Genomic DNA, 71,926 nt, shown 5'->3' on the forward strand with positions numbered 1-71,926 from the left:
GCTGGACTGAACCCATGTGGCTGATGTGTAGATCAATGCTTGGATCCCACGCCATACAAGGAAGCCTAACTGGGCAGCAGTTAAGAAGGTTAAGTGAGCACATAAGCTTAATGGGCCTAAAGCCCATTTCGAACTGGGTTGTTTATTTAGTTAATAAATGGGCGAATTCTGAAGTGGATCAGCTAATAGGATTGGGCTTAGACCCTATCCACTTAGAGAGTCCAAGATCTAAATGAGATTTAGATCTGGAAACCTCCTAATTAGATTAGGAGATGGCTGATCTGATCTGCAGATAAGATAAGGGTTATCCATTATCACTTAAAGGGACTTCTAACCCAATTATGATTTGGATTAGCAACTCCTAATCTGATTAGGAGCTGATCCCTTTAAGATTGTAAAAGAAGAAGGGGGCGGCAGCCTTTACACACACAACAGATTTTCTCTAGTGCTGAAATCAAGAAGAGAGAACTCTGCTCCCTACGAATACTCACTTGCCGCCTCCCTGTTCTTACTGCCCCGTTTGCCAGTTCGATCTCCAGTTGTGGGAGAAGTCAAGGTTGGATCTTGACATCAGTTTTTTGAGAAAGGATTGAAAGGAAGTTGTGCTCACGTACCATCTTGCTGATTCTTGCGAAGGACAGAGTTCTTGGAGAAGAACACTACTGATTCTGCTCCACCTGCACTGCGCCATTTTCAGTGGGAGATTCTACTTCTCCGTATCAGGTATAATTCTCACCTACTCCTTTTGGTTCAGATCTGGTTCAGTTTAAGGTTCAAGAATGATCCTTGAAAATATGATTTTCTAAATAGGGAATATGATTCCCAATTGAAGGGAGAGAAAAATTTTTGAAATTTGCCCCTTATTCCGCAATCTTTGGGCGTCCATAGGATGGATCTCTCATTCCCTTCACAAGTGCAGTACCATAATCGTGTCTAGGGGTTATGTTGTAGCTTTCCAATTTTTCCCACCAATCTCCAAGGTCTAGGGCATAATTGGAAAATGGTTTGGTTTCAGTGTTTCAAACAAACACACACTACATGTGCTTCGAGTTAAACCCTGACAGCTGAAACAAGCCACCCCAACCTACTTGGCAGCACATTAGTGTCATCCTTGGCTAGATAAACTTCCTCAAGTCTATCCAACGGCTAAGAACATTCTAAACTAACATGAGTCTCATAAGTGTCCAATTTAAGAGTAATTACATAGAAGCACACCAAATATAATATGAATCAATTATGTACTTTTATTCATTTATAATAAATGTATATGTACATCAATTTGATTGGAGCTACGGGCATACACTGTCTAACAACATTAATGTCGGGGATACCTTCGGCCCCTTTGTAAAACCGGCCACTATCAAAACTATCATTGAATTGCTTTAAATAGGGGGTGGTGGATTCGGCAACTTGATGTCAACAATGCTTTCTTGCATGGTGATTTACATGAAACTATTTATATGTGCCAACCTCAAGGCTTTGAGGATTCGCAATACCCCTCCAATGTTTGTATGCTACAGAAGGCTCTCTATGGTTTGAAACAAGCACCTCGTGTTTGGTTCTGTAAGTTAAACTCCACATTGGTTGAGTTTGATTTTTATGGCCTCTAACTCCGATTCTTCTCTCTTTATTTACAATCATGGTGGCATTCTCTCTACTTGTTTATGTTGATGACTTATTGCTTACTAGGCCAGATGTGTAATGCATCTGGATCATTGGATGGGTCGTCCGTGTCCAATGGATCTCGGGTTATCTTGATGTGGTCGGTAAGTGGTTATCTGGTTCGGACGCAGGTTTGATCCGATTCGTAGTCTGTGGGTCCTGCCCGGGGTTTTCAACCCGTAATAGTAACTAATCACAATGCGACAAGGAACCTTTGCCACATGTCCAAACTGGTCTCGGGTGGGGAAGTGCCCCACCCAATTTGCATGTGCCAGTCTTGCCATTTGCTCAACTTTCATTGTTAGTAGGAGTTTGCATCTGCTATTCACACAACGCATCTCACATTGATTTGATAATATGTCCTGGCCGCACATCAGAACATCTGAAATGTTTCTAATATAACGTGAGATGTGACTGTGAGGTACGGGTGAGGCGCGCCCATTGTTGTGGGTCATTTTTGGATATAGGCATGCTGCACGACGGCCATTTTTTGATATAGGCATGCTGCACGATGGTCACTTTTTGATATAGACATGCTTCACGTGGGTTGGTCCATTGACACCCTTATTGGGGGTGGGGGCCCGGGGGGTTGTCTCATTATGTAAAATTGAATATGAAAGAGCCATAGGACATCTTATAAAGCGAAAGGATATTGAGCGCTGGCGCGAAAGCCGTTGCAGGTTAGCGCGCAGCCAGCAAGCAACGGGTGAGCGCTGACGCGCGAATGCCGTTGCAACTAGACCTGTTCATGGGCCGGGCCGGGCCGGGTTCGGGCCGGGCTTTTACAGTGTATTAACAAATTTTTTTAAGGCCCGAGCTCGAGCCCGGCCCGATCATCGGGCCTACAATTTGGGCCCGAGCCCGACCCTCATAAAAAGCCCGAAGCCCGAGCCTGGGCCCGGGCCCGAAATTTAGCCTATATTATTATTATTATTAATGTTGAAGTAGCTGAATAAAGAGAGAGATAGATTGAAATTATAAAGAAAAGAATAAAATATATATATATATATTTTAATAAATATTATATTATTTATATATTTTATATAATATATAAAATACATATTATATATTTTATAAAATATATAATACTGAATTGGGCCAGGCCGGGCTCGGGCCGGGCTTTTTTGACAAATCCCGAGCCCGACCCGAAACACAGTCGGGCTTACTGTGTTAAGCCCGAGGTCAGGCCCGCGGGCCTAATTATATGACCAAGCCCGGCCGGGGTGCGGGTCGGGCCGTCAGGCTACCCGGCCCATGAACAGGTCTAGTTGCAACAGGCAACCGCTAGCGCGAAAGCGGTTGCGCGTTAGCGCGCAGCCGTTTTCTTGCCTGCTGCTAGCGCGTGCAGCCGTTTGCAATGCAATTTTAATCGCACTGATGTAAAAATATGAGAGTGCATATGATTTGAGTGCAAATTATGATTTTTTTCTGTTTCAGATTTTACCTCATCTTATCTGTTTACATCCATGTCACTGAGTTGATTCAAGTTTTTTCATTCATGAATTTGAAGCTAGGCAGTTTGAGTTCACCCACCAGTTTTCCAACTTCTGTGTGTCTATTTGTTCATCCTTGTGTTACCATCGTTATAGACCATTCTTTGTTAGCTTATGTGGGTGAATAATGCAAATTGTGTTAATGAATACTTTCAAGGTGGGGGAAACAAAACTCACTCACCAGATAATCACATCTACAAGGGCTACAAGGCAATTTTGGACTCCAAATCCACTGAAGAGGCAAAATCTGCAATTGATAGGAAAAGTCGAGCTGGTGCTTATGGTTCTGGTTCTGAGGAAAATGAGAAGAATTGTAGTTGTTTCAATGGTGCTTATGGTTCTGATTCTGAGGAAAATGAGAAGAAATAGGATGCAGTTTTTTCTTTTTCCAATAAATAATCTTCTTTACTAACACCTGTTTATATATAAATTATTTTTTCTTTATTCTATATTGTTAAGATTTTTTTTCGAGATTTTTTCTTTATTCTATAGTAGCCCTTTTCGCTAAATGGAATCTTAATGTTCAACACTGTGAACATCTCTCCCCGTCTCTCACAAATGTGTGCCTCATTCACCATTTTTCCTTTTTGTCTCAAGCAGTTCGTACGTATACCTATTGCATGACAGACACGTATCCAGATTTTTCTTTCTTTTCATCCCTTAATCCCCTTGTTTTTCTCTCTCCCTCCGTATCGTCACCGTCCCCTCAGAGCGGTAGATAAGATCATCCCCTCTACCCCTGTTTTCTAGAGACTGAGATTGAGGACGATATGCGTTATAAGCTGTCTCATGCAGGAACACTGGCATCGCCTCTCCGCAGGTGTAGAATGTCATCGACATGGCAAAGGCTAAGAATCCCAGTCGCTCTTGGATGCCGAGAGTTGTCTACATGTCAGAATATGGTAGCTGATGTAGATCTGCTCACTCCTATCCGGCAGGGGCCTCGCTCTTAACTGGCAACGTACAACACCTGAGAAGGAGAAGATGAAAGATTTTCGGGGAGCTCGCCCGGCGGGAACACTTCGATGCTTAAGTTAGAACTTAGCGAAAAACTTAAAGAGTAATGACTTGCTAAGAGTGGAGATGCACACTACTCGATTACCAAAAATTCAATTACCTTTTTTCTTTGGGGTTGGAGCCCTTATATATTAATGCGCTGCCAAATCAAGTGTAACCGCCTTTGATTCTCTGTTATAGTTGTTATTCGTCAGGCTGATTTGATTGGCGTAGGCATCTGTTGCAGGGTACGGTCCTGTCACCTGAGAGACGTTGTGCAAAGCTGGCGTGCACGACGATGCCGCCTGACGTGAGACGTGGGCATAGTCCTCTGGATTGGCAGGTGCTGCGCCGCCAGACAAGAGACGTGGGAGCAGTCTGACAAGCACGGTCTTGTCGGATAAGAAGTTTCCCGAAGGCTCCGGGTTACTCAGTAGCGAGCTCCCTCATAGCGAGCTCTAATAGCGAGCTGCCTTGCAGCAAGCCGTTCTGTAGCGAGCTGTCTCGTGGCAAGCTGTTGGATCCGCTTTGATAGAGACCATTGGTTTTTTGGGCACAGTGGCTATAAATAGGAGGGCCCCAGGCCTCATTTTCTTTACGCCAACTTGCCTTGCTATCAATTTGAGGTCGCACCTTCGCCTTGTTTGCTCGAGCTCCCTCCATTTTCGCCGCTTTCTCAGTTCACTTTTCTGGTGAGTCCTCTATTTTGTCCAAACAATGTCTGGGTATCCGTACTACGGTGGCTTTTCCCGATATGGTAATCAAGGCGAGGTCCCCTCGAGCTCGAGGGGAGCTTGCTGCCTTGCAGCAAGCCGTTTTGTAGTGAGCTGTCTCGTGGCGAGCTGTTATGCTAGTGTTTCAGCGAGCTCACTACGCCGAGTTGTGGCCAGGCTGTCACACTGAGCTGTCAGTTACGTCGAGTCATATCCATGTGCCCCTTAGTTAGGAGGTTAGGTCAAATCACCCTCTATCAATTGCCCCCCACTCCTCGGGCTAAGGGTCTTACCCTAGCTCAGGGAGTTCATGAAGCGATGGGTGGATTTGACCCATAATTTAAACTAGGTTGATTGATCGCATGATGTATACGCGCGGATGTCAGGCGACTTCTAGATTTCTTGGGTGCCAAAAAACGTGCCAAACTGCCTTTAGTTTCGAAAGACGTGTAGTCAGCTTTATTTCAGTCTCAGAGGACATGCAACCGACTTTATTACAAGCCGTTGGATCCGCTTTGATAGAGACCGTTGGTTTTTTGGGCACAGTGGCTATAAATAGGAGGGCCACAGGCCTCATTTTCTTTACGCTAACTTGCCTTGCTATCAATTTGAGGTCGCGCCTTCGCCTTGTTTTCTCGAGCTTCCTCCGTTTTCGTCGCTATCTCGGTTCACTTTTCTGGTGAGTCCTCTATTCTGTCCAAACAATGTCTGGGTATTCGTACTATGGTGGCTTTTCCCAAGATGGTAATCAAGGCGAGGTCCCCTCGAGCTCGGGGGAGCTTGGGGGTTCCCTGAAGGGCAGGCTCCGAAAGTCCGTGAGGCCTTCGGTAACTCGGCTTCCACTTCCCGGGGTCGGGAGCCTGATAGTTTTGGCCCTTCCTCCATGTCAATGGAGAGGCTTCGGACCCTAGTCTCTTACTATAACCTTCCCAGGGATCTCATCTACAGCCTCCTATCCAGTAACTGTCCCTGGGGACACAGCCACAACGAGATCGTGGTCTTCGAGGAGCAGCTCGTGGCTGGTCTCCGACTCTCTCTACATCCTTTGATAGTGGAGGTTCTCACCCATTTTAATGTCACCATAGACCAACTCCATCCGAATTCAATCTGGAATGTGGTTGGGACAATTTCTCTGTTTTTCGAGTACTGTCTTCCTCTTTCCCTTAACATCTTTGCCACTATCATTTCAATTAAGAATGCCTCCCCCGGAGCCCCTCCAGAGAGGCGCTTGTATTACCTATCCCCTCGTCTTGGCTTCAAGCTCCTCCACGATCTGCCAAACAGTATCCCAACCTGGAAGCAAGGTTATTTTGTAGTTCGCAACCCCGAGGGGTGACCCTTTCCGACCCATTGGAGGGCCGCCGTTCAGGATCCGGGCATTGAGCTAAACCCAAAAATTCGGGAAACATTGCAGTCTTGGGCGAGGGTAGGTTTCCTCTGTTAGGACTACTTGGCTGAGGACAAGCTCGTGCATGCTGGCTTGAGCCCCGGTAGGTCACCCTTAGGTCGCCTTTTCTTTTTTTTTTTTCCATGCTGGACTAATGCCTTGTGATTCTTGCAGCCAACATGTCTGGTGTGGATGTACGTCACCTTTTGTCGAGCAACTAGAAGCGTAGGGCGAAGAGGTCGCGCCCCGACCGCACCCCGACCAGGCGTCCACTTTTGGGGCCGCCGAGATCGAGGTTTTAGACCCTGCTTTTGTTCCACCGCCGGAGGTCCCACCTGTACCCTTTGAGGGAGTAGCCGCAGGAGGCAGCGAAGAAGAAGAGGTCCCACCCCAAGAGCAGTACCCTTCAGCCGCGCAGTCCGACCCCACCATCTTCCCATAGTTTCCTACCGAGGGGAGGGATGAAAGCGTCACCAACTTCCTCGTGGCCTCGCGGAGGAGCCGGCGGGCGATCACTCATGATGAGGTCACGAGCTAGGCCGGGATGCACCATAGGGAGCTCGCCAAGCTGGCCTCGACTCACTGCATGGTGGTAAGTGCCTGCTTCTTCCCTTTTTCTCCCTCCCTTCTCTTTTCTCTCTTCCTCCTTACTTACTTTGGCTTTCTATTGGCAGCTGAACTCCGCCATCCACGCCATGGCCTGCTAGACTACTATTCACTCCCAGGACGTCGTCAATCAGAGGTCAAACGTGCAAAGCCTCCAACGCGAGCTCGACCAAGCCTGGGAGAAATTTCTCTAGGTTCAGAAGGGGAGCGAGGCCTAGGAGCTGCTCGTTAGGGACCAGGAAGCACAGATCTCCCGACTGTTTGAGGAGAGCACCCATTACAAGGATGAGTCTTCGAGGGTGGCGGCGGAGAGGGAGCTTCTTCGCCAGCAGATCCAGAGCTCGGAGTCCACGCTCCATGAGAGGACCCGCAACTTCGACGCTGTGGTGGAGGCAGAGCGGGCTAAGGCGGTGGAGGACTTCAAAGAGTCCCAGCAGTTCCACGACCTCCAGGTCGAATACGGCTCTAAGTCCTACCGCTCGGGGTTCAAGCTTTGTCGGTGGCTGGTCCGGAAGAAGTTCTCCGGCCTTAACCTTGAGGGCATAACAATGAGGGACCTTGCCCCAGAGATGGTGGACGCTGCGGAGGAGGAGGATCCCAACTCCCTGGAGGAGAGTGACGAGGACGTAGAGGAGGTGGGGCCTTGAGGCTGGTTGCTCTCTTTTTTTTCTTCTGAAAAATGATTCTCTTGAAGTGGTTGCTCCCGGGCGGCTGAGCCCAATTCTCTCTCTTTTCTTTCTACTTTATTGATGTACTCTCCCAGGCAGTTAGGCCCGGTTTCTTTTTTAGTAATGAAAATGTTCCTTTTTTCTATTAAGTGTTGTGCTATTTGCTCTTTTGCCGAAGTGACTATTTCACTTGACTTGCTAGATCTAAGCACACGAAGTGGGGTTTCTCAACTATCATTACTCCGAGCTATCTCCCCGTAGTTAGTAGGGGGGATTTTATAATGTACACCGAGGTGATCAACACAGTGAGCATATGCCCGTCCTGTATGCACCTAGGTTACTTAAGTTGAACTCGGTTGTCTCTAGCGGGTCCAACTTGTATATCGGGGTGGGCTATGCATCATAGGATTCACACCCGAGCTGCCTGTGCCTTTGGTATTAATACTTAGCCTATGCCGATGAAGCAATTAGGCCTTATACGGTGCCGAGGTCTTCGTTAGCCCAGTGTTTTAGCTCTTAGGCCGGGGGAGTGACTTATGGTCCACTCTCCTAGAGCTAGCCCATGCCATAGAGGCGATTGGGTCTTATAGTGCCGAGGTCTTTGTTAGCTCGGCATTTTGGCCCTTAGGCTCTAGGAGCGACTACAGTCCACCCCTCTTTTGGAGTTCACCCATGCCGAAGAGGCGAATGGGTCTTATAGTGCTGAGGTCTTTTGTTATCTCGGCGTATTGGCCCTTACACTTTGGGAGCGACTACAGTCCACTTAGCCTGGCGATTACAGGTAATACTGCCTTAAGTTGACAATATTCCATGCCCAAGGTACTTGTTTCCCTTCTAGGGTTTCGAGCTCATACATTCCTTCCCCGGGCACCTGCTTTACTCGGTAGGGTCCTTCCCAATTTGGCCCGAGTTTACCAACACCGAGTTCAGGCACCATAACTTTACGAAGGAACAGGTCATTAACGCGGAGGTTCCGCTTCTTGACCCTAGCATTATAGTATCGAGCTACTCTCTGCTGGTAGGCCACGGTCCTAATGTATGCGAGGTCCCGTACTTCGTCGAGTAGGTCGAGGTTGGTGCGTAGCTCATCTTCATTTGCCTTGTCATCATACACTTTCAGATGTAGCGTGAGAACTTCGATCTCGGTTGGGATGACTGTTTCAGTGCCATAAGTGAGGTTGAAGGGAGTCTCGCCTGTTGTGGTATTTACCGTGGTCCGATAAGCCTATAGTACATTGGGTAGCTCGTCTACCCAGAGTCCCTTAGCTCGATCGAGACGTGCCTTCAGTCCGTGGAGAATGAGTCTGTTCGTGGCTTCCGCCTGACCGTTTGCTTGAGGGTGTGCTACCGAGGTGAAATTTTGTTGAATCCCCATATCTTTACACCAGTTCTGGAATTTAATATCCTCAAACTGCTTATCGTTGTCAAAGATTAGTACTTGGGGTAGTCCGGAATGGCACACTATACTCTTCGAAAAGAAGTTCTACACATTCCATGTTGTGATCGTCGTGAGAGGTTCGACTTCTACCCACTTGGTAAAATAATCAACTGGCACTACTAAGAACCTCCTCTGCCCTGTCGCTAGCGGAAATGATCCAAGTATATCGATCCCCATTGTGCGAAAGGCCACGGGTTGGTGAGATACTTCAGGTCGACGGCAGGCTGGTGGTGGATGTTGGTGTGCTTCTGACACTTGTCACATCTTCTGACGAGCTCGATCTCATTTGTCTTCATTGTTGGCTAGTAGTATCCCTATCGTAGCACTTTCTGGGTGAGAGCCCTGCCCCCGAAGTGTCCATCGCACAGGCCCTCATGAGTGTTGTGGAGCACGAGCTCGGCTTTGGAAGGTCGCAAGCAGCGCAGATAGGGGAGCGTGTAAGATCTTTGGTACAGTCGTTCGTCTATTATGACGTATTTGGCCGCCTGATGCTCTACTCTTTTGGCGGCATTGCGATCTGTAAGTCGTTCGACTCTGCTTGAACGACAGGAGCGACCTCCTCTACCCCCTGAGAATGCTAGGTCGAGACAAGTTCTCTATGTACACGATCCTCATGGTATTATCACTAGTGTTGGCTAACCGGGACAGGACGTCGGCCTCAGTGTTCTTTGATCTCAGGATTTGCTTGATGAAGTGTGACTAGAAGTTGAGTAGAACCTCTCTTACTTTAGTTAAGTAGGTGATCATGGTTGGCTCGCGGGCTTCGTATTCACCTGTAACTTGGTTGACCACGAGTTGGGAATCACTGCAAACGATGATGTGTTTGGCTTTCACTTCGTTTACTAGAGCCAGCCCGGCTAGTAACGCCTCGTATTCCGCTTCATTGTTGGACGTTGCGAACTCAAAGCACAACGCATACTCCAGTTTCACCTCACTTGGCCCATACAGAACGATTCCAGCTCTGCTGCCTTGTTGGTTGGACAAGCCATCTACGTGAAGGATCCAGGGTTCCTTATCCCAGCTCGAGTTTGATCTAACTAGGAGAGAAACCACACTGGTTGCTACTTCACGGTGCTCGAGCTCAACCGGCTTGGGAACCTCGGGCTCGACCGACCTGGGGACTTCGGTGCTGAAAGTACATTTCGCGACAAAGTCGGCTAAAGTTTGGGCCTTGATAGCAGTTCACGGCTTGTATTGGAGGTCGTACTCGCTGATTTCGATGGCCCACTTCGTCAACCTACCAGAGACCTCGGGCTTGAGTAGGACTTGCCTCAGAGGCTTGTTGGTGAGGACGATGACAATATGAGCTTGAAAATATGGGCGAAGTTTCCGAGCTGCAATAATTAGAGCATACGCCAACTTTTCCATCTCTGGATATCTCGTCTCTGCTCCCTGCAACACTTTGCTAACATAGTAGATAGGTTGTTGGACTCTATCTACCTCTCTTATTAGTATCGAGCTGACCACCTCGTCACTTGCAAGAGGTACAACTCCAAAACATCACCCTCCTCGGGTCGGGTTAAGACCGGGATGCTGGCGAGGTACTTTTTGAGCTCATCGAATGTGAGCTAGCATTCTTCGGTCCATTCAAAGCCTTTTCTTTTAATTGCCTTAAAGAAAGGTAGGCAGCGATCTGCTGATTTGGACATGAAGCGGCTCAGAGCGACTATGCGGCCATTTAGCCTCTGAACCTCCTTCAATTTCCGAGGTGGTCTCATATCTAGGATGGCCTTAATTTTTTCCGAGTTGGCCTCAATGCCACGCCGATTGACGATGTACCCTAGGAATTTACCCAAGGTGACACCGAAGACATACTTGTTTTGATTTAGTTTCATGTTGAACTTACGCAGAATTTCAAAAACAGAATGCAAGTCCTGTATTAAATCATTTGAAAACTAAGTCTTGACGACCATGTCGTCTATATAACATTCTACTTTTCTACCAATTAGGGGCTAAAATAATTTATTTACAAGTCTTTGGAATGTTGCCCTGACATTTTTCAGTCCGAAGGGCATTACCTTGTAGCAGTACAGGCTGAGCTCAGTTATGATGATTGTCTTTTCTTCGTCAGTAGGGTCCATCCTGATATGGTTATAGCCCGCATAGGCGTCTAAGAAACTCAGCAACTCATGCCCTGAGGTCGCGTCCACCAGACGATTGATCATGGGGAGTGGGAAGCGGTTCTTTGGGCAAGCTCGGTTCAGGTCGGTATATTCGACGCACATGCGCCATTTACCGTTACCCTTTTTTACCAGAACGGGGTTGGCCACCCAGCTTGGGTAATGGACTTCCCTGATAAAGTCGGCTGCGATGAGCTTCCCGACCTCCTTGTCAACTGCTCTCCAGAGCTTCGGGGCTAAGTTGCATTTCTTTTGTCTAACGGGCCTAACTACAAGATCAGTATTTAGCTTGTGAGTGATGATGCTAGGGTCTATGCTGGGCATCTCTGCCGCGGACCATGCAAAAACATCTAAATTTTCAAGTAAAAAACTTACTAGTTGGGATGGTAGAGGCTCCTCGATTGAAGCGCTGATCTGGAGTGTTCGAGCTGGGTCCTCTGTCGAAGTCGGGACAGAGACGGTCTCTTCTGTGGGTGCAACTCGCTCCCCGGTGAGAAGGATGCTCATTCTGATAGCGAGGCCGGACTTGTTGCACGACCAGATGTTGAGGAGGAAGGGGCTGCTGGGTCTAAGGCAGCGGAGGAAACTGCTGCTGATAGTGATGCTAAGAAACTTGGTGCAGCACTTGCTGCTGATATAATTGAAATTGCTGAACCTGTTGCTTCTGAGCTTGCATGGCTCGCATGCACTGCACCAGGTCTTCAAGCTGGTTTTGGGCGGTCACGGGAGGAACAAGGGAGGGTTCAGTGAAGGTTTTTCCAACCATGAAAGGGAGTGGAGCATTCACGGGTGCCATTGTCTGAGGCATGTTCAGAATGGGAGCCCCATCCGCGGAGAGTGGGATGGTGAACTGTCCAATACTCACCGTTGGGACCTGGAGTTGCTCCCCAGTGGTGTTCATTTCTACACTGCATCCTGCGTTGCTGGAGGAAGCCATGAGAACTGAAGTTTGCAAAGTTTTGGTGGAAGGCTTTTTTGAAGCGGTTCCCACAGACGACACCAAATGATGTAGCACGATTTGGTCACTCCTAGCTGGCAGGGGCCTCACTCCTATCTTGCAACGAACAACACTTGAGAAGGAGAAGATGAAGGATTCCCGGGGAGCTCGCCCGGTAGGAACACTCCGATGCTTAAGTTAGAACTTAGCGAAAAGCTTAGAGAGTAATGACGAGCTAAGAGTGGAGATGCGCACTACTCGATTACCAAAAATTCAATTACCTTTTTTCTTGGGGGTCGGAGACCTTATATATTAATGCACTGCCAAATCGAGTGTAACCGCCTTTGATTCTCTGCTACAGCCGTTATTCGTCAGGCTGATTTGATTGGCGTAGGTATCTGTCACAGGGTACAGTCCTATCACCTGAGAGACGTTATGCAGAGCTGACGTGTACGACGCCGCCGCCTGACATGAGACATGGGCACAGTCATCTGGATTGGCAGGTGTTGCGCCACCGAACAAGAGATGTGGGAGTAGTCTGAAAAGCACGGTCTTGTCGGATAAGAAGTTTCCCAAAGGCTCCAGGTTACTCAGTAGCGAGCTCCCTCGTAGCGATCTCCAATAGCGAGCTGCCTTGTAGCAAGCCGTTCTGTAGCGAATTGTAGTGAGCTGTCTTGTGGCGAGCTGTTCTACTGGAGTTTCAGCGAGCTCGTTACACCGAGTTGTGGCCCGACTGTCACGCTGAGCTGTCACTTATATCGAGTCATATCCACGTGTCCCTTAGTTAGGAGGCCGGGTCAAATCACCCTCCATCACTAACCAAAATGATACCCGTTACCAAAACTTCTCCTAAACGGACCCCAACCATTTGGACCTGAGCTCCTGCAGCAATTTGGAATGATCTTCTTCCTGTTCTGATACAGGTTAGTTGCTTTACTCCCCTTTTGCTGAGCAGATCCATGGATCTAGTATGAATGGTCCAGTTCGCCACAAATGTTTGTTGGTTATTGGAAAATTGATGCATTTTAGCACAGGTAGCAGATATGATTCAGTCTTTACCGAGTGTAACAAACATATCAAGGTACTTGCATTATTTTACTCTTTCTTGCATTGATTTATGCTTTGTGCAAATATTATTCAGTTTGTAATTTTTTTGTCATGCATATTTAAGAAGTTTATTTTTTGGTTATCTATTGTTTGATCTCCCAGTTTCTTAGCTGGTGTTTTAGCGTGGAAAGATCCACAAGTATTGATTCCTGCCCTTCAGATAGCAGAGATTCTTATGGAAAAGCTTCCTGAAACATTTTCCAAGATGTTTGTGAGAGAGGGGTGGTTATCAATTGATTCTTCAAAATACAGCTATTGTCCAATCATCTTTTGTGAAAAAGATAATGATTATGTACCTGGAACATCATCACGAACGCAGTGGTTATTCAAATGCAGATGTAAATCCCTTGGAAGAATCATAAAGTGTTACACCTGGCAGTGTTGGTTCACCGCCAGCATCAGTAGAAATCCCAACTGTTAATTCTAGCTTCGAAGCTTTTAAAGATAAATATTTTTCGGCAGATAGCAAGGCAGCTGAAGTCGGTGTAACTGATGACCTTCTATGCTTGAAAAACCTATGTTCGAAGTTGAATGCTTGTTTTGATGATCAAAAGACTAAATCAATGGGTAAATTAAAGGCTTCTGGCCCTCGTCTAGCTGACCTTTCAGCAAATACAGAGGAACACTTGATTGGAGTGATATCTGAGATGCTAGCAGAACTGAGTAAAGGAGATGGTGTTTCCACATTTGAGTTCATTGGTAGTGGAGTTGTTGCAGCTTTGCTGAACTACTTTTCTTGTGTAACCTTTTTCAAGGAGAGAATATCAGAAGCTAATTTGCCTAGGTTTCGACAACAAGCACTTAAAAGATTCAAGTCTTTTATTTCTTTTGCTCTTCCTGCTGGTGTTAATGAAGGGAATGGAACTCCTATGACTGTCTTGGTTCAGAAGCTTCAAAATTCCCTGTCTTCTTTGGAGCGTTTTCCAGTTGTACCGAGCCATTCCTCTAGGTCATCCAGTGGAAGTGCACGTCTCTCATCAGGGCTGAGGGCATTGGCTCAGCCATTCAAGTTACGTCTTTGTAGAGCTCAAGGAGACAAATCTCTTCGTGATTATTCGTCAAACATTGTGTTGATTGATCCCCTTGCAAGTTTAGCTGCTGTAGAAGAATTTCTTTGGCCAAGAGTTCAGCGAGGTGAACCTGCACAGAAACCCTTGGCATCTTCAGGAAATTCTGAGCCTGGTACAACACTTGCAGGAGCTGGTGCTTCATCACCATCACCATCTACACCATCTTCCACTCGTCGCCATTCCACCATCATCGGTGACTATTGGAGGTGCATCTAGGAAGGACCAGGCTCGAGATAGTAATGCAAGCTCTTCAAATGGAAAGGGCAAAGCTGTTCTGAAATCTCCTCCAGATGAGACAAGAGGACCTCAAACAAGAAATGCTGCACGCAGAAGAGCAGCTTCAGACAAAGATGCCCAAATGAAACCTGCCCACGAGGATTCTAGCTCTGAGGTATGACCATAGTAACTCAAATATCCAGATAATCGTTAAGTATTCTGGGTGTTGAACTTATACTTGATGTTTTGTTTCCCATAACTGTAATATCCACATCATTGTATGCACACATATACATATGCAGGATGGAATGTACTGTGGCTATCTCGACTCTTGATTGTGTGCTCAACCCATGTTTAGCTCCTTTTTTTATTCTCCTTGTATATTTCATACAATTATTCAAATGTAATAGTATCTTGCATGTACTGACAAAAAACGGTTTGCTTATTGCTCAATTATTGGAAAAATGTCTGGTTTTAGCTGAGCTGATGAATCTTGATAATGCCGTGAGTTGTGTAGCTGTACACATTTGCTGAACTTGTCTGTAGAATTGTAGCTAGCTAACATAGGAGGTAAAAATTTCCACTTCTAATTCCTTCTCAAATTTTGGCTAATTTGGTAACATGTAAATCACCAAAACATGAAGTTATTAATATGGGAGAAAAGTTATACCAGTCATTTTTATACGAGTTCATGTAGCACATGGGAATTGATTATTGATTGCATATTCTGGGCATTATGGAAGCATCTGCTATATTATGCATAAAGTTCTTAAGAGACTTCAATTGCCTTGCTTTACTGTTATCAATGATCTGAACAAATGTTGCTGGATCCTCGCAGTAGCATACTGAGAGCTGTTTTCTTTACTTACATGGCTGAAATCAACATAGTAAAAATGACCTATAATAGGATGCACTATAGGTGAAGCTGAGGTGACTGATTTCCAGTTGAACATGTTTGGTTGTTGTGTGGGTTAATGCATGACTGCGATGTTGGTTGGTGTGGTAATACTCATCTGGTTGCACAAATGAACTGAAAGACGCCATCGCTGCCAACATTTCAAGAGGAAAGCTGGTTTCCTATGGAGCTCTCTCCGCCAACAGGATCCCCTGCCCACCTCACTCCGGGAGGTCGTACTACACTCATAACTGCTACAAGGCTAGAGGTCCTGTCCACCCATACACCATAGGGTGATCTTGCAGGCGATAGCTTTTTAACTGTTTCGGGTTACACGATCCTTATGTCACCTTCCATCATCTTAGTTTGTTTTCTTTTACCTACGGTTTTATTTATTTTTAGCTGCTGAATAATTTAGGGCTTGGTTCAGTTCCTAAACATTGAATAGAATAACAACGATGGGAGGGTATATAAGGCAATTCGATTAGCTCATCTCAAGTGCCACATAGCTATGTGTGAAGAGTTTGATGCCCTCATGGCAAACGGTACTTGGACTCTTGTATCCTACGAGTTTCGCATGAATGGTATTGGCTCCAAGTGGATTTTTTGAATTAAACAAAATTCTAATGGCACCATTCAACGTTACAAAGCGAGGTTGGTCACTCAGGAGTTCTCTCAACAACCAGGTATTGATGTCGGGGATACCTTTGGCCCGGTTGTAAAACCGGCCACTATCAAAACTATCATTGAATTGCTCTAAATAGGGGGTGGCGGATTCGGAAACTTGATGTCAACAATGCTTTCTTGCATGGTGATTTACATGAAATTGTTTATATGTGCCAACCTCAAGGCTTTGAGGATTTGCAATACCCCTCTCATGTTTGTATGCTACAGAAGGCTCTCTATGGTTTGAAACAAGCACCCTGTGCTTGGTTCTCTAAGTTAAGCTCCACATTGGTTGAGTTCGGTTTTTATGGCCTCTAACTCCGATTCTTCTCTCTTTGTTTACAATCATGGTAGCATTCTCATATATCCTTTTGTTTAGAAAAACTACATTTTTCAATGATCGTTCTTGCACCGAATCAGACAAAATCTGAAACCAAAAGAAAGGGAGAAGAATACCTGAAACAGATTCCACATGTGTAGTTCCCAAAATGGGTGTTCACGACCAAAGAGGATACCAAAACCAGCTTCCATTGAAGATGGCACAGCTTAGGGTGAAGCCGGGTTCACCAATGCAGTCCAACAGCTTGGATCGAACAAGAGATGCGAGCATGATGCAAATCTGATTTTTCTTGCAAAAATTAGAAACCAAGACTGATCAAGATTAGTCACTAGATGGAGAACAAACTAGGGTTTGGGTGGTAAGAGCAGAGGGAGAAAACTGAGAGCAGAAAGGTGATCTTTGGAGCAGTTTGCCCTCCTCTATTTATAAGCTTAAAATATCAACTCTCCTAATCCAATTAGGAGGTTCCTAATCCAAATTTTTATTTGGATCTGGACTCCTTAAGTGGATAAGAGTTATCCTCTTATCCTGTTGCTGATCTAAGCCTATATCCATCCCATATTTGCCCATGTCACATGATGTCTTTAAGCAGTCATGTGACCCTGATTAATCCAATCAATCTTGGGCCTTAGGCCCATTAAGCAAGTGGCTCACTAATATCCAACCCAAGTGGGTTCATCCCATCTTCTGTGAAAAATCCTATCCGAATTCACTATTAAACACAATGAACCACTGAGTCCATCAGTATGGGCTCTTAATGGGCCTAACATTTACACTAAATGGTCTTTGAGTCTAGCCATCCTATGAAGGCCCAGAGACAATGGTCTTAAGTGAGATTAGCCCATCAGGTATAACAACTTTAATGATCTTACACTTAACCTCTCAACCCTTAATGATCAAACACTGCCCAACAAGGGAGGATTTCTTCCTAGGCTGCAAGGTGCAGTGTTGCACTCTCTACTCAGATGGATCCCAGGAATTAAAACATTTTGCAAACATTTTCTTAAAACATAATATATATATATATATTCATATAAATATATTTTGCAAAAACAAATCTCAAACAAGTTTGAAATCGACTGACGGTAGTTTTGGTTTCCATCAGAGAGAGTGCAGTTCCGATCATTCACTTTGTCCGACAAAGGGGTTGATCATGTCACTATGATCACCCACTCGAGTGAATTCTTAGACTGCCCCGACATACCTAGGTTTTGACCCCCAAAGGATCTCACTGATGGGCATATCAAAGACAACCAAATCCAACACCAAGTACAGTACCATAATCGTGTCTAGGGGTTATGTGTAACTTTTCAATTTTGCCCACCAATCTCCAAGGTCTAGGGCATAACTACATGTGCTTCGGGTTTAGTGTTTCAAACAAACACACACTACATGTGCTTCGGGTCTAACCCTGGCAGCTGAGACAAGCCACCCCAACCTACTTGGCAGCACATTAGTGTCAGCCTTGGCTAGATAAACTTCCCTAAGGAATGTAAGAGCCTCTTCCATAGCTAATTGCGATCAAGAGCAGAGAGTTCCTCTTCCATAGCTTTTTGCCACCCTGACGATGTAAGAGCCTCTTGAACATCCTTAGGAATGAATACAAAGGACAACAGGGTAATAAACTGACGATGGTTAGTGGAAAGGTGATATACAAAAATATAATTGCATATGGGGTGAAGTGTGCAACTACGTTTACCTTTCCGCAATGCAATAGAAAGGTCAAGATTAAAAGCCAATTCAGTTATGGAAGAGGCTGGATCTGCCGTCGGAGTAGAAGGTGGTGGAGGTGCTGGTCTTTGTCAATGAGTATACACTTGACGAATTGGTGGTCGTTCAGGACACTCCTGTATTGGGACAGGGGAAGACCCAAGCACAAGGGAAACCACCGGAATGGAATCATCAACCGGAAGAGGAAGAGGAACCTTCGTAGGCAAAGGATAGATATTAGAACCAGAGAAGTATGGCACTGATTCAAAAAATGTAACATCAGGACAAACGAAGGATTTTTGAGTAATAGGATTGTAACATTTATACCCTTTCTAGGTCTTAGAGTAGCCAAGGGAGATACATTTAATGGAGCACGCGTCCAACTTGTCTAAACTATGACCAAAATTTTGAATAAAGCACACATACCCAAAGATCCTGGGAGTCAGGGGATATGGAGACAAAGTAGGAAATAAGATAGAGAATGGAGAATGGCCATCAAGAATGAACGTGGGCATGCGGTTAATGAGAAAACAAGCAATAAGGACTACATCACTTCAGAATCATTTAGGAACATTCATATGATGAAAAAGAGACTGAGTTGTTTCAAGTAGTTGTCTGTTCCTTCTCTCAGCCACCCCATTTTACTAAGGAGTGTGAACACAAGAGGTATGGTGAATTATACCATATTGTTCCAGGTATTGCTGAAAGGAAGAATGAAAATACTCTCTACCATTGTCAGACGAAGAATTTTAAGTGAAACACCAAATCGTGTATGCACTTCAGCGTGAAATTTTTGGAAAATGGAAAATAATTCACTTCTTTCTTTCATTAAATAAAGCCTTGTCATTCTGCAACAGTCATCAACAAAAATAACAAAATATTTATGACCATTGTACGACTCAATTTTAATTGGACCCCAAACATCAACTCTAGGACTGAAGGAAACCCGATGGTGTTTCCCATACTGACACGACTTACACTACAAAGATGACAGACAACTCAATGATGGATCAAGAAGCTTGAGAGCTTTAAGAGATGGATGGCCAAGTCTACAATGCCACTAAGGAGGAGTTAAGGAGGTTTGAAGCGCAATTGTAGAGCCTCCATCGTCAAGATAATACAATCCACCAGCTTCATGCCCTCCACCAATCTTTTTCCCCGTTGTTAGATCCTGAAAAATACAAGAAAAATGGTAAAATGTGATAGAACAATTGAGGGATTTGGTTAATTTGCTAACAAACATAAGATTAAAAGGAAACTTGGGAACATATAAGACAGAAGATAAAGATTGAGATGCAGTGGTAACATTACCAACACCGTAGATGGGGGAAGTAGATCCATTAGCAAGGGTAACATTATTTGATGTAAAGGTTGGAGAAATGGAGGAAAACACACCTGGAGTTCCGGTCATGTGATCAGAGGCTCCAAAGTCAATTATCCAAGGTGAAGGTTTGGATGCTAAGAAAGCTATACCTGAGACGGGAAAACACTTCTTCTAGAGTAGGGAGAGCAGATCCTCCTAATATTTGTGCCCTAATAGGTTCATACTCTACTTTCAATTCCACCAAGAACAGCGTAACATCTAGTTGTTCCCTTTATTGTTGCTGAATTTTAACGTCCAATGTTAAGGGATGATAGACATTAAGTTCATTCCAAAGATTTTTCATGCTGGCATAATATTCTTCAAGAGTCTAATTTTCCTGCTATAAACTAAAGTATTCTTGATAAAGCTAATAAACCCTTGTGGTGTTGTCTTGTTCAAAGTAGAGTTTCTTGGCATGTTCCCATATATCCCTTGTTGTATATAAAAATATGAAGTTAACACTAATTTTAGGCTCCATACTGTTTCACAACCACGTCATGATCTAAGCATCCTCTTGCTCCCAGTCACTAAAACCCAGGGATTCAACACTCGGTTTCTCCTCTCATACATGTTTCACTTTCTTCTTGGCCTTCAAAAACACTTCCACTAACTTGGCCCACAGAACATTGTTTAAACTATTGAGTTTGATGGATGTCATTTGGACACTTAAAAAGTTAGAGGAGATCATCACACTCGATTTTTGGTCACCACTTGAATCACCCACTGATGCCATTTCACTCTACAAAACTGGTTCTGCCTGTCACACACACAAAAGGAGAAGTTTCAGCTACTGCACTACTGTTCTTCAACTTTCACACCAACACACTTATAGTCACCACTAGCTTTCCCTAGCATGCATTCAACCACTTTGAACACCATTGATCTACGCACAGGCAGATTTAAAAACACAGAGAATCCCTCTTGAAACGGTCGGTTCATTAGATGGCTCAGACCATAACCACTGCACCTACTTGACCACCACAACTGTCACACATAGTGACAACATTCCATACACAATTTTTTTTATTGTTCACTCGAACTGTTGCAGTCGTCTACTGTCACGAGAAACCTGGGTTTCTTCACAGTCCTCTAACCCAAATTTCTCACACCATAAAAAATGTTGCCGCAGAAACCCTACTTTCACAAAACCTTAGATGTTGCCACAGAAACCCTACTGTCACAAAGCACTAGATGTTGCCGCAGAGACCTGGGTTTCTTCTCTAACCCAGCAGCCACACCAAAAAAAATGGAAAAGAAAGAAGAAGAAGAGAAAAGGTTGCAGTCAACTTCTATTAGTGGTGTTCTGATACCATGTAAGTGTTCAGTTGAACTGAGAAAAGAAGAAGAAGAAGAAGAATGAGAAGAAGAAGAAAGGGAGAGAAAGTGTGGAACTAAGAAGACTATCCGTCTAACCCAATCATCCATATACTTAATCTTGAAAAAATAAATTACAAAGACTGAAATGCCCCTACATATGAAGAGACATACAACCAACACCTTACATAAAGGGAAAAGACCAAAATACCCTTCTCTAATCTATTCTAACAGTGGTCTTATGGAAATGGTGGGAAACCAATTTATTTGAAAAAATAGGACTACTTGGGAACGACTCGATTGGGTTTTAGTGAATGAGAATTGGAGAAGACTATTCCCTTGCTCTATTTTAAAAAATCTTCCTTTTTTACCTTTTGACCAATACTCCCCTTGTTCTTCAAACTGATGTGCTTCATATGAATGGCCCAAAATCGTTTAGATTTGAATCAATGTGGTGTCTTGACCCCATGATAACAGATATTGTTTCCCAAGCCTAGAATATTGAAGATGATGGGACAAGAGCAATACGGTTCATTAAGAAAAAGAATAGTGTGGTTAATAATTTAAGGAATTGGAACAAAAACCATTTTGACAATATCTTTAAGAAAAAACATGACATCCTCAAATCCCTTGTGGATGTGAAAAGGAAGTTAATGGAGGACAGTAATAACAGAACTCTCTCTAATCTTGAGAGGGCATATCAAAATCAACTTAACAAAATTTTGGAAAGGGAAGAAGCATATTGGGCTAAAAAAAGCTTAAATTGATTGGACCAACTTGGGTGACAAAAACAACAGTTTTTTCCACATAGTGGCCACAATTAGGAAGGTAAGAAATCAAATAGTCTCAGTTAAGGATGATCAAGGAGATAAAATTGAGGATCAAGAATAGATCTCAACCTTTTTAGAGAAACGTTTTGTCAAAGATTCCAATCAGAAGGAATGAGGAGTTTCTGGAGGAGATTAAACCTTGGATCACTAAAGAGCAAAAGGAAGAAATTATAAGAGAAGTGGCTGATAAAGAAATTTATGAAGCTCTTCAAACAATCAAGGGTTTAAAAGCTCCTAAGCCGGATGGGTTAAATGCTCTATTTTTTAAAAAAATTTGGAACACTATCAAAGATTCGACTAATCATGTTGTCAAAGCATTCTTTTATTCAGGGAAAATGTGTCGTATTCTAAATAAAACTTTTCTGCACTTATTCCAAAAAATGAAAATCTAAAAATAGTTAATAATTACAAACCAATAAGTTTGTGTAATGTTATTTACAAAATAATCTCAAAAATGCTGGTCAATAGAATAAAGCCCTTCATTGACAAAATTATATCTCCATACCAGAGTGCATTTGTCCCTAACATACATATTAATGATAATATCATAGTTGCTCATGAAATGATACATACTATGAGAAGGAAAAAAGGAAAATCAGGTATGCTGGCCTGTAAGATAGATATGGAGAAGGCATGTCATAGAATTGAATGGATCTTCATTGAAAAAGTGCTAACAAAGTTTGGTTTTTATAATAAATGGGTAGGATGGGTTATAGAATGCATTAGGTCAGCATCTTATCAAGTCCTAATTAATGACAGTCTAACGAGAGAATTTAACCCGTCTAGGGGAATTAGACAAGGGGATCCCTTATCTCCGTACATTTTTTTCCTTTGTGTTGAACCTCTTGCAAAGAAATGAGAAAAAGAATCAATAAATGGTGTAAGCAACATTGGATTTAATAAAGCAGCTAAAGGAAGTCCTAAAATTCCAATTCTGTAGTTTGCTGATGATTGTCTTATTTTTGCTAAAGCAACAATCCCAACTTGCCTGAAAATTAAGGTAATTTTGACAAATTATGCTCTAGCCTCAGGACAATCGCCAAATTTCTCTAGGTCAATAATACAATTCTCAAAAAATATTCCAAATAAATTCCAAAAAATCCTGGTTAGAATCTTAAAATCCCAATATAAAGAAACTCATAAACTTATTTGGGTGCTCCGGTTATTAATGGTCGAGTTACATAGAAAACATTTATGAGCCTAAAAGAAAAAGTTTGTTGCAAACTAGCAAGGTGGAAAAGGAATACCCTTGCAATGGCTAGCAAGATAACTCTGCTCAATGCCTCTACCAAAATGATGCCATAGTTTCTCATGAGATCCTTTAAATTGACTCAAAACATTATTGCGGAAATTGATAAACATCAAAGAAAATTTTAATGGTTGAAGTCAAATGATAAGAGACCCCTCCACCTAATTGACTGGAAGAAGGCTTGTACTCTTAAATGCTGGGGAGGGTTGTGTTTAAAAAATCACCAATGGGTTAATGAAGCCAACCTAGCAAAACTTGGGTAGAAAATTCTAAAAGAAAAAGAGAACCTCTGGGTTAGAGTAGTAAAGGGTAAACATCTCCAAAAGGATAATTTTTGGGATGTGAAAGAAAAGAACATTTCTTGGGTGTGGAGAGGAATTCTCAAATCTAGGGAGTTCCTTAGTAAAGGAATAGGATGGGAGCTGGGAAATGGTAAATAAATAAGATTTTGGAAAGATAGATGGGCTAAAGATGTGGTGCTTGAGGAGACTATTCCTCAAGATATGATTAACAATAATGATCTTTTAGTGAGTGAGGTTATAGATAGAGAGAGGAATGTTTGGATGGAGTGTAAAATCAGGAGCTTGGTCCCCAGCAATATATGGGAGAAAATCAAATCTATTTTTATTCCCTCGGGCTCAAGGGAAGACAATCTAATATGGAGATTAAATACTGATGATAAATTTTCTATCAACTCAGCCTATAGAACAAAATGTACATCAACAAATGATGAAAGCATGATTTTCAAAACCGGATCAGACCGAACCAGAGGTGACCGGTTCCGTTTTATCCCAGAATCGTTATTTCCCCCAAAACCATCGATTTGGTCAGCAAACCGTTGACCTAGGCGGTCGAACCATTCAACAGTTTGGCTGGTTTTTATTTTATTTTTGTCAGAACAGGTCATTCGTTCAGTTCGAATGATTGGACCGTTCGACCCAGGAACCGGACCCCTGACTAATTCGTTGTCCAGTTCGATTTTAAAAACCTTGGGTGAAAGTAATAACCTGAATTGAAAGTCAAAAATTTGGCATTTAAGTTGTCCCCCGAAATTGAAAACCTTCATGTACCTTCTCCTCAAAAGGAAGCCCCCTACAAAAGTTTTCCTTAGAAATAAAGGATTTATTGTCCATGGAGCTTACAGATTTTGTGGTGAACATAAAGATATTGAACCTATTTTTAAAAACCGTGAAATTGCTAGACAAGTATGGAGAATGTTGCCATGTTCCATTGTTAATCCTAATGATGTTGATTCTTCGTTGTTGGAATGGTCGGATGAAGTGAGGGCTAAGATTTAAACGTGAATCCAAATTGCAAAGAGAAGTGTGTTTTTATATTATGAAATATATGGAAGAATCAAAACCAAAAAATCTTTAGTAATAATAGTGCTCCTCCTGACTTTGGAGAAAGCCTTAAATGATCAAAAGGAATATGAAAATGCTTGAAAGGAAAACTATCTTGTACATCAGAAATCATGGAAACTTGTTGCTTGGAAAGCTTCAAAGTCCAACTAACATTATTAAGATAAATTTTGACGCCTCTCGATCTAGTAATGGGAGATGCTTTATTACTGCTATTGCAAGGAATTACTATGATGAGATTGTGGACTTCAAAGCGTACATTTTAGGGACTATTACTATCAATTTGGCAAAGGCTTAAGCGGCATGGGAGGCTCATAACTTGGTGGCAAACTTCACCAACAACCCCGTCATTATCGAGGTAGATTCTAAACTAGTTATCTTGTGCTTGAAGCTCCTCTCCAATCCTCCGTCGTGCTTAAGGAACATCATCCAAGAATGCTTAGAGCTGAAGAAGTGGTTAAATGAGATATTCACTACAAGCATGTTTACAGGGAGGCTAATCATGCTACAAATTGGTTAGCAAACTCTGCGCTCTCAACGGCTAATGGATGGATTGATTTTGGTCTGGACAATATACCTCCTGATTTAGTTTGCATTTGTTTTAGTGACTTCTGGGGGAGTGCTACCCCTCGACTTGTATAGCACGCCGAGATTTTATAAAAAAAAAAATGAATATAAAATAGCCATAGGACATTTCTAGTTAAAACAATTAATCCTAGTTAATTTAAATATTATATTTTTGAGTTATGTTTAATTGTTCCAATCCCAATCCAAATTGAAACCTTAGTGAGAGTGGTTGATTTTGTGCATTGATTTCAATGGGTCAAGTTAAATTATAAATTTGACTTGACTCACCCCTATATGGTCAGGTTAGTGTTAGACTTATTACTAAGGGTGTGGGTCAAGTTAAACTATAAATTTGACTTGACTCACCTCTATATGGTCATGTTAGAGTCAGGTTTATTAGTAGGGGTGTACATTATTTGGTTAAAACCGAAAAACTGAACTAAAAATTTCAGTTTTTGATTTTTTTGTTCGATAATTTTGGTTTTGGTTTCAGTTTTTAGAATTAGAAATTCGGTTAATCGAATTAACCGAACTTTGCTATATAATATATAATATAATGAAATTTGATTTCATAATATATATATATATATGTATGTATATGTATATATTCTTAGTTTCAATTATTTCAGTTTTTCTATAATTCTGTTTTGGTTCACCTTTTATTTTTTCAATTCAGTTTTCAAAATTTTGGCTGATTCGGTTTAGTTTTTAATCGAACAAACCAAATGCTCACCTCTACTTATTAGGGCTTAGGGTCAGATTAGAGTTTTGATTTTTTAACCTAAATCGGGTGCAAGTTTGGCTAACCTAGCCAATCGAGTCATAATACTCCTACACATATAAAGGGTATTCTTGTAATTTGGTTTGACTTCTAACCCATAACCTTAAAGCTTATGATTTCTTTTATGTTTGTTTTAACCCAAATTGAGTGTAGAGTTAGTTTAGAATTTTGATTATTTAACCTAAAATCCAAATGGGGTTTAGGTTTTGATAATCCCCGCTCATCAGGTCATAATACCCATACACATATAAAGGGTATTCTTGTAATTTGGTCTGACTTCTAACCATTAATCTTAAAGTATATGATTTATTTCACTATTTATTCTAAGTTTTTTTTTTTTCTTTCAATTGGATAAGCGATACTTAACCCATAAACCAATTCGCAACTTAAATTAATGGCTCTTGAATTTTCAAAAATTATTACAAAAAAAAAAATGCAATTGAAAGACTATGGAATGGGTTGGGTCCGTATCGAGTTGACCTATAGGCCGAGGCAGGCTCATAAACTATATAGTAGTGAGTCAGGTTAGGTTGGGTTTGAGCGGAACCATGGGTGGGTCAAATTAGGGTTGAGTCAAGAGCCATTAATTTAAGCTAGAAAATTGGTTTATGGATTATTGGGTTGACATCCTTATTCCCATAACATTCTTTTTTTGAGAGAAAATAAAGTAGAAAGAGCCGTATAACATTCTTTAATCATGGGCCAATCATGGGCCAAATTAGGTTATAGGCCTAGTATAAAGCTTTATTAATATAATTGTTCAAATAGAATTTAGAATAATAAAAATTAGTTTTAAAATGAATAAATTTCTCACAAAGAAATAGTTTTATAAGATTACTATTTTTTATTAATTTTATTTATAATATTAGTACTTTAATTGGACTTTGAATTAATAATAATAATTTTACTTTATTATTATTACTATTATTATTATTATTATTATTATTACTATTATTATTATTATTATTATTATTATTATTATTATTATTACTATGTTAACAAATTTGAATTAATTTTTACATATGACGTAAATGTATTAAAATTATAACTATTATAGGCTTATTAGTAATAACAAATAATGATTATGCTACCTAATTAAGTTAATTAGGATTATTTAACCACATAAATAAGTTACCTAATTAAATAGGTAACTTAAAGCACAAGCATGTTAAATAATTTTCTCTTACAACTGTTGTATAACGTATGGATACATATTGGAATCAAACTAATGAACCCACATATAATACAATACGGGTCTAAACAAAAAAACCATGGGGTGCAACTTGGGCAAGTCCAACTCAAGTCCAGACTGACCCGACCCACAAATTTACATGAGCTGGGCTTAGATATTTGGTCTTTGGGTTAGACCAAGGCTTAAATGTTTGGTCTTTCTTAATCTTAGGGGTCAAGCCCAAACCTAGCTCTTGGACAATATGAGCCCAACTCAACCTTATCCCAATTAGAGCCCAACCAAACTATATACATATATACATAGACATATAGACATATTATGTGTATGCATTCATACATACATACACATACATAGATACATACATACATACATATAATATATATAAAAATATTGATAAAATTACATGGAATTACCTTCTATTTTAGGGGTAGTAATACTTAAAAGGCCCCAATTTTCACCGGCAATAATTAGATATCCTATATATTCCAACACTTTCGAGTCTAGCCATTGGCATTCCATCAGTTAAATGGCAAGAAGATTCACATTTGATGTCACATGCATTTTAAATATTTTTAAAACCCTAAACTACCCTTACCTTGATAAATTGTTTATCATCTTCAAGCTTCAACAAATAGAATAGAAACCGTGGACGAATAGAGTAGCTTCGGCTTATCTCTCTCTCTCTTAACCTCTTATGGTTTTCTCTAATAAAGTAAAGGTAAACATTTAATAGATTGGGTTAGATTAAGGGCCAAACCAAACCAAGGTCTCATTATGCAAAATTCAATATATGAAAGAGCCATAGGACATTTCTACAGGAAATCCGATTTGTGTAACTCTTCCCATTTCTATTTCAGGGACATTTTTACCACTTCACTTCCTCTTGTGGTTCTTCAGGCTATGTTTGCTTTGAAGGAAAAGATAGGGAAGGAAGGGAAACATGCATAGGGAAACCTATACAAGGCTTGTAAGGGTTTCCTTACATTTTCTTTCGTCCTTTCCTTATTTTTTCTTTCAAACCAAACACACCCATAATTTATTTCTTTTAATGACACGTATAGCATTAGCATTCGTTGTTGCATTCATTTTTAACCTGAAATTTAGGATTTAGGGTTTAGACGTGAAAATGAAGAGGTGGTAAAACAAAAACGTCATTTGAGAGACTGAACCTATAGTAATTTGTTACAACTGAAATGACACCAAGAAACCATATTTATCCATGAGTACAACATGTCTTCCACATAAGTAATTATCATAGCAAAAGTTCTAATAATTACAATACAAGATTTAAAAATAAAATGATAGAAATGACAAGTGCATCCCTAATCAAACCAAAACATTTTAATCCACTAAAATCAAGAAGCCAACCTAACTAAAACGCACATAGGTAGAGAGAGAGAGATATCCTTTTGATAATTCACGCCGGTTTTCTGCAAGTAATGACGGTATATTTGACGACACCCTTCCTGAATCCCTCATTTGCCAATTGCAAGTTAAACAGTCCCTTTATGTTTTCCCATCCTGAATGAATTCAGAATCACACATTTCATAGACTGATAAATATAACAAAGGAAAAATCAGATTACAAGTAGAGAATGTGATGAAATGCAAGCATACCACTTCGAAGCAGTGGGATGATTCTCTTCCATGATAATGCAGAGCGGATTACAGCAGGCCAAAATGGAGTCACATACTGCGACCAATCTGCTACCTTGATATCCTGCCATTGTGATGACTCTAAATAGAGTTATGTCTGTTTTTCTCATCTATGTACTTCAAAAGGAAAAATCATGTATATGTGTGCTGAGACACTTTACTTAGAGATGGAAATGAGAGGGGAAGGGTCAATCCTTTGGCCTTCTTCTATAGCAAGTTAGGTTCAAATTCTTGCTAGAGAAAGTGGAGCAATCACTGCTCATTGGGGTTAAGGTTACAACCAAGGATCAAAGCCCGGGATTTGAATTTTGAATTTCTAATTTTGTGCCATTAAAATTTTTTATCAGAAATATAACCTCGTAATTGATGAGATTTGAACTTAAGTCACCCAAATGCAACCCAAATAAATAGTAGTATATTTATGTGTTTAACTAAAAATTAAAAATAATAATCTTCAAAATCAGTATTTTATAAACATTAGAAAAATGGATAAATCTATCAAATGTCATATTTATGTATCTTGGAAATTCTAATAGATTTTCTATATTTTTAAGTTAAAGTTAAATATTTTTACAAATGATTAATCAATAATTTTATTTACATTAAATAACAACATATTTATAATTTAATTGCAAAAGTAAAAAAAAAATATTGTTTACAAAATATTTAAGAATCTAATATTAAGGTGACATTTTTACTAACACTAAAAAGTAAAAATAACAAAACAGTAAATAATTGATTTAGTAATTCAAATATAATAGTTGCATATAATATGTGTCTTGGACTAAATAAATAAAAACATAATAATGGTTTTGTGCATGTAAAATTTTGGCAAAGTTTATGTAATATGTCTCTTGAACTTTTAATTGATGTATTAAGAATAAAATTGTATGACTATATATGTATCTCGCTATATTAATTATATGTATTTCTCCATATATACTATTAAAATATACATTTCTTATCTACTTATACCTTATTTGTGGCATTCAACCTTAAATTTAGCATGGCTTTCAAAACCGGACTGGATCAGACATTCGGTCGGATTGGAAAACCGAGACCTGACCAGTTCCGTTTTACCCCAGAACCGTCATTTTGGCCAAAAACCGTTGATTAATTTGGTCAGCAAACCACTGACCTGGGTGGTCGAACTGTTCAAACCATCCAACAGTTTTTGGCCATTTTTTTAATTTTTTTTTATCAGAATGGGCCATCTGTTCGGTTCGAACTGTTGGACCATTTGACCCAGGAACCAGACCCCTGAACGGTTCATTGTCCGGTTCGATTTTAAAAACCTTGAAAACAGTTCACAACTTCCATTACTCAAATATGTTTAAAAATGTCGAAACATATTTTATCCAGATCCACATCCACTTCATCCCATTCAAGCTATGTTACCTGGATATCCCTACATCCATAGCATACCAATGCCATGCTATAAGGGAATCTTATATGTTATAGTGTTAAATTATTTTTGCAAGACAAAAGTCTTAAAAAATATGTAGATAGTTCAAAACCAGATGCAAAAGTATGATATAAGCATATATATATATATATATATCATATGGAAAATACCTAACAAAATCCTTGACCAAGATTTTAGGGGATGGAGAGTTGTATCTCTCTTTTCCCATTTTTGTGTACATGTTGATATCTAGGAATTGTAGCTCCCAAGGCCCCCATATAGCTAGGACAAACATTGTTTAATGATCTTTCTACTTCATCTCCTTCCTCTTCCTAGTTTTCTTTTAGAATGATCTTTCTTTATATAGGATTCTACCTCATTGTATTAATAGGGAAGACTCAATTAGGTTGACGTTAAGTCAGTTGGTTTGGTTCAGACTTCATATTAGCCCCAACTCGTATTGATTGACCCATTTCCATCCTTAGGCACAATGTAGAGAATGCATGAATTACTTCATTGGAGATCACATGAGTTCATTAACTACACAAACACTTTATTTTTATCTTTCTTTTCTTTCTTTTATTTTTTTTAGGGGGCATTCGCTTTTTGAATTTTTAGAGGGGGAAATAGAATTTTAGTTCCCATTGATCAAGAAACCCATGTTCCTTTTTCAGATTTATGTGGGGATTAGGGGAAATTTATTTTTCTAGGTATACCCATTTCCTAGGTGGATAAAAAACATTCTCACGTGGAAAAATAATTGTCAACACTTGTATGGGGTAAAAATGTCCCTTTTAATAATGAATTTTTATGGTTAAAATGGTCGCCTGATTTATCTTGGAAATAAAAGTACATGGGTAAATGCACTTACTTGGGTAAGTGTATCCTAAAAGAAATATTTACCTGAATTGCTGAAAAGCAAACAGAGCCTTAGAGAATATATATTCTTTATAGACATTAAAATAATGAGAAAAAGAAGGCCTCTTCTCTATAAAAAATGCATAGTTCTGAAAATTAAGGCTAAAGAAAATGGATTCTCCATGTGGAAATGTGAATACCTGCAATGAGAAGGATTGAAGTAGTTTCACATGATCAGCAGCTGAACACAAATCTGGTAGATGAGTAGAATCACGTATCTTGTCCAATAGCTTCTTCTCTTCTGGCTTCAAGAAGTCCTCTGGGGAGGAGAGATCTCTATGACACCATGCCGTTATTATTATAGTGCCCCCAGGGGCTGCTACCCGTGCCAATTCGCTCACAAACTGCAAGACAATGATAAAATCAAACTAATTGAATTAGAGCAATAAATGAAGGACCAAAGCTTGGGTTCATTTATATAGAAGTGAAATTTCTCTTTGTTATTGTAGATTAGGATTTGATGATGTTTGGAGACTGCAAGTGCGCGATATTAGTAGTAAATTATTGAGTGCTGTATTTACAATTAATAATAACTACGTACAGGGAAGGGTTCTTTTTGTATCAGGATTTGGGTATATAAAGGAAATAAAATATCACTACAATTCAAGAGCTGTGAATCATGCAACATTTATGCCAAACAATGAGATGACATGGTTAAATAAGCATACGATGTTCCAAATTGGTGTCTCATTTTCAATTAAAAGCTAATGGAGAACTACCACTGAATCTCAAATGAACTATATACACCCTTATGAGATCAAAAATTACTCTTTGGTTCATTTAGGCATCTAATTAGACAATATTGAATGAAAGATGATGATAAAATAACTTCAACTTATGAGAGAGAGAGTGAGAGAACCTTTTTTCTGTCAGGCATGTGATCCACGCTCTCCATGGCCCAAACTAGATCAAACTTCCCATCAGGAAATGGTTGTTGCAAAGCATCCCCAACTATGAATGACACCTGCTAAGAGTTCTCAACTGTTGAATATACTTTGCAAACTTTCTTAACTCCTTTTCTATATTTACATGAGATGGAAGTAACACATTTTGGAGACAGACGAGTCTGAAGATCACATAACCGGATGGTTTCATACATTCAAAATTCTAAAAAAAAAAAACACCTACGTCGCATGTATGCATTCTTTTTATTGGCTTTTTATTCAACTAGTATAAAAGCAAGTATTAACCATAATATATGGCATTTGGTCCAGTTTATGTTTTGGGAAGTAGGAGGGGGGAAAGTGATTCCCATTGACCAACTTTATAGTGTTCTTTATTCGGAAAGCTCTAGGCATTAAAATAAAGTTAGTTTTTCTTGTACCCATCTCTTAGGTGAGTGATTAACTTTTCTACTTGGAGAAAAGTTTATAAAACATAATGGAACAAATTTGTCCACTCTAACATTGGCTTTTATGGATAAAAAGTTATTATATAACTTATTTGGGAATTAAAAGAACATGTGCAAGTAAATTTATCCAAATAAATGTTTTCCTAGAAACATTTACCTCAGTAAAAAATGAACAAGGCCTTAGGTTTAACTTTTATAACTTGGATAGAACCCATGACAAATATCTGCTTTATATAACATAGATAAAGGAGACACGACACATGTACTATTTTGCAAAGAAGCAAACAAGAACTAAGAATCTTAAATGCCACAAAACTCACATACTTTATCTGCTAATCCACGGGCAGCTGCCAAATCTTGAGCTCTTCGTACTTGGACAGGGCTCAAGTTGATACCTAGGCATTGGGCCCCATATTTCCTCGCTAGGTGCATGGTGTCGGCCCCCGATCCACACCCAACATCAACTATGCTTTTCGGCTTCTTCTTCCAATCCTCTGCATCATATCATACAACAACAATAATAATAATAATAATAATAATAATAATAATAATAATAATAATAAAGAAAAAAACTTGAGTAAAAGAAAGAATGCAAATTTGGAATCCATTTCTCAATAATGTGTGACAAAGTAGAAAAATAAACCAAATCCAATGCATCAAATCCTTTTTCAAACCCCAATTGGGTATAAATGGTTGCAAATAATAAATAATATATAAATTCAAATAGGTATAAATGGTGTTGGTTTGTGTTTTGACTTCCCCTGTCTCCTAACGGTGTAAATAATTTGAATTTTGGCACTGATGGGGCCATTACTCCAGAACATTAGTCGAACTGATTTGACTCAGTCCACCTAATTTCCCGTTCAACATTCTATTGCTAAAAAGATCTGCCACGTGGGGTAGATGGCCATTTTTGTTAGCTGTAGATTAAGTAGAGGAAATGATAATATTAATATGGCATGAGAACAAGTGTGTGGGTCCATCCCCAACTTGCCAGTTGCTGAGTTAACTTCATGACTCTCCTAAGTTCATTCTTGACCGGTGAGAATTGAGTTAATGGGTTATGGTGATTATTCTTAATTGATAATATATATAATGCATATATATTAATTTATAATATATATAAATAATATAAAATATATATGAAAAATATTATATATATATATTGGTATTTTATATTGGTTAACTGAACCGAATTGACACCTTAGGCTTTTTGAAAATATCAAACCGACCAATTTGGTTGATTAGAATTTTTGGTTTGGTCTTGTTGGTTCAGTTCACTTTTTGGTTTTTCATTTTTCATGATCACCACTAAAATTTATTCTCATCTAAATCCTTATCACCTGATGTGATTCATGATGTATTCTCTCAACTCCTTTAGTGATAAGGTTCAACATTTTCTGATCTATTAATTTTAACATGGTTTTAAAAATTAGACCAAAAATGAAACTGTTTTGACCACTGATTCTCAGGGTCAAATGGTCTGACTGCCCTGTCCAACCCCAAATCGAATGGTTTTGGGGTCCAAAATCGGACCCAAAACCATGATCAGTTTCTAGGTCTACTGGTCCGACCATCTGGTCTAGTCCAGTTTTTCAAACCATGGATTTTAACTCTAGAAAACATTTTCTGTTCTAAACATAAAATTGAATTTAGACAGAATTTACAAGGTGAACTTTTTCAAGTATTTAAAAAAATATACCTAGTCCAACAGTTCATGTGGGCAAATGCTATTTTAAAAGAAAAAGAAAATTAAAAAAACCTCCCCTAGGTTATTTGACATTCTTAAAAACCTCTCTTGTGTCTTGATCCTAACAAAACCTCCCCTATATTTTTTAAAAAAGATGCAAATACCTCCCTTCCATCAACTTTCTAGGCGGCAGGAACATTGTTGTAATGCATTAAATTTTTTAAAATATCAAATTTACCATTGACCAACTTCACTCAAATGTATAATTACTAAAATACCCCAAAACAGAACAGATTTACTTTTCTTTATTTCACTCTATCTTTTCATAGTAGAAAGAATTAGGTTTTCAAAGTTGTTAGGCAAAGTAAAGCCAAAATTTTAAATTATGTATAACCAGTATAAGAGCACATGTTATGCATGTGTGCAAATAAGTACTAACCATGCATAGTCCATGGTTTTTGGATTTAACATTTACAAAATGCATGGAACCAAACAATGTACCCACCTTATATAGTATAGATAATACCTTAATGATAATAAGGACATTTTGACAACATTAACCTTTCTATTACAAAAAATCTAATGTAAGAAAGGTATTTGCACATTTTATCAAAAAACATATAGGAGAACTTAAGGTTGGGTGGTACCATTGCCACTTCTACTTGCAACATTTTGTGTTGGTCATTACAAATTCACATCACATCAAATAACCACATGGTCTACATCCACTAAAAAATATAGGCATTGGATTAAGTGTTGGCATTTATAGTAAAAACACCAAATTTGACATATATTGGAGAAGCAACAATGGTACCCAATGTTGTATTGATATCTCAAAGCATGTGTGGTAGAAAAAATTATACTCATAAAATTGGTATTAACCAACCTAAAGCATTGCAAGTAGAAGTGGAAATGGTGCCAAACACAACCTAAATCTCTCTTTCTCCAACACTCCCTTTCCCATCAAATTTCAATCCATTTAACGCCATGCATTTCTATATCTATATCTATACTGCTATTAAAGTGTGAATGGGTTTGAGATTCTGGGATTTTTTGACTAAAATACCCTTACTCTTTGAACTTAGTCCCCCCATATTTATGAGGGCAAAAAACATAATTTGAACTACCACTTCTATTAAATTCACTATATTCCTCATCATTAAATCTTACATTTAAGGTATTAAGTCTCATTTCCATTCTTTAAATCTTATATTTAAAGCACATTAAATAAATGAACTTTGTTGTCTTTTCTTGATTAAAACACCCCTATTTATGAATTTAATCAGCCTTTTAACTATGTAGAAAAAAATATAATTTAAAGCATCATATATTACTTCCTACTTCATTAAATTTCCTCTCATCAAGGTATTAACTCTCATTCACTCTACTTGGATACTTTATTTGAAGTGCTTTTGTTTGTCACCAATAAATTCTACAAAGTAAATCTACATCTAATAATTTTAATAATGTAAAATCTATTTTTAGAATCAACATGAAAAATAATTAAATAAACCACTCTTTTGTCTAAGTAATAAGTTAATAGTTCAATCATCGGCATCAAATGGGTCAACCAATGTTTTCATAGTTAAATAATAAAAATTTAAAATAAATATAAATATAAATATAAATATTACAAAAATAATAAAAAGTTGTAAAAAAAAATTAGACACATCTCTAATATTATCTATTTATCATATCAAACAACATTAAGCGTGCTAAATAAAAGTGTTTTTATTTGATGCAAATGAAATACAAGATTTAAAACCAACACAAAAACAAAATAATTTTCCTATTCAAGTGGTGGGTCAATGATTCAACCTTTTAAGTTAAATGAATCAACCCATGACATCATAGATAAATAATAAAAATTTGAAAAAGATAGAGACACAATAATTATTAAAAACATAAAAATTTTGTAAAAAAACATTTGGGTGCATCTTTAATATTATGTATTCATCATATTAAACAAAAATAAGTGTGATAGATAAGAGTTATTTTTATTAATGATAGACAAAATTAATCTTTAATATTATGTATTCATCATATTAAACAAAAATAAGTGTGATAGACAAGAGTTATTTTTATTAATGATAGACAAAATTAAAAACTAAACTAACTTACAAAGAAAGCTGTTTTTGCATCAAATTAATGGTCAATGGTCCATAGGGAGCAAATTAGGTAAGCTTAACATGAGCTCAAATCGACCTAGCTCATAATTTTAGACCGGTTTAAAAGTTAAGCCTAGCTTCAAAAGTTTAGGCTTATTTATTTTTCGGGTTGGACTCAAGCCTATCCCTTAGGTAGCTAAAGTCAAGCCTAATTATATAGATACAATCATAAATACATATATAACACATATTTGCATACATGCATGTATATACAATTATTCACATACATTTTATGGCAAATTTTTTCATGGGGCTATTTGATAGACCCAAGTCCAAGAATAGCCCATCGTATCAAATTTCAATGCAGGTTGTAGGTCGGGCTCAAGTTGATCAGATTAGGCTTGACTTGGGTATGAAGCCTTAGGTTCAATGCATAGGGTTAGGAATTCATCCCAACCTATTTAACTTGGACCATAATGGTCCAATTGTTTGGGTAAGTGAGTTAACCAATGAGGTCATAATTAAATAGTAAAAATTTAAAAAATATATAGAAACACAAAAAATTAAAAAATGCATATACACAATAGAAAATTTTGAGATATATAATATATTATAAACTTATCACATCTAACAAAAATAAATGTGATAAAAAGTGTTGTTTTTATAATTAATTATGTAAATGGAATAAAAAATTTAAAGTTTCCCACAAATGAGATTGCTTTTTTTCAAGTCAAATGGTCAAAACACATGGTGTCATAATTATATAATAAAAACTCAAAAAATAGAAAGAAATAACAAATATAGAAAAAACAAAAAACTGTCCATATAATTTGTGCACATCTCTAATATCATATAATTATCATATTAAACAAAAATAAATATGTTAAATAAATAGTAATTTTATTAACAATAAAAATGAAATATAAAATTTAATTAAATACACCAAAATACCATGCTTTTATTACTTATCGTTTTTAAACTGTTCTAATAACGATATTAAAATTATTAATATTATGTGATATTACCACGTGTTGCGCAAGTGCATATTTAGTAGTAATGGCGTATTTGAATACTGATGCAAAGCTATGATAGTGCAAATGATTAGGGTATAAATTCTGATTTATTTTTTGTTTCAAATTTTACCTCATTTTGTTTAGTTGCATTACAAATGAAGTAAAATAAGACCTGAATAAAGTAAAACCTAAAGTAAATTTAAATTAGAATTTGCATTCCCATACATTTGCATTAGTGCAAATAACATTACACTGCAAGCAAACACAACCTAAAGAGTAAAACAGAAGAATACAGATTTACTACAAATTTCCAAGCTACTCAATTGCATTGCCGGTCCAAGAAAGCAATTGAAACTGAGATATAAACAAAGTGAGAAGTTGGTGACAAAGATTACCTGGAACGCCGGCAAACCGGAGGCACTCTTCGATCATACGAATATGAGCAGAATGTTGGTCAGAGAGCGGAGTTGGAACTTTTGGGTCATAGAAGCCATGGTGCAGGTACTCCCAGCCCAAGATGTCCTCCCATGTTGCAGTTATCTGGTCATACATCTCCGCTATCTCCTGATTAAACATTTTACTCTCCACTGTCTCCGTCGCCGTCAACGATGATGATGCCATCATCCCTGTCGTCGTCGTCGTCGTCATTGCGAGTCCTGTACGTGTGGATTGGCCAACACCTACTCCCACCGGCGGGGAATTGATCCTCCTTCTTCTATATATTCCTCGATGATGGCTTGCTTGGAGATTGCAGGAAGTAAGGAATGGCGGTTCTAACGTTCGAAACACAGTTTATCTACGAGGTGGAGAGGACTATATAGAGAATAGCATACTTGCAATTATATCGATTCATAAAAAACAATTTAACGGATATGTAACAGTTACGATGACAGTGCAAGTAGAAATGTGTAATGCATTTGGATCATTGGATGGGTCGTCCGTCTCCAATGGATCTCGGGTTATCTTGATGTGGTCGGTAAGTGGTTATCTGGTTCGGACGCATGTTTGATCCGATTCGTAGTCTGTGGGTCCTGCCCGGGGTTTTCGACCCGTAATAGTAACTAATCACAATGCGACACGGAACCTTTGCCACATGTCCAAACTGGTCTCAGGTGGGGAGATGCCCCACCCAATTTGCATGTGCCGGTCTTGCCATTTGCTAAACTTCCATTGTTAATAGGAGTTTGTATCTGCTACTCACACAGCGCATCTCACACTGATTTGATAATATGTCTTCGCCGCATATCAGGAATATCTCTATTTGTATTTATTATTTATAAGAGATGATTTCGATGTAAGGTGAGATGTGACTGTGAGTTAAGGGTGAGACGCGCACATTGTTATATATTCTAAATCAGGTGAGTCATTTTTGGATATAGGCATGCTGCACGACGGCCATTTTTTGATATAGGCATGCTGCACGATGGTCGGACATTTTTTGATATAGACATGCTTCACGTGAGTTGGCCCATTGACACGCTTATTGGGGGTGGGGGCCCGGGGAGTTGTCTCATTATGTAAAATTGAATATGAAAGAGCCATAGAGGACATCTTGTAAAGCGAAAGGATATTGAGCGCTAGCGCGAAAGCCGTTGCGCGTTAGCGCGCAGCCGTTTTCTAGCCTGCTGCTAGCGCGCGCTGTAGTTTTTGAGCTCGTTGCCTGAGGCCAAGCTTCCCCTTTCCCAAAATATAATTTATTATAGTTAGAGAATCTCAAATTTATACACTAAATCTTATCTGACAGTAAATTTGGACTCTCTGGATTTTCCACCAAATGAATTCTCTATGTGGGGCTGCTTCGGTCCTCTCAAACTGGCATTAAATCGGGTTGTCTGAATTGAAGAATTTTAACTACATTGGGCTCAAGTTGGGGTTTCAGCTCATTCAAAATTTAAAAATGTTCAATCCAATATGAATAATGTTTTTTAGATATGATGAAGGGAAATTTGGCCCGACCTCGCAGCTACCCAACACATGGCAGAAACAAACAACTCGGGACAGTAGAGCGCCCGAAGCAAGCATCGAAAGCAAAGTCCAAGCTCGCTACTGAGCCCGAACTCCAGACCGCCCTACTAGGAGCCCGAGCTCCCCACCAAGGGCCCGAGCTCCCCGTCGGGAGCCCGATCTCCCTACCAAGAGTTCGAGCTCCCTACTGGGAGTCCGAGCTCCCTGTTAAGAGCCCGAGCTCCCTACTAGGAGTCCGAGCCCCTTGAAGAACCCGAGCTCCCTACCGAGTCCGAGCTCCCTACTGGGAGTCTGAGCTCCCTGAAAAGAGCCCGAGCTCCCCGCCAAGAGCCTGAGCTCCCTACCAAGAGTCCGAGCTCCCTATTAAGAACTCGGAGCTCCCTACTGAGAACCCGAGCTCCCTGCAAGGAGCACGGGCCCCACGCCTCGCAAAGCTGTGACCCGAGCTGGCCCATGGCAGCTCGGAACACTCCCCAAAGCGAACTCAAGACATCTCGCTCACTCCAACACTTCGCCTCCGAAACACCAGGCTGATCAAACGTACCTGACGCCAGGGACGTCCGTATCCTTGGGTGACGCACTTGACTGGTTTGGGATCCGACGCCTGACAGCCGCACTTCAAACGGCCTCCTGTTGCCGCCACCTGCCACCGTCGTTACTAACCGCAGAGACGGCTCTGACAAAGGAACAGTGGCGGTTCTGACCAGTCAGAGGAAATGACATCCGAACTGGCAGGAGTTCAGAAGTAATCATGCCCGATTTGACAGAAGCCTGGGAGTGAGTGCGCGAGGTGGTTATAAAAGGCTCCTACCCCCCAGAAACGAGGTATGCTAACTTTTGCGCTATCTGGTTCATCTTGCCTTTGAAGGATTCTAACTTGAGCTTCGGAGCCCTTACGCCGGGTTCTCCCCGGAGCTTCTCTTCTCCTTCCGTTTCAGGTCCCTGTTACTCAGTTCAGAGGCAAGATCATTGACAGCTAAGACCGGCCAGATTGTGCTTCATCAATTGGCACTGTCTATGGGAACACTTCAAAAGGCCTCCCTCCAAAACTTTCATACCCTTTTCTTCTTCTTTGAAAAATTCAATACTCATGGCCTCATCCAGCAACGCCGGATGCGGCACAGAGACAAACACCACCGGGGAACAGCCCCAAGTTCCCGTGGTGTGTGTTGGGCAGTTCACCATCCCCCTCTCGGTGGATGGAATCCCCAATCTGACTACGCCACAAGCAGTGGCGCCTGTAAGCCTACCGGCCGCAAACATCCCCTTCCCTCTTCCCATCGAGACTACCTTCACTGAACCAACTGCCGTCCCCCTGGCAGCTAGCCAAAATCGGTTGGACGACCTAATGCAGTGCATGCGGGCAATGCAAGCCCAGATGCAACAGTTCCAGCAACACCAGCTTCACCAGCACCAAGTGTTGCACAACCTCTCCCAGTACCACTATCAACAGCAGTTCCCCCAACTGACACCGAACCAACCACTACTTCCACCTCGCCACCTTGCCCCGAAGCCAGTCAAGGCCTCTCCGCAGGATGGGCGCCTCCACCAAGGAAAGGCCTCTAGGCCCCAGAATCCCCCAAACAGCCAGGCCTCGTCCCCAGGCCAGAGAGAAAGAAAAGTCATCCCCGCCTCGCGGCTCGCAGGCGGATCGGGAACCTCGCCCGCGAGATCGGCGCCTCGGGGCTCCAAACCGGAGTCCCCACTGGTGGAAAACCGATTCGGCGCACTGGCAGCAACGGACTACCAGCACTCCGGGCCCATCGAGCTTGGCAACACGGAGGCCAGCAGCGCCAGTACAAGGCCCACTCAGCAGCGAAGGCGCCGTCGAGGTCGAGAACCGCCACCCGGGTCCTGTCAGAGCTCAGAGGCAAAGGCGAGACGAGCTCGGACGAGGTAGGAGTTGCCCCGATTCTCTCAATTCCTTCCCCCCTCGCATCAGAACTCCTGGCAGTCCCCCTGCCCAGAGATTTCAAGCTCCCGCCCCTAGACAAGTATGACGGGTCCTTCGACCCCAATGACCACGTGGACGCTTTCCAGTCCCAAATGCACCTCGCCAGAGCCAGCGAATCATGCATGTGCGTGGCTTTCACCACCACCCTCAAGTGGGTAGCCCGCACTTGGTACAGGAACCTGGCCCCCGGATCGATAAAGTGTTGGGCTCAGTTCGTGCAGGTCTTCACTGCACACTTTGTCACCAGCAAACGGTGCCCCAGAGCAGAGGAAAGCATCTTCGGGGTAGTCCAAAGGGAAGGAGAACCCATACGGGGCTACATCAAACGATTCAATGAGGCATGCTTACAGATACCTCGGTTAGACCCTGCGGTGCAGCTCGCCGCAGCAAAAAGAGGGGTGACGCACAAGGAATTCAAGTGGCACATGGTAGCTAACCAGCCCGCGACCGTGGCCGAGTTCCTCAAGCTCGCAGACAAGTTCATGAGGACCGAGGAGGAAATCAACCAAAGAACCGAGGGCAGAAACGAGAAAAGAAAGAGGGACGACGAGCCCTCTAGCTCGGCCGACCGAAAAAACCCGGCCCGGGACCCAAAACCGAACCAGTCGTTCCGAGCTCCCCTGCCAGTTCGGACGGATTACACGCCACTAAACACGAGGCGGACCGAGATCCTAATGACGATCAAGGACGCCCCCTACGTGAAATGGCCACCTCGCCTAAAGGGAAATCCGAACGAAAGAAACAAGAATTTGTATTGTAGTTTCCATAGGGACCATGGTCACAGTACCGAGCAGTGCAATAACCTCCGAGACGAGATAGAGGGGCTCATCCGTCGCGGATACTTAAGAAACTTTGTACAGCACAACAATAATAGCAATAAAGCAGATCAGCCAGGCGAGCACTTAAAGGACGCCCCCGAAACTAGCGGCAGGCTTGCCGAACAGATGCAGCGACAGCCTCCGGCAGAAAGGCCAGTTCGGGGAACCATCCATGTAATTGTGGGAGGTTCGGTGGTAGCGGGATGCACATCGGCGGCAGCCCGGACTTCAGTTCGCGAAGCGGTCCTTGAGGAGCGGAACCCTCCGAAAAGGCCAAAGACCGAGGAGCCAATCCTTTTCACAGAAGACGACGCGCGAGGAGTTCGCTACCCTCACGATGACGCGCTTGTCATTAAAATAAGGATCAGCGACTTCGAGGTTAGGCACGTACTTGTAGATTCAGGCAGCTCGGCGGACATCCTCTACAAATCGGCGTTTGATCGGCTACAGCTGCCGAGGAGCAAACTAAGGCCCGCAAGCACTCCCCTGGTGGGCTTCAGCGGAGAGGAAGCCAGGCCCCTTGGAAAAATAACGGTGCCTGTGGAAGTCGGCACGTGGCCTTGTGCGGTCAGACTCAACCACGACTTCCTGGTGGTCACGACCCCCTCCCCATACAATGCCATAATAGGGCGGCCAATCACGCATATCCTGCGGGCGGTGGTCTCCACCTACTATTTGGCCATCAAATTCCCTACGGACTTCGGTGTGGGGGTAGTGCGGGGCGACCAGCTCGAGTCCCGCAAGTGCTACGTTGCCGCCCTAAAGGGAAAGACCAAGGCGGCCGGCGACCTCGATCTGGAGTGGCCCGCGGAGCAAGGCGAAGAACGAGCCTTGCCCACGGAAGAAACAGTCGCGATCCCGACCTTGCCTATGGACCCAGCTCGCGCACTCCAGATCAGTGCTTCTGTCAAAGAACCCCTACGGACCGAACTGGTAAGTTTTTTACTCCAAAATTTTGATATTTTTGCATGGTCCGCGGCCAATATGCCCGGTATTGACCCTGGTCTTATAACTCACAAACTTAATACTGACCCTTTAGTCAGACCCGTTAAACAGAAAAAACGGAACTTAGCCCCAGAGCGCTGGAAAACAGTCGACGAGGAAGTCGAGAAGCTCCTCGCGGCAGACTTCATAAGGGAAGTCCATTACCCGAGCTGGGTGGCCAACCCGGTGCTGGTGAAAAAGGCGAACGACAAGTGGCGCATGTGCGTCGACTACACCGACCTGAACCGAGCTTGCCCGAAAGATTGCTTCCCCTTCCTAGGATCGACCGCCTAGTGGACGCGACCTCGGGACATGAATTGCTAAGCTTCCTGGATGCCTACTCAGGCTACAACCAAATCCGGATGGACCAATCCGACGAGGAAAAAACCAGCTTCATAACCGAGTTCGGTCTATACTGTTACAAGGTCATGCCCTTCGGGTTAAAAAACGCCGGGGCAACCTTCCAAAGACTTGTAAATAGGCTGTTTCGGCCCCTGATCGACACAAAGATAGAATGCTATGTAGACGACATGGTCGTCAAAACACAGTTTTCACAAGAATTAATACAAGACTTAGATTCTGTCTTCCAAATCCTGTGTCAGTATAACATGAAATTGAACCCCAACAAATGTGTCTTTGGCGTCACCTCGGGCAAATTCCTGGGCTACGTTGTCAATCGACGCGGCATCGAGGCCAACCCGGACAAAATAAAAGCCATCCTAGATATGAGACCACCTCAGAAAATAAAAGAAGTCCAGAGGCTAAACGGCCGCATAGCCGCTCTAAGCCGCTTCATGTCCAAGTCGGCAGATCGCTGCCTACCCTTCTTCAAAGCAATCAAAGGCAAAGGGTTCGAATGGACCCAAGACTGTCAGCTCGCGTTTGACGAGCTAAAAGGTTACCTCGCCAGTGTGCCAACCTTAGCTCGACCCGAGGAACGCAAAGTCTTAGAACTGTACCTCTCGGCTAGCGACGAGGTGGTCAGTTCGGTACTAGTAAAGGAAGCAGACCGGGTCCAACGACCCATATATTTTGTTAGTAAAATCTTGCAGGGAGCAGAGACAAGGTACCCGCAGATAGAAAAGCTAGCATATGCTCTGGTGGTAGCATCACGGAAACTCCGCCCGTACTTCCAAGCTCACACCGTCATCGTCCTAACCGACAAACCTCTGAGACAGGTTTTACTCAAACCCGAGGTTTCCGGCCAGCTGACGAAGTGGGCCATCGAACTCAGCGAGTACGATCTCCAGTACAAGCCAAGAACTGCCATCAAGGCCCAAGCCTTGGCAGATTTTATCGCAAAATGCACGTTTAGCCTCGAAGCCCCTGAGCCGGTCGAGCCCGAGATCCCCAGTTCGGGCGAACTCGAAGCTCCCAAGACAAACGAGTCCGAACCCCGTGAAGTAGCAGCCAGTGTGGCTTCCCTCCTGGTTAGACCAAGCGCGAACTGGGATGAGGAGCCTTGGATCCTTTACGTAGATGGCTCCTCGAACCAACAAGGCAGCGGGGCTGGAATAGTGTTACGCGGCCCGAGCGGAACAAAACTGGAATACGCACTATGCTTTGAGTTCATGGCATCCAACAACAAGGCGGAGTACGAGGCGCTGATTTCCTGGCTAAACCTAGCACACAAGGTCGGAGCAAAGCACATGGTTATCTGCAGTGATTCCCAGCTCGTAGTCAACCAAGTTACAGGCGAGTACGAAGCACGCGAGCTCACCATGATCGCGTACTTGGGAAAAGTAAAGGAAGCTCTACTCAACTTCGAGTCACACTTAATCAAGCAAATCCCGAGGTCAGAGAACGCTGAGGCCGACGCCCTGTCCCGACTGGCTAGCAAATGAATTCTCTATGTGGGGCTGCTTCGGTCCTCTCAAACTGGCATTAAATCGGGTTGTCTGAATTGAAGAATTTAAACTACATTGGGCTCAAGTTGGGGTTTTAGCTCATTCAAAATTTAAAAATGTTCAATCCAATATGAATAATGTTTTTTAGATATGATGAAGGGAAATTTGGCCCGACCTCGCAGCTACCCAACACGTGGCAGAAACAAGCAACTCGGGACAGTAGAGCGCCCGAAGCAAGCATCGAAAGCAAAGTCCAAGCTCGCTACTGAGCCCGAACTCCAGACCGCCCTACTAGGAGCCCGAGCTCCCCACCAAGGGCCCGAGCTCCCCGTCGGGAGCCCGAGCTCCCTACCAAGAGTCCGAGCTCCCTACTGGGAGTCCGAGCTCCCTGTTAAGAGCCCGAGCTCCCTACTAGGAGTCCGAGCCCCCTGAAGAACCCGAGCTCCCTACTGAGTCCGAGCTCCCTACTGGGAGTCCGAGCTCCCTGAAAAGAGCCCGAGCTCCCCGCCAAGAGCCCGAGCTCCCTACCAAGAGTCCGAGCTCCCTATTAAGAACTCGGAGCTCCCTACTGAGAACCTGAGCTCCCTGCAAGGAGCACGGGCCGCATGCCTCACAAAGCTGTGACCCGAGCTGGCCCATGGCAGCTCGGAACACTCCCCAAAGCGAACTCAAGACATCTCGCTCACTCCAACACTTTGCCTCCGAAACACCAGGCTGATCAAACGTACCTGACGCCAGGGACGTCCGTATCCTTGGGCGACGCACTTGACTGATTTGGGATCCGACGCCTGACAGCCGCACTTCAAACGGCCTCCTGCTGCCGCCACCTGCCACCGTCGTTACTAACCGCAGAGACAGCTCTGACAAAGGAACAGTGGCGGTTCTGACCGGCTAGAGGAAATGACATCCGAACTGGCAGGAGTTCAGGAGTAATCATGCCCGATCTGACAAAAGCCTGGGAGTGAGTGCGCGAGGTGGTTATAAAAGGCTCCTACCCCCCAGAAACGAGGTATGCTAACTTTTGCGCTATCTGGTTCATCTTGCCTTTGAAGGATTCTAACTTGAGCTTCGGAGCCCTTACGCCGGGTTCTCCCCGGAGCTTCTCTTCTCCTTCCGTTTCAGGTCCCTGTTACTTAGTTCAGAGGCAAGATCATTGACAGCTAAGACCGGCCAGATTGTGCTTCATCAAGATACAATTGAAGAATTTTAACCCAATAGTTTGAACCTTGGCCTCGGCTAATTAGGACTCTTCTTGTCTCATTGGAGGATCACAATGGAATGAGAAAGCAGGACCCTGGCCGGCACAAGTGTGGGACGTATGTGTACGTCAGCTATGCCCCATATGAGTTTCGTCATCATCTAGCACAGGACGGGCACTAGTGTTGACCGGTCGTTTCTGTGCGTGAGACAGTGCAAAGGGGCATCCGGTTTGGGTCACTCTTGACCCAGAGTTGAAGGATAGACTGGTTTGTTCCTCGGTGTCGTTTCGTCCCCCTGAAGTCGATGCCACATGTAACACGTCAGTTTGGGCTGTTAGATCGACTGTTCCGTGGCTGTTGGATCAAAGAGATCTGAGCCATACGTTTTCTTTAAATAGGGACGCTAGTTGAGTGAGTCCACACCATTCACTTGATCCTCGAGTCTTCACTTGTGATCTCAAGGACCTTAGCTACCAACCAGTCGATTCCCTAAGTATAGGATTCTCACCTTCAACCATGTCATTCTCGGACTCTGGACTTGAATGCTATGAACTCCCTAACTGGAGTGTACTAGCAGTTCCCCTTCTACCTCATCCAGTAGTGGAAGTGACTGTAGTGATTCCGAGAGCTCTCCTCGAGCGCCTAACGTCCAGGTACTGAGGGAGAGGACTACCCCTAGAGGAGCTAAGCACAATCAATGACGCAAGGGTTCTCCCAATGAAAGTACTAGCTCCACGAGGCTGAGGGCTAACGCCACAGGGAATGCCCCAGTGCTTTTTGAAGTGTTAAAGCCGAAGGAAGATGAAGAACCTATTCCCAAGGAGAGGGCTAATGCGTGATGCTGATGTGTTTCTGATAAATTTGCATTTTGATGCCTTAAGGGCATCAATTCAGGGGTATTTTCGGTCTTAGAATAGTCAAGATGTGTCATTTCCCTAGTTAAATGCAATGTTGTGGCCTCTAAGGGTCTCTGTACAAATTTTGGGGAAAACTGGAAAGTTTTCATGGCTTAAATGCAGATTTTGGGAAGCTGGTGTGAAGTCCAACTGAGAGATGGGGTGTTTTTGTGAAAAACTAAAAGCAGGAGGGCGCCTCCTAGTTGCTAAACCCAGTTTGGCGCCCCTTCTACTGTATTAGCATGCTCCCTACGCCTTAGCAAACCCTAGGAAGCCTTTTAACCCATTCTCTTCACTCTTAAGAAACCCTAGCCACCCCTAATTGCTAAATCATCACCTTCCATCCCTTCTAATCTCTACCATCCATTCTAAGGCACTCTCTTTTTAGCATTTTAACCCTAGGAGCCACCTAACTTCTAATCTTCACCATTCAGCCTTTAGCCATTAAATCTCAGTCTTACATAATATTGGGTGCCTTCTCCTTTTCTTTTCAGCCTTAGGATCACCCTAGAACCATCCTAACCCTTCATTCAAAACCTTAGGGTACCCATATTTTTGCTAAAACCCAACTATTGCCCCCCTCTTTCTCTCTAATTTCAGTTATATCCACCCTTCTCTATAAAAAGGACCCCAGGGGCCCTAGAGAAGGGGTCGATCAATTCACCCAATTACAAGGCTAAGATTTCTTGAGGAGTTCAAGGGTTGTAGAAGGGGAGGACGCCCAGATCTTGTCAGGAGGGGTTCCTATAAGCTGTTCAACCATTCTGCAACTACCGCCATTGGATCAGATCAACCATTCTTTTCTTTTCTGTAATTTTTATTTCTGCAATCTTTTAGATTTAATTCTTTTTCGTTTCTCTGTTTTGCATATTTGAATTCGTGCGGTTCAAGGCTAAGGTGTCTCGAGGGGTTCAAGGGTTGTAGAAAGGACAAACGCCCGGTTCTTGTCAAGAGGGGTTTCTGTAAGCTATCTGGCCGATCTGTAGCTACCACCACCGGATCCAGATTTTGGATTATTTTTTTTATTTATTTCTTTTATTTCCTTTGTTGATTCCCATACTTTATTAAATTCTGATTTTTATTTATTGTCTTGTTTAAATTTGAAACATTTACTTTCAGCAATAATAGATTTTATTTTCGTATTTTTTGCCATTCCCGAATGCATTATCTTGTCCGGATCTAAGTATATATTAATTTTTCACTTGCTTCCCTATGGATACGACCCGTTCTCACCCATTTACTACGTTAATAGTTGTTTGAGAAATGGTAAAAATTATAAATGTTTAAACTGGTGTTTTGGAGTGTTTAACGACGCGCTTCCGGACACACCAAGTTTTTGGCACCGTTGCCGAGGAGACACGGAGAAAAAATTTTATTTACTTTTTCCGAATATGCTTCATTATTTTTTTTTTTCGTTTTATTACTTGATCATATATCTCAGTGTAGTTCTTGTTTCTCTTTGATTCTGTAGGATGGAATAGCGAAAGGTGGGGTACCGGAGTGTTGCGGGATTGCAGGACGGAAGAGAAGAGAAGAGAAATTGGATTGCGTTTCTGGTGTAGTCGTTCCATTTTATTTTTAATTTTATTATTTTTATTTTCAAACTCTTTTTTTTATAGAATAGTTATTTTTGAATTTTTTGAATTTTCTTTATTTTAATTTCTGGTTTGATTTTTTTTGCTTTATTAGGTTTGTGTTTTTCTATTATTTCAGATTAAAAAAAAATTGCTTATTTTATTTTATTTCTTGCAGAATAATTTTCTTTTGTTTATTTCATTTTATTCTATTTTTGCTTTAAATTTTAGATTCATTTTTTACCTTTTATTTCGATAAAAAACAAAAAAAAAGAAATACAAAAATTCATTTATTTTATTTTATTTATTTTTGCAGCGTATTTTTCTTTCATTAATTTTATTTTTGTATTAATTTTTAGATTTGTGTTTTTCTTTTATTAAAAAACGAAAAAAATATAAATAAAAAAATTCAATATATATTTTTTCTTTTATTTTATCTATTTCTTGCATAATTTTCTTTTTGATCATTTTATTTTCAGTTTAATTTTTAGATTAGCAATTAGTTTGTTAGAATTTATTTTGGTAGTTGTTAATTCTGTTTGGCAAATTGTTGTTTTATTATCTATTTACAATTATTATTTGTTGCTTTATTTAATTTCTTTTCTTTTAGTTGTTTAATTGAATAATTAATTTCTAAAAGGAAATTGTTGAAATTTTCGAATTTGAGTTTAAATTTAAAATTTGAATTTAAATTTAAATTTAAATTTGAATTTGAATTTCAAATTTCGAAATTTAAATTTTAAATTTTCGAATTTAAAATAATTTGAGAAAAAAAAATAAAAAAAGTTAAAAATTAAAAAAAAAAATCAAATTTAAATTTTACGAATTTAAATTTCAAAATCTGAATTTGAATTTAAACTCCCAAAAATTTAAATTTTGAATTAAAAAATAAAAAATAAAAAATAAAAAAAATCAATAAAATTTTGTTAATATTTTTCTTGCATTTTCATTCCAATATTTAGGGTATGATATTCTAGAGCATGCATCATATAGGTTTATTTAATTTTTGAAATTATTATTGTTAGTTGTGAATGTGTTAGGTATTCTTTTTATTATTTTAATTGTTCCTTTTGCTTAGTTTGTTTGCTTTATTCTTTTATGTTTAATTGCTGAATTGCATTTTAGAAACACTTGTTCATGCATTGTAGCTAGTTGCATTTGTTTTGTTTATTTTGTTTCTTTCCATTAATCTATTTAAGGGCAATCCAACTTAAATAAGATAAGGTGGGGATTTCATCACCCTCCCTTGGCCCAAAAATACCACCTTTCACGTGCGGTTCACCCTAAACCCTAATTTAAAATTTGGATAGCAAGATCCTTTAGGAAAGCCTCACATTTGGTTCAAAGGTGTGCTGAATTTTAGGAAAGTTTGGAATTATTTTCCATAACCGGCGGTTGGTTTCTAAGGAAAGAGGTTAAATGGCTAAGCCTAAGCGGGTTTTGTGGTTACTTAATCAGGTCCTTGCAAGAGCAAGGGGAGCCTCCCACATCCCCACTTCTTACCTGGCTAACCAAAAGAAGTGGTGTAATTCCATGTGAACCTAAAAGGATTCACATTGGTTGAACAACTAGTTTAGGAAACCCTAGGTCAGCCCCTAGGTCGCGTGGTTGATTTGTTTGCCTTAAAAAAAACAAAAAAAAGAAGATTTTTTTTTTTAAATTTCAATTTAGATTTTAGGAATTTAAATTTCAAAGGCTTAGTTTGACTTTAAATTTCAAAAAAACACTGAGAAAGTTTCAAAAGTTGAGTTTAAATTTCAAAATTCAAATTGCAAAATCCACATTTGAAATTAAACTCAAAATTTTAAATTCAAATAAGAAGAAAAGGGACTTCTGTGTTGTATGTTGGGAAGGAGATCTTTAAGGAGAGAAACTATAGAACCTATACCTGAAATAGAGAGATACCTCCATCATCAACACCGAAATCAAATGGCCGGAATCAATGATGCCCAACCTAGAAAGTTGAAGGAATACTTCACTCCAACACAATACAACCCTTCATCCTGCATCCAGTTACCTGATACTCAGGTCTTAAAGTATGAAATTAAGGTGGTGTTTGATAAATCTGAAATTTGAAGTCTGAAAAGTTAAAAATATATTAAAACTGTCTAAAATCTGAAAAGAGGCATTGATGTTTTTCTACTTTTCAGAGGCTCTGAATACTTTGGTTTGTTTGTGTTGGACCAAACTGTTAATATCTAAAATGCCCTGTTTTTACTATTTTACCCTTAAAATAGACTATTTGGTAAATTTGAGCTCAATTTGTATTATTTAATATGAAATAATTTACCAAATTCAAAATAATATTAAAATCATATAAAATAAATAATAATTACGAAAATTAATTAATAATTAATAAAAAGCATAATTAAATTAATAAAAATAATTAATCACTATAAAAAATAATAAGGGAATAAACATTGGCTTTTGATGCCATTAGATAATTTAGACCCTACACAAGTTGGGGCCAAAGAGAGATAGACAGAAAGAGAGATCCACTCGCCCTCGAATTAGAAATATGGATTAATTCTATAATGTTAAAGCAAATTAATTTGCAATTAATACTTCATTTCCATGTCTTCCTTTATAAATAGCAACCACTGTGTCGATGGAGATTAATTTGAGTAGACAGAGACAGAGATAGATGGGTGCTGGGTGTTCGAAGAAACATAGACATGGTACTACTTGTCATCACCATTGCTTTTACTTCTATTCTCCACCATTAAACCTTGAAATTATTTGGGCAAACGTCCCTGCCTTGTAATTAAAGGGCAAGAGGACCAAGTCCAAAAAAATCATCACCACACGTAAAGGTGGAATTACATCATTGGAAAATCTATTCACCAAAACATTCTACATTGCCCAAATGTCAAAAGAGAAACAAACTAAACGACTATTCCAGAAAATTGATAATCAAAACACGTAAACAAGGCCCTTTCAAGAAATTTAAAACCCTACAACAAAACCTCACCGAATTCATACTTCCCCAAGTATTCAGAATCAAAAAAAAAAAAAAGAAAGAAAAGAAAACCAACTTCCTACATCGATTATCGCATAGCAAAACAAGAAAATTTGGCATTTAAGTAAATTTTGAAAAATAAATACACAGAAATAAACCCAACCTTGTTATCATCATCACTAGACCCAATAACAACGAACCTAAATGAAACAAACCCTCATGAAAAGAAGTGCTAAAATTCCAAAAGTCGAAACAAAGATACCTTCGATGAAGAAAGAAGAAACGAACTGGTAGGCGTCTGTAACCCTGAAACAATAAAGGTTTTTAGTTAAGAAATCTGAAGAAAGAAGAAACGAAACTATAAACGAACCTTCCAGGTGCCTGTACCGCCATACCTTTGCTTTCACAAAAGTAGAGAGTTTCATGGGTTTGGGGGTTTTTGCATCTGGTAGGGTTGTCTTGGGTTTTGAGGGGGGGCAGGGTATGTGTGTCATTCTAAAAAATATAGAGGATATTTTCGACATTTTCATGGCTCTTAAACACGTTTGAGCGCATTAAGAGCCTCCCATTTCCATTAAACTTTCAGATCTGAAAAGAGGCATTCAGATCTAATTTCAGAGCTTGCATCAAATAGGTCTTGTGAAAAGCAAGTTCTTCAGACACCAAACGTCTGAGAAGTATTATCAAACGGCCTAAGTCAAGTACAATATAGATGCTCACATCCTTCTATGGGAACCCAAGTGAGGACCCACACAAGCACATAGATGAGTTCCTGGAAATATGTTCAACTGTAAGGATTCAGAATTTCAATGATGATGCCCTTAGATTGTTTAGGGACTATAGGGAGACCCATTAGGAACTCATCTACCTCTTATCCTGAAGTATGTTCCATTTGTGCTAGCCCGACCCACCAGGTTGATGACTGTCCTACTGCGGCCCGGTTTCCACCTTTTATCCAAAAACAAGTTTAGGCAGCCCAGAGTTTCTCAAGGCCCAATAATAATCCATATTCTAATACTTATAACCCTGGGTGGAGAAACCATCCTAACTTTTCTTGGAGGACACATCAAACCAATGTACAGTCCCTTAGCATCCATCCAACTCCATGGCCCAATAGTTTCAGAGGCCAGTAGTACAAAACCAGTTCCAGCAGGTGTACCCTATGAGTCAACTGACCCAACCATATCAGGGCAACCCACAACTTCATCAATCTCGATCAGTAGACGATCAATTTATGCAGCTACAGTAGTTGATCCTAAATCAACAGCAGTCCATTGCTAGGTTAGAAAGCAAAATAGGACAGCTAGCTGAAGCTAGTGCAAGGAGGGCAGTGGGGCAACTACCGAGTCAACTGGTTGCAAACCTTAGGAATTAGTCACCGGGTTTCTCTTAGCAAATTCAACCACCTCCTTAAAATCCCCAATTCGAAAATGCTAAAGCTATAACAACTTTAAGGAGTGGGAGAATTTTGGAAGACCCGTATGAGAAAGAAAGTAAAGAAGAAGAAAAGGAGTCAGAAAACCCTAAGTTGGGGGGGGGGAAGAAGAAGAAAGGGAAAACTTAGAAAAAGAACCTAAAGTAAACGAATCTGTAGTCCCATTTCCTACCACACTCATAGTCGGGCCATCATGGAAAAAGAAAGAGATTCGCAATGAGGAGATCAGGGAACTTTTCAAACAAGTATACATTAACATCCCGCTCCTCGATGCGAATCAACATGTCTCAGCTTATGCAAAGTTTTTGAAAGAGCTATATGCACCCAAAAGAGGGAGCCACGATCGGCCCCACAAAAATTTTTGCTCTCAGTAGATGTGAGTGCGGTCCTCCTGAACCAACTTCCCCAAAAAATGAAAGACCCGGGTGCTTCTCTTATTAGCTGTATAATTTCTAGAATCACCTTTGATAGGGCCCTATTGGATCTAGGGGCTAGTGTGAACCTGCTTCCGTCCATTATTTATGAAAGGTTCAGGGTCGGCGAGTTGAAACCTACCCTAGCAATTCTGCAACTCGCTGATCAGTCGGTTAAGACTCCTCGAGGTGTCATTGAGGATGTCATTGTTAGGATAGAAAACTGTTATTTCCTTGTAGATTTTGTTGTCCTAGACATGACCCCAACCGAAGAATTGAACCATAACCCGATAATCTTAGGACAACCGTTTTTAGCAACGACTAATGCAAATATCACTTGTAAATCATGGGAAATGGATATCTCATTTGGGTAGCAAAAGGTCAAATTGAATGTTTTTAATGCCTCTAAGCATCCAAACCTAGGGGAAGATGAAGGCAACCTGGACATAGTGGACAATCTCGTGAATGACCTACCTACCCCTTGGTTAGCCCGATCCGGTCCTGGTTGGTATAAAAACGAAAGTGAGTATGAGAGAGATGAATAGTTGCATCTGACTGAAGACGTTAAACTTAGCGCTGGTTGGGAGGCAATCCAACGTATTTTTTTTCAGTTAATTTTAGGATTAGAGTTTTTTTATTTTATTTTGTTGATTCAAGACCAGGTGGCATACCTTGAACCCCTCAGGAAAACCCTACTCGTTGTTCCCTTTGGCCCAAATCTTTTTTGCATCATTCTACTCATGCCATTAGGGACAATGGCATTTAAGTTGGGGGTGAGGAAAAGAGAGAAAAATTGTGAAGCTAAGTCTTTAAAGATGGAGAATTAAAATTTTACTAAAATTTTTAAAATTTTCCATTAAAAGAGATTCCCAAACAAAAAAAGTTAAGGAAACTGATAAAAGAATATTGAATTCTGTAGAAATTGGTAGCAAGTGATAGGAGTCAAATATTGGTCTTGTTTGAATATTGTCGAAACCGTTTAGAAATTAGAAAATACTCCCAAGTTTGCCCCTGCCAAGATAAGAAGAGAGAGATTGAGAAATTAGACAAAAAAATTCTTCAAAATTGTTAGAAACAGTGAATTACCCTGAACTGTGCTTCTGCAAAAGAGAGAGAGAGAGAGAGAGAGAGAGAGAGAGAGAGAGAAAGAGAGAGAGAGAATAAAAGGTCAATGGACACCCTAGACTTAGTAATCGGGTCTCTTCACCTAAGTCAAGTGTCGAGATTCATGTCAAAAGGAAAAGGGAATGCCAAAGACACTTACCTAACACTTAGTAACCAAGTCTCTTCACCTAAGTCAAGTATCGCATATTCGCGTAAAACGGTGAAAGGTTGCAATAAAAATAAGTATGCATATCAAATTTAGGGGTAGAAATCCGCTATAAAAAATGATAAGAAGAATACCTGTTTGATTTTAAAATCAATCTCATCTTATCAAGACAGTTTACAAATGGAAGGGTAAATAAGATTTTTAAGCCATGTTTCGAAAATATTCAAAATAAGACAGTTTTACCCCTAAAGCCCAATACCGATCTATACAGAGTTTGAGAATGCTGGAATCAGGATGCTTGATTAATTCTATTAGGGATGACCTTGTAATGAGAAAGATCTATATACTCGGTGTAATTTCAAGGCTGCATTGCTAAGGGACTAGCAATGTTTAAGTTGGGGGTGTGATAACTCTACATTTTGATATCTTAAGGGCATCAATTCAGGAGTATTTTCGGCCTTAGAATAGTCAAGATGTGCCATTTTCCCAGTTAAATGCAATGTTGTGGCTTCTAAGGGTCTCGTGCAAATTTTGGAGAAAATTGGAAAGTTTTCATGGCTTAAATGCAGATTTTGGGAAACTAGTGTGAAGTCCAGCTGAGAAAGGGGGTGTTTTTGTGAAAAAAAATTGAAAGCAGGAGGGCACCTCCTATCTGCTAAACCTAGTTTGGCGCCCCTCCTACTGTATTAGTATACTCCCCACGCCTTAGCAAACCCTAGGGTGCCTTTTAACCCATTCTTTTCACTCTTAACAAACCCTAGCCACCCCTAACTGCTAAATCCTCACTTTCCATCCTTTCTAATCTCCACTATCCATTCTAGGGCACTCTCTTTTTAGCATTCTAACCCTAGGAGCCACCTAACTTCTAATCTTCACCATTCAGCCTTTAGCTATTAAATCTTAGCCTTACATAATATTGGGTGCCTTCTCCTTTTCTTTTCAGCCTTAGGATCACCCTAAAACTATCCTAACCCTTCATTCTAAACCCTGGGGCACCCATATTTTTGCTAAAACCTAGCTATCACCCCCTCTTTCTCTCTAATTCCAGTTATATCCACCCTTCTCTATGGTTTGAAACAAGCACCCTATGCTTGGTTCTCTAAGTTAAGCTCCACATTGGTTGGGTTTGGTTTTTATGGCCTCTAACTCCGATTCTTCTCTCTTTATTTACAATCATGGTAGCATTCTCATAAATCTTCTTGTTTAGAAAAACTACATTTTTCAAGGATCGTTCTTGCAATGAACCAGACCAAATCTGAAACCAAAAGAAAGGGAGAAGAATATCTGATACGGATTCCACATGTATAGTTCCCAAAGTGGGTGTTCATGACCAAACAGGATACCAAAATCAGCTTCCACTGAATATGGCGCAACTCAGGGTGAAGCCGGTTCAGCAATGCAGTCCTTCATCAAGAACTGCAATCCAACAGCTTGGATCGAACAAGGGATGTGAGCATGATGCAAATATGATTTTTCTTGCAAAAATTAGAAACCAAGACTGATCAAGATCAAACACCAGATGGAGAAAGAACTAGGGTTTGGGTGATAAGAGCAGAGGGAGAAAACTAAGAGCAGAAAGGTGATATTTGGAGCAGTTCGCCCTCCTTTATTTATAAGCTTAAAAGATCAACTCTCATAATCCAATTAGGAGCTTCCTAATCCAAATCTTTATTTGGATCTGGACTCCTTAAGTGGATAAGAGTTATCCTCTTATCCTATTGCTAATCTAAGCCCATATCCATCCCATATTCGCCCATGTCGCATGATTGCTTTAAACTGTCATGTGACACCCTGATTAATCCAATCAATCATGAGCCTTAGGCCCATTAAGCAAGTGACTCACTGATTAATCCAACCCAAGTGGGTTCAGCCCATTTTCTGTGAAAAATCCTGGCCGAATTCACTATCAAACATAACGAACCCCTGAGTCCATTAGTATGGTTTCTTAATGGGCCTAACATTTACAGTAAATGGTCCTTGAGTCTATCCATCCTATGAAGTCTCAGAGACAATGGTCTTAAGTGAGATTAGCCCATTAGGTATAACAATCTTAATTGGTCTTACACTTAACCTCTTAGCTCTTAATGATCAAACACTACCCGACAAGGGAGGACTTCTCTCTAGGCTGCAAGGTGCAGTGTTGCACTCTCTACTCGGATGGATCGCGGGAATTAAAACATTTTGCAAACATTTTCTTAAAACATAATATATATATATATATATATATATATATATATATATATTCATATAATTATATTTTGCAAAAACAAATCTCAAACAAGTTTGAAATCGACTATCGGTAGTTTTGGTTTCCATCAGAGAGAGTGCAGTCCCGATTATTCACTTTGTCCGACAAAGGGGCTGATCCTGTCACTATGATCATCCACTCGAGTGAATTCTTAGACTGCCCCAACATACTCAGGTTTTGACCCCCAAAGGATTTCACTGATGGGCATATCAAAGACAGCCCATTCCAACACCAAGTGCAGTACCATAATCGTGTCTAGGGGTTATGTTGTAACTTTCCAATTTTTCCTACCAATCTCCAAGGTCTAGGGCATAACTGGAAAATGGTTTGGGTTCAGTGTTTCAAACAAACACACACTACATGTGCTTCGAGTTTAACCCTGGCAGCTGAAACAAGCCACCCCAACCTATTTGGCAGCACATTAGTGTCATCCTTGGCTAGATAAACTTCCTCAAGCCTATCCAACGGCTGAGAACATTCTAAACTAACATGAGTCTCATAAGTGTCCAGTTTAAGGGTAATTACATAGAAGCACACCAAATATAACATGAATCAATTATGTACTTTTATTCATTTATAATAAATGTATATGTACATCAATTTGATTGGAGCTAAGGGCATACACTGTCTAACAACATTGATGTCGGGGATACCTTCGGCCCCTTTGTAAAACCGGCCACTATCAAAACCATCATTGAATTGCTTTAAATAGGGGGTGGCGGATTTGACAACTTGATGTCAGCAATGCTTTCTTGCATGGTGATTTACATGAAACTATTTATATGTGCCAACCTCAAGGCTTTGAGGATTCGCAATACCCCTCCAATGTTTGTATGCTACAGAAGGCTCTCTATGGTTTGAAACAAGCACCTCGTGCTTGGTTCTGTAAGTTAAACTCCACATTGGTTGAGTTTGATTTTTATGGCCTCTAACTCCAATTCTTCTCTCTTTATTTATAATCATGGTGGCATTTTCTCTGCTTGTTTATGTTGATGACTTATTGCTTACTAGGCCAGATGTGTAATGCATCTGGATCATTGGATGGGTTGTCCGTGTCCAATGGATCTCGGGTTATCTTGATGTGGTCGGTAAGTGGTTATCTGGTTCGGACGCAGGTTTGATCCGATTCATAGTCTGTGGGTCCTGCCCGGGGTTTTCAACCCGTAATAGTAACTAATCACAATGCGACAAGGAACCTTTGCCACATGTCCAAACTGGTCTCGGGTGGGGAAGTGCCCCACCCAATTTGCATGTGCCAGTCTTGCCATTTGCTCAACTTTCATTGTTAGTAGGAATTTGCATCTGCTATTCACACAACGCATCTCACATTGATTTGATAATATGTCCTGGCCGCACATCAGAACATCTGAAATGTTTCCAATATAACGTGAGATGTGACTGTGAGGTGGGTGAGGCGCGCCCATTGTTGTGGGTCATTTTTTGATATAGGCATGCTGCACGACGGCCATTTTTTGATATAGGCATGCTGCACGATGGTCACTTTTTGATATAGACATGCTTCACGTGGGTTGGTCCATTGACACCCTTATTGGGGGTGGGGGCCCGGGGGGTTGTCTCATTATGTAAAATTGAATATGAAAGAGCCATAGGACATCTCATAAAGCGAAAGGATATTGAGCACTGGCGCGAAAGCCGTTGCGCGTTAGCGCGCAGCCGTTTTCTTGCCTGCTGCTAGCGCGCGCTGTAGTTTTTCAGCTTGCAACTCGCGCGCGCTGTAGTTCTCTCGCTCGTTGCCTCAGGCCTAGCTTCCCCTTTCCCAAAATATAATTTATTATAGTTAGTGAATCTCAAATTTATACATTAAATCTTATTATTTAATACTGTTTATTTTTTTAAACTTAAACTTCTCCCTGTTGCATGAGAGACAAGTTTCTCTCTCCTCTGACCACTTTTTTCTCCATTTGCAGTATGACGCGTGTCTACACACTTATTGATTCTACTTTATTGCATGTAACACACTTGTTCATACTTCGTGCATCTTTGTTTTTTGCAGCTGAGGCTTCCTCTTATCCTCTCCTTCTCGCAGGAAGAACCTGAGGGTAAGTCCTTATAGAAACCTTGAGGAGTTTGGATCAGATTATTTTGTTCCTGGCTCTTACCATCTCGGCTTCAGTTTTGTACTTTATTGGTCTCGTCTTGTTCCTGTTTTATCTATGGTACTCCCTCGTCGATCGCTCCCGCACCAGCCCATTCGATTCCAGTGCTCCGCTGAAGTTGCAGGGGTTCTTATAGGGAGCTGAAGTCGGCCACTTATGGTTCTGATTCTGAGGAAAATGAGAAGAAATAGGATGCAGTTTTTTCTTTTTCCAATAAATAATCTTCTTTATTAACACCTCTTTATATATAAATTATTTTTTCTTTATTCTATATTGTTAAGACTTTTTTTCGAGATTTTTTCTTTATTCTATAGTAGCCCTTTTCGCTAAATGGAATCTTAATGTTCAACACTGTGAACATCTCTCCCCGTCTCTCACAAATGTGTGCCTCATTCACCATTTTTCCTTTTTGTCTCAAGCAGTTCGTACGTATACCTATTGCATGACAGACACGTATCCAGATTTTTCTTTCTTTTCATCCCTTAATCCCCTTGTTTTTCTCTCTCCCTCCGTATCGTCACCGTCCCCTCAGAGCGGTAGATAAGATCATCCCCTCTACCCCCTGTTTTTCTAGAGACTGAGATTGAGGACGATATGCGTTATAAGCTGTCTCATGCAGGAACACTGGCATCGCTTCTCCGCAGGTGTAGAATGTCGTCAACATGGCGAAGGCGAAGAATCCCGGTCGCTCTTGGATGCCGAGAGTTGTCTACATGTCAGAATATGGTAGCTGATGTAGATCTGCTCATTCCTATCTGGCAGGGGCTTCGTTCCTATCTGGCAACGTACAACACTTGAGAAGGAGAAGATGAAGGATTTTCGGGGAGTTCGCCCGACGGGAACACTTCGATGCTTAAGTTAGAACTTAGCGAAAAACTTAAAGAGTAATGACGAGCTAAGAGTGGAGATGCACACTACTCGGTTACCAAAAATTCAATTACCTTTTTTCTTTGGGGTTGGAGCCCTTATATATTAATGCGCTGCCAAATCAGGTGTAACCGCCTTTGATTCTCTGTTATAGTCGTTATTCATCAGGCTGATTTGATTGGCGTAGGCATCTGTTGCAGGGTACGGTCCTGTCACCTGAGAGACGTTGTGCAAAGCTGGCGTGGGCGACGATGCCGCCTGACGTGAGACGTGGGCGTAGTTCTCTAGACTGGCAGGTGCTGCGCCGTCGGACAAGAGACGTGGGAGCAGTCTGACAAGCACGGTCTTGTCGGATAAGAAGTTTCCCGAAGGCTCCGGGTTACTCAGTAGCAAGCTCCCTCATAGCGAGCTCTAATAGCGAGCTGCCTTGTAGCAAGCCGTTCTGTAGCGAGCTATCTCGTGGCGATCTATTGGATCCGCTTTGATAGAGACCGTTGGTTTTTTGGGCATAGTGGATATAAATAGGAGGGCCCCAGGCCTCATTTTCTTTACGCCAACTTGCCTTGCTATCAATTTGAGGTCACGCCTTCGCCTTGTTTGCTCGAGCTCCCTCCGTTTTCGTTGCTTTCTCAGTTCACTTTTCTGGTGAGTCCTCTATTTTGTCCAGACAATGTCTGGGTATCCGTACTACGGTGGCTTTTCCCGAGATGGTAATCAGGGCGAGGTCCCCTCGAGCTCGGGGGGAGCTTGCTACCTTGCAGCAAGCCGTTTTGTAGTGAGCTGTCTCATGGCGAGCTGTTATGCTGGAGTTTCAGCAAGCTCATTACGCCGAGTTGTGGCCAGGCTGTCACACTGAGCTGTCAGTTACGTCGAGTCATATCCATGTGCCCCTTAGTTAGGAGGTTAGGTCAAATCACCCTCTATCAATTGCCCCCCACTCCTCGGGCTAAGGGTCTTACCCTAGCTCAGGGAGTTCATGAAGCGATGGGTGGATTTGACCCATAATTTAAACTAGGTTGACTGATCGCATGATGTATACACGCAGATGTCAGGCGACTTCTGGATTTCTTGGGTGCCAAAAAACATGCCAAACTGCCTTTAGTTTCGAAAGACGTGCAGTCAGCTTTATTTCAGTCTCAGAGGACATGCAACCGACTTTATTACAAGCCGTTGGATCCGCTTTGATAGAGACCGTTGGTTTTTTGGGCACAGTGGCTATAAATAGGAGGGCCACATGCCTCATTTTCTTTATGCCAACTTGCCTTGCTATCAATTTGAGGTCGCGCCTTCGCCTTGTTTGCTCGAGCTTCCTCCGTTTTCGTCGCTTTCTCAGTTCACTTTTCTGGTGAGTCCTCTATTTTGTCCAAACAATGTCTAGGTATCCGTACTATGGTGGCTTTTCCCGAGATGGTAATCAAGGCGAGGTCCCCTCGAGCTCGGGGGAGCTTGGGGGTTCCTTGAAGGGCAGGCTCCGGAAGTCCATGAGGCCTTCGGTAACTCGGCTTCCACTTCCTGGGGTCGGGAGCCTGATAGTTTCGGCCCTTCCTCCATGTCAATGGAGAGGCTTCGGACCCTAGTCTCTTACTATAACCTTCCCAGGGATCTCATCTACAGCCTCCCATCCGGTAACTATCCATGGGGACACGGCTACAACGAGATCGTGGTCTTCGAGGAGTAGCTCGTGGCTGGTCTCCGACTCCCTCTACATCCTTTGATAGTGGAGGTTCTCACCCATTTTAATGTCACCATAGACCAACTCCATCCGAATTCAATCTGGAATGTGGTTGGGACAATTTCTCTATTTTTCGAGTACTGTCTTCCTCTTTCCCTTAACATCTTTGCCACTATCATTTCAATTAAGAATGCCTCCCCCGGAGCCCCTCCAGAGAGGCGCTCGTATTACTTTTCCCCTCGTCTTGGCTTCAAGCTCCTCCACGATCTGCCAAACAGTATCCCAACCTGGAAGCGAGGTTATTTTGTAGTTCGCAACCCCGAGGGGTGACCCTTTCTGACCAATTGGAGGGCCGCCATTCAGGATCCGGGCGTTGAGCTAAACCCGAAAGTTCGGGAAACGCTGCAGTCTTGGGCGAGGGTAGGCTTCCTCTGTTGGGACTACTTGGCTTTGGACAAGCTCGTGCATGCCGGCTTGAGCCCCGGTAGGTCACCCTTAGGTTGCCTTTTCTTTTTTTTTTTTTTTCGAGCTGGACTAATGCCTTGTGATTCTTGCAGCCAACATGTCTGGTGTGGATGCACGTTACCTTTTGTCGAGCAACCAGAAGCGCAGGGCGAAGAGGTCGCGCCCCGACCACGCCCCGACTAGGCGTCCACTTTTGGGGCCGTCGAGATCGAGGTTGTAGACCCTGCTTTTGTTCCACCACCGGAGGTCCCACCTGTGCCCTTTGAGGGAGTAGCCGCGGGAGGCAGCGAAGAAGAAGAGGTCCCACCCCAGGAGCAGCACCCTTCAACCGCGCAGTCCGACCCCACTGTCTTCCCGTAGTTTCCTACTGAGGGGAGGGACGAAAGCGTCATCAACTTCCTCGTGGCCTCGCGGAGGAGCCGGCGGGTGATCACTCATGATGAGGTCGCGAGCTGGGCCGGGATGCACCATAGGGAGTTCGCCAAGCTGGCCTCGACTCACTGCATGGTGGTAAGTGCCTGCTTCTTCCCTTTTTCTCCCTCCCTTCTCTTTTCTCTCTTCCTCCTTACTTACTTTGGCTTTCTATTGGCAGTTGAACTCCGCCATCCACGCCATGGCCTGCCAGACTGCTATTCACTCTTAGGACGCCGTCAATCAAAGGTCAAACGTGCAAAGCCTCCAACGCGAGCTCGACCAAGCCCGGGAGGAATTTCTCCAGGCTCAGAAGGGGAGCGAGGCCCAGGAGCTGCTCGTTAGGGACCAGGAAGCACAGATCTCCCGACTGTCTAAGGAGAGCGCCCATTATAAGGATGAGTCTTCGAGGGTGGCGGCAGAGAGGGAGCTTCTTCGCCAGTAGGTCTAGAGCTCAGAGTCCACGCTCCATGAGAGGACCCGCAACTTCAACGCTGCGGTGGAGGCAGAGCGAGCTAAGGCGGTGGAGGACTTCAAAGAGTCCCAGTAGTTCCACGACCTCCAGGTCGAATACGGCTCTAAGTCCTACCGCTTGGGGTTCAAGCTTTGTCGGTGGCTGGTCCGGAAGAAGTTCTCCGGCCTTAACCTTGAGGGCGTAACAATGAGGGACCTTCCCCCAGAGACGGCGGACGCTACGGAGGAGGAGGATCCCAACTCCCTGGAGGAGAGTGACGAGGACGTAGAGGAGGTGGGGCCTTGAGGCTAGTTGCTCTCTTTTTTTGTTCTGAAAAATGATTCTCTTGAAGTGGTTGCTCCCGGGAGGCTGAGCCCAATTCTCTCTCTTTTCTTTCTACTTTATTTATGTACTCTCTCGGGCAGTTAGGCCCGATTTCTTTTTTAGTAATGAAAATGTTCCTTTTTTCTATTAAGTGTTGTGCTATTTACTCTTTTGCCGAAGTGACTATTTCACTTGACTTGCTAGATCTAAGCACACGAAGTGCAGTTTCTCAACTATCATTACTCCAAGCTATCTCCCCGTAGTTAGTAGGGGGGATTTTATAATGTACACCGAGGTGAACAACACAGTGAGCATATGCCCGTCCTGTATGCACCTAGGTTACTTAAGTTGAACTCGGTTGTCTCTAGCAGGTCCAACTTGTATATCGGGGCGGGCTATGCATCATAGGATTCACACCCGAGCTACCTGTGCCTTTGGTATTAATACATAGCCTATGCCGATGAAGCGATTAGGCCTTATACGGTGCCGAGGTCTTCGTTAGCTCGGCGTTTTAGCTTTTAGGCCGGGGGAGTGACTTATGGTCCACTCTCTTAGAGCTAGCCCATGCCATAGAGGCGATTGGGTCTTACAGTGCCGAGGTCTTCGTTAGCTTGGCATTTTGGCCCTTAGGCTCTGGGAGCGACTATAGTCCACCCCTCTTCTGGAGTTCACCCATGCCGAAGAGGCGACTGGGTCTTATAGTGCCGAGGTCTTTTGTTATCTCGGCGTATTGGCCCTTACGCTTTGGGAGCGACTACAGTCCACTTAGCTTGGTGATTACAGGTAATACTGCCTTAAGTTGACAATATTCCATGCCCAAGGTACTTGTTTCCCTTCTAGGGTTTCGAGCTCATACATTCCTTCCCCGGGCACCTGCTTTACTCAGTAGGGTCTTTCCCAATTTGGCCCGAGTTTACCAACACCGGGCTCAGTTACCATAACATTACGAAGGACCAGGTCATTGACGCGGAGGTTCCGCTTCTTGACCCTGGCGTTATAGTATCGAGCTACTCTCTGCTGGTAGGCCACGGTCCTAATGTATGCGAGGTCCCGTACTTCGTCGAGAAGGTCGAGGTTGGTGCGTAGCTCATCTTCATTTGCCTTGTCATCATACACTTTCAGACGTAGCGTGAGAACTTCGATCTCGGCTGGGATGACTGTTTCAGTGCCATAAGTGAGGTTGAAGGGAGTCTTGCCTGTTGTGGTCTTTACCGTGGTCCGATAAGCCCATAGTACACTGGGTAGCTCGTCTACCCAGAGTCCCTTAGCTCGATCGAGACGTGCCTTCAATCCGTGGAGAATGAGTCTGTTCGTGGCCTCCGCCTAACCGTTTGCTTGAGGGTGTGCTACCGAGGTGAAATTTTGTTGAATCCCCATATCTTTACACCAGTTCTGGAATTTAATATCCTCAAACTGCTTACCGTTGTCAAAGATTAGTACTTGGGGTAGTCCGAAATGGCACACTATACTCTTCGAAAAAAAGTTCTGCACATTCCGCACTGTGATCGTCGTGAGAGGTTCGACTTCTACCCACTTGGTAAAATAATCAACTGCCACCACTAAGAACCTCCTCTGCCCTATCACTGGCGGAAATGATCCAAGTATATCAATCCCCCACTGTGCGAAAGGCCACGGGTTGGTGAGATACTTCAGGTCGGCGGCAGGCTGGTGGTGGATGTTGGCGTGCTTCTGACACTTGTCACATCTTCTGACGAGCTCGATCTCATTTGCCTTCATTGTTGGCTAGTAGTATCCCTATCGTAGCGCTTTCTGGGTGAGAGCCCTGCCCCCGAAGTGTCCACCGCACAGGCCCTCATGAGTGTCGTGGAGCACGAGCTCGGCTTCAGAAGGTCGCAAGCAGCGCAGATAGGGGAGCGTGTAAGATCTTCGGTATAGTCGTTCGTCTATTATGACGTATTTGGCTGCCTAATGCTCTACCCTTTTGGTGGCATTGCGATCTGTAGGGAGGGTCCCATGTAGTAGGAAGCTCGCGAGCAGATCAATCCAGCTCGACTCTGCTTGAATGACAGGAGCGACCTCCTCTACCCCCCTGAGAATGCTAGGCCGAGACAAGTTCTCTATGTACACGATCTTCATGGTATTATCACTAGTGCTGGCTAAACGGGACAGGGCGTCAGCCTCAGTGTTCTTTGATCTCGGGATTTGCATGATGAAGTGTGACTGGAAGTTGAGTAGAGCCTCTCTTACTTTAGTTAAGTAGGCGATCATGGTTGGCTCACGGGCTTCGTATTCACCTGTAACTTGGTTGACCACAAATTGGGAATCATTGCAAACGATGATGTGTTTGGCTTTCACTTCGTTTACTAGAGCCAACCCGGCTAGTAACGCCTCCTATTCCTCTTCATTGTTGGACGTTGCAAATTCAAAGCGCAGTGCATACTCCAGTTTCACCTCGCTTGGCCCATACAGAACGATTCCAGCTCCGCTGCCTTGTTGGTTGGACGAGCCATCTACGTGAAGGATCCAGGGCTCCTTATCCCAGCTCGGGTTTGATCTAACTAGGAGAGAAACCACACTGGTTGCTACTTCACAGTGCTCGAGCTCAACCGACTTGGGAACCTAGGGCTCGACCGACTTGGGGACTTCGGTGCTGAAAGTACATTCCGCGACAAAGTTGGCTAAAGCTTGGGCCTTGATAGCAGTTCGCGGCTTGTATTGGAGGTCGTACTTGCTGAGTTCGATGGCCCACTTCGTCAACCTACCAGAGACCTCGGGCTTGAGTAGGACTTGCCTCAGAGGCTTGTTGGTGAGGACGACGACAATACGAGCTTGAAAATATGGGCAAAGCTTCCGAGCTGCAATAATTAGAGCATATGCCAACTTTTCGATCTCTGGATATCTCGTCTCTGCTCCCTACAACACTTTGCTAACATAGTAGATAGGTTGTTGGACTCTATCTACCTCTCTTATTAGTATCGAATTGACCACCTCGTCACTTGCAGAGAGGTACAACTCCAAAACATCACCCTCCTCGGGTCGGGTTAAGACCGGGATGCTGGCGAGGTACTTTTTGAGCTCGTCGAACGTGAGCTGGCATTCTTCGGTCCATTCAAAGCCTTTTCTTTTAATTGCCTTAAAGAAAGGTTGGCAGCGATCTGCTGATTTGGACATGAAGCGGCTCAGAGCGACTATGCGGCCATTTAGCCTCTGAACCTCCTTCAATTTCCGAAGTGGTCTCATATCTAGGATGACCTTAATTTTTTCCGGGTTGGCCTCAATGCCACGCTGATTGACGATGTACCCTAGGAATTTACCCGAGGTGACACCGAAGACATACTTGTTTGAATTTAGTTTCATGTTGAACTTTCGCAGAATTTCAAAAACAGAATGCAAGTCCTGTATTAAATCATTTGAAAACTGAGTCTTGACGACCATGTCGTCTACATAACATTCTACTTTTCTGCCAATTAAGGGCTTAAATAATTTATTTACAAGTCTTTGGAATGTTGCCCTGACATTTTTCAGTCCGAAGGGCATTACCTTGTAGCAGTACAGGCTGAGCTCGGTTATGAAGATTGTCTTTTCTTCGTCAGCAGGGTCCATCCTGATCTAGTTATAGCCCGCATAGGCGTCTAAGAAACTCAGCAACTCATGCCCTGAGGTTGCGTCCATCGTGGGGGTAGTGGACCCCACGTGCGTCGTTCTTTGTGAAGAAGATCGGGTCTTCCGTCCTTGGCCACTTTGGGGGGTTCTAGTCTTCCCTTTCGACCTCGCCAGCTAATGTTCGAGCTGCAGTCGAGGTGCAGCCTGCGATGATCGATCCTCCGACGATTACATGGATAGTCCCCCGAACTGGTCTCTCTTCCGGGGGCCACCTCTGCGCGACTGCTCTGCTTGCTTGTTGGATTTGGGAGCATCTTTGATTTGCTCCCCTTGCCGACTTGCTTTATTATTATTATTTTGTACAAAATTTCTTAAGTATCTGTGACGGATGAGCTCCTCTATCTCATCGCGGAGGTTTTTACAACTCTCGGTACTGTGACCGTGATCTTTATGGAAACTACAATACAAATTTTTATTCCTTACATTAGGGTCCCCTTTCAGCCGGGGTGGCCACTTCACATACGGGGTGTCCTTGATTGCCATAAGGATCTCGGCCCGCTTCGCGTTCAAGGGCATGTAGTTTGTCCTCTCTGCTGGTGGAGCTCGGAAAGGCTAACCTGGCCTTGCCCCCCGAGATGGGTCTTTCTTCTTCTTGTTGTTCCCGTGGGTCGAGGACTCGACTTCTCTTTTTCTTTTTTCAAGGATCTGCTCACCCTTCTAGTTGATTTCCTCCTCTATCCCTATGAACTGGTCCGTGAGCTTGAGGAACTCGATTACCTTCTTGGGCCGATTAACAACCATGTGCCACTTGAAGTCTTTGTGCGTGATGTCTCTCTTGGCCGCGGTAAGCCGAACTACAGGGTCCAGGTCTGGTATCTGTAAACAAGCGTTGTTGAACCACTTGATGTAACTTTGGATAGATTCTCCTTCCCTCTGGACTATGCCAAGGAGGCTCTCCTGGGTCCTCGGGCACCGCTTGCTGGTGATGAGGTGAGAAGTGTAGACTTGCACGAATTGTGCCCAACTTCTTATTGATCTGGGCATGAGGTTTCTGTACCATGTACGGGCCACTCCTTTGAAAGTGGTGGAGAAAGCCACACACTTGCAGGACTCACTGGCCCTTGCCAAGTGCATCTGTGACTGAAAGGTATCTACGTGATCATTCGGGTCGAACGATCCGTCATATTTGTCCAGGGGAGGTAGTTTGAAGTCCTTGGGCATTGGGACGACCAAGAGTTCAGGAGATAGAGGGGATGGTACAGAGAGGAGCGGAGTGGCTTTTATTTCACCCGAGCTTACCTCTTCTTTACCCTTGAGCTCGGGTAGGTTGTGTGTTGCAGTTCGGAGAGCTCGACGACATCTCCGCTGCCTTTTTGTGGGCTCCACATTGGTGCTGCTGGCCTCGGTATTGTCGAGCACAGTTTTCGTAGGGAGGGGGACAAACTGCTGGTGATGGCTACGGATAGAGGGATCTTGCTTGGAGTCTACAACCAAGACCTCGAACCGGTTCTCCACAAGCGGGGCCACAAACTCGAAAATCTGAGGTGATGCGGGCATGGTAGGCTGGGACCCTCCCGACCTGACTGCGCGCGGCGAGGTAGGGGTGACTAGTCTCTCCTTCCTCCCGTGGGATGAGACTTGACTCTTGAGAGGATTCTGGGTCTGAGTGGTCTCTCCCCGGTGAGAAGGATGCTCGTTCTGACAGTGAGGCCGGACTTGTTGCACGACCGGATGTTGAGGAGGAAGGGGCTGCTGGGTCTGAGGCAGCAGAGGAAACTGCTACTGATAGTGATGCTGAGAAACTTGGTGCAACACTTGCTGCTGATATAGTTGAAATTGCTGAACCTGTTGCTTCTGAGCTTGCATGGCTCGCATGCACTGCACCAGGTCTTCAAGCTGGTTTTGGGCGGTCACGGGAGGAACAAGGGAGGGTTCAGTGAAGGTATTTCCAACCGTGAAAGGGAGTGGAGCATTCACGGGTGCCATTGTCTAAGGCACGTTCAGAATGGGAACCTCATCTGCGGAGAGTGGGATGGTGAACTGTCCAATACACACCGTTGGGACCTGGAGTTGCTCCCCGGTGGTGTTCATTTCTACACTACATCCTGCGTTGCTGGAGGAAGCCATGAGAGCTGAAGTTTGCAAAGTTTTGGTGGAAGGCTTTTTTGAAGCGGTTCCCACAGACGACACCAAATGATGTAGCACGATCTGGTCACTCCTAGCTGGCAGGGGCCTCACTCCTATCTTGCAACGAAGAACACCTGAGAAGGAGAAGATGAAGGATTCCCGGGGAGCTCGCCCGGCGCAAACACTCCGATGCTTAAGTTAGAACTTAGCGAAAAGCTTAGAGTAATGACGAGCTAAGAGTGGAGATGCGCACTACTCGATTACCAAAAATTCAATTACCTTTTTTCTCTTGGGTCGGAGACCTTATATATTAATGCACTGCCAAATCGAGTGTAACCGCCTTTGATTCTCTGCTACAGCCGTTATTCGTCAGGCTGATTTGATTGGCGTAGGTATCTATCTGTCACAGGGTACGGTCCTGTCACCTGAGAGACGTTATGCAGAGCTGACGTGTACGACGCCGCCGCTTGACATGAGACATGGGCACAGTCATCTGGATTGGCAGGTGCTGCGCCGCCGAACAAGAGACGTGGGAGTAGTCTGAAAAGCACGGTCTTGTCGAATAAGAAGTTTCCCAAAGGCTCCGGGTTACTCAATAGCGAGCTCCCTCGTAGTGAGCTCCAATAGCGAACTGCCTTGCAGCTGTAGTGAGCTGTCTTGTGGCGAGCTGTTCTACTGGAGTTTCAGCGAGCTCGTTACACCGAGTTGTGGCCCGACTGTCACGCTGAGCTGTCACTTATGTTGAGTCATATCCACATGTCCCTTAGTTAGGAGGCCGGGTCAAATCACCCTCCATCACTAACCAAAATGATACCCGTTACCAAAACTTCTCCTAAACGGACCCCAACCATTTGGACCTGAGCTCCTGCAGTAATTTGGAATGATCTTCTTCCTGTTCTGATACAGGTTAGTTGCTTTACTTCCCTTTTGCTGAGCAGATCTATGGATCTAGTATGAATGGTCCAGTTCGCCACAAATGTTTGTTGGCTATTGGAAAATTGATGTATTTTAGCACAGGTAGCAGATATGATTCAGTCTTTACCGAGTGTAACAAACATATCAAGGTACTTGCATTATTTTACTCTTTCTTGCATTGATTTATGCTTTGTGCAAATATTATTCAGTTTGTAATTTTTTTGTCATGCATATTTAAGAAGTTTATTTTTTGGTTATCTATTGTTTGATCTCCCAGTTTCTTAGCTGGTGTTTTAGCGTGGAAAGATCCACAAGTATTGATTCCTGCCCTTCAGATAGCAGAGATTCTTATGGAAAAGCTTCCTGAAACATTTTCCAAGATGTTTGTGAGAGAGGGGTGGTTATCAATTGATTCTTCAAAATACAGCTATTGTCCAATCATCTTTTGTGAAAAAGATAATGATTATGTACCTGGAACATCATCACGAGCGCAGTGGTTATTCAAATGCAGGTGTAAATCCCTTGGAAGAATCATAAAGTGTTACACCTGGCAGTGTTGGTTCACCGCCAGCATCAGTAGAAATCCCAACTGTTAATTCTAGCTTCGAAGCTTTTAAAGATAAATATTTTTCGGCAGATAGCAAGGCAGCTGAAGTCGGTGTAACTGATGACCTTCTATGCTTGAAAAACCTATGTTCGAAGTTGAATGCTTGTTTTGATGATCAAAAGACAAAATCAATGGGTAAATTAAAGGCTTCTGGCCCTCGTCTAGCTGACCTTTCAGCAAATACAGAGGAACACTTGATTGGAGTGATATCTGAGATGCTAGCAGAACTGAGTAAAGGAGATGGTGTTTCCACATTTGAGTTCATTGGTAGTGGAGTTGTTGCAGCTTTGCTGAACTACTTTTCTTGTGTAACCTTTTTCAAGGAGAGAATATCAGAAGCTAATTTGCCTAGGTTTCGACAACAAGCACTTAAAAGATTCAAGTCTTTTATTTCTTTTGCTCTTCCTGCTGGTGTTAATGAAGGGAATGGAACTCCTATGACTGTCTTGGTTCAGAAGCTTCAAAATTCCCTGTCTTCTTTGGAGCGTTTTCCAGTTGTACCGAGCCATTCCTCTAGGTCATCCAGTGGAAGTGCACGTCTCTCATCAGGGCTGAGGGCATTGGCTCAGCCATTCAAGTTACGTCTTTGTAGAGCTCAAGGAGACAAATCTCTTCGTGATTATTCGTCAAACATTGTGTTGATTGATCCCCTTGCAAGTTTAGCTGCTGTAGAAGAATTTCTTTGGCCAAGAGTTCAGCGAGGTGAACCTGCACAGAAACCCTTGGCATCTTCAGGAAATTCTGAGCCTGGTACAACACTTGCAGGAGCTGGTGCTTCATCACCATCACCATCTACACCATCTTCCACTCGTCGCCATTCCACCATCATCGGTGACTATTGGAGGTGCATCTAGGAAGGACCAGGCTCGAGATAGTAATGCAAGCTCTTCAAATGGAAAGGGCAAAGCTGTTCTGAAATCTCCTCCAGATGAGACAAGAGGACCTCAAACAAGAAATGCTGCACGCAGAAGAGCAGCTTCAGACAAAGATGCCCAAATGAAACCTGCCCACGAGGATTCTAGCTCTGAGGTATGACCATAGTAACTCAAATATCCAGATAATCGTTAAGTATTCTGGGTGTTGAACTTATACTTGATGTTTTGTTTCCCATAACTGTAATATCCACATCATTGTATGCACACATATACATATGCAGGATGGAATGTACTGTGGCTATCTCGACTCTTGATTGTGTGCTCAACCCATGTTTAGCTCCTTTTTTTATTCTCCTTGTATATTTCATACAATTATTCAAATGTAATAGTATCTTGCATGTACTGACAAAAAACGGTTTGCTTATTGCTCAATTATTGGAAAAATGTCTGGTTTTAGCTGAGCTGATGAATCTTGATAATGCCGTGAGTTGTGTAGCTGTACACATTTGCTGAACTTGTCTGTAGAATTGTAGCTAGCTAACATAGGAGGTAAAAATTTCCACTTCTAATTCCTTCTCAAATTTTGGCTAATTTGGTAACATGTAAATCACCAAAACATGAAGTTATTAATATGGGAGAAAAGTTATACCAGTCATTTTTATACGAGTTCATGTAGCACATGGGAATTGATTATTGATTGCATATTCTGGGCATTATGGAAGCATCTGCTATATTATGCATAAAGTTCTTAAGAGACTTCAATTGCCTTGCTTTACTGTTATCAATGATCTGAACAAATGTTGCTGGATCCTCGCAGTAGCATACTGAGAGCTGTTTTCTTTACTTACATGGCTGAAATCAACATAGTAAAAATGAACTATAATAGGATGCACTATAGGTGAAGCTGAGGTGACTGATTTCCAGTTGAACATGTTTGGTTGTTGTGTGGGTTAATGCATGACTGCGATGTTGGTTGGTGTGGTAATACTCATCTGGTTGCACAAATGAACTGAAAGACGCCATCGCTGCCAACATTTCAAGAGGAAAGCTGGTTTCCTATGGAGCTCTCTCCGCCAACAGGATCCCCTGCCCACCTCACTCCGGGAGGTCGTACTACACTCATAACTGCTACAAGGCTAGAGGT

At 42.3% G+C, this 71,926-nt stretch overlaps 1 protein-coding gene, 1 long non-coding RNA gene and 2 pseudogenes across 11 annotated transcripts in view; 2 read left to right on the top strand and 2 right to left on the bottom strand.

Annotated features, from left to right (window-relative positions):
• Positions 1-3,045: 3,045 nt before the first annotated feature.
• On the top strand, positions 3,046-14,588 carry LOC148801752 (E3 ubiquitin-protein ligase UPL3 pseudogene; annotated as a pseudogene). Of its 2 annotated transcripts, none has more exons than XR_016084716.1 (4): positions 3,046-6,843; positions 6,926-12,943; positions 13,055-13,101; positions 13,230-14,588. The product of XR_016084716.1 is annotated as an E3 ubiquitin-protein ligase UPL3 pseudogene, transcript variant X1 (transcript). The 2 variants fall into 2 exon arrangements; XR_016084717.1 differs by having other exon boundaries at positions 3,046-6,354; positions 6,426-12,943.
• A 13,287-nt stretch (positions 14,589-27,875) lies between these two features.
• On the bottom strand, positions 27,876-38,136 carry LOC104590835 (gamma-tocopherol methyltransferase, chloroplastic-like). Of its 2 annotated transcripts, XM_010249591.3 has the most exons (6): positions 37,218-38,136; positions 32,336-32,505; positions 31,520-31,624; positions 30,801-31,004; positions 28,299-28,401; positions 27,876-28,202 (listed from the first exon to the last, which is right to left on the bottom strand). In XM_010249591.3, the coding sequence occupies exons 1-6, from the start codon at positions 37,468-37,470 to the stop codon at positions 28,099-28,101; spliced, it is 939 nt and encodes a 312-aa protein (XP_010247893.1). In that variant the 5' UTR covers positions 37,471-38,136; the 3' UTR covers positions 27,876-28,098. The 2 variants fall into 2 exon arrangements, with proteins under 2 accessions (XP_010247893.1, XP_088756984.1); XM_088900858.1 differs by lacking the exon at positions 31,520-31,624 and having other exon boundaries at positions 37,218-38,134.
• Positions 38,137-49,947: 11,811 nt separating this feature from the next.
• LOC148801753 (uncharacterized) lies at positions 49,948-51,696 on the bottom strand. The gene is made up of 3 exons (XR_016083661.1): positions 51,414-51,696; positions 51,281-51,324; positions 49,948-50,062 (listed from the first exon to the last, which is right to left on the bottom strand). It is a non-coding gene; the product is annotated as an uncharacterized LOC148801753 (long non-coding RNA).
• Positions 51,697-58,015: 6,319 nt separating this feature from the next.
• LOC104590837 (E3 ubiquitin-protein ligase UPL3 pseudogene) overlaps positions 58,016-71,926 on the top strand; it is a 20,755-nt pseudogene continuing 6,844 nt past the window's right edge. Inside the window, exons 1-6 of one of the 6 annotated variants that reach the window (XR_016083985.1) lie at positions 58,016-60,013; positions 60,414-60,713; positions 61,404-61,524; positions 61,598-62,015; positions 62,098-69,449; positions 69,578-70,936. The product of XR_016083985.1 is annotated as an E3 ubiquitin-protein ligase UPL3 pseudogene, transcript variant X3 (transcript). Of the gene's footprint in view, positions 69,450-69,577; positions 70,937-71,926 lie in introns of those variants that run through there. The other 5 variants (XR_016083986.1, XR_016083983.1, XR_016083984.1 and 2 more) reach the window with 5 other exon arrangements.

The sequence above is a fragment of the Nelumbo nucifera genome, chromosome 3 (assembly GCF_055504915.1).
Source record: "Nelumbo nucifera cultivar China Antique chromosome 3, China Antique-T2T, whole genome shotgun sequence".
In the NCBI taxonomy this organism is placed as follows: Eukaryota; Viridiplantae; Streptophyta; class Magnoliopsida; order Proteales; family Nelumbonaceae; genus Nelumbo; species Nelumbo nucifera.

What these genes read in the sequence shown, in the direction of transcription:
- LOC104590835 (XM_010249591.3), bottom strand. Translation starts at nt 37,470, where the DNA reads ATGACGACGACGACGACGACAGGGATGATGGCATCATCATCGTTGACG. An exon ending in CCCGTGGATTAGCAGATAAA is followed by an intron (nt 31,625 to 32,335) that starts GTATGTGAGTTT and finishes AACTCTTAGCAG; the next exon opens with GTGTCATTCATAGTTGGGGA. An exon ending in ACATGCCTGACAGAAAAAAG is followed by an intron (nt 31,005 to 31,519) that starts GTTCTCTCACTC and finishes ATTGTCTTGCAG; the next exon opens with TTTGTGAGCGAATTGGCACG.